This window comes from Cervus canadensis, chromosome 23 (genome assembly GCF_019320065.1).
Source record: "Cervus canadensis isolate Bull #8, Minnesota chromosome 23, ASM1932006v1, whole genome shotgun sequence".
NCBI classification, from domain to species: domain Eukaryota; kingdom Metazoa; phylum Chordata; class Mammalia; order Artiodactyla; family Cervidae; genus Cervus; species Cervus canadensis.
In genome coordinates, this window is record NC_057408.1 from 57,617,400 (window position 1) to 57,681,199 (window position 63,800).

The 63,800-nt window shown below is 43.2% G+C and overlaps 1 protein-coding gene, 1 long non-coding RNA gene and 1 pseudogene across 3 annotated transcripts; all 3 read left to right on the forward strand.

The window, feature by feature from the left end:
• Positions 1-21,332: 21,332 nt before the first annotated feature.
• On the forward strand, positions 21,333-31,573 carry LOC122425745 (annotated as a pseudogene). The gene is made up of 2 exons (XR_006264986.1): positions 21,333-21,337; positions 29,878-31,573. The product of XR_006264986.1 is annotated as an elongation factor 1-alpha 1-like (transcript).
• Positions 31,574-44,261: 12,688 nt separating this feature from the next.
• Positions 44,262-49,194, forward strand: LOC122425746. Its single transcript, XR_006264987.1, has 3 exons — positions 44,262-44,508; positions 44,770-44,944; positions 49,058-49,194. It is a non-coding gene; the product is annotated as an uncharacterized LOC122425746 (long non-coding RNA).
• Positions 49,195-57,817: 8,623 nt separating this feature from the next.
• Positions 57,818-59,322, forward strand: MC2R (melanocortin 2 receptor). The gene has a single exon (XM_043444349.1). The coding sequence runs from the start codon at positions 57,914-57,916 to the stop codon at positions 58,805-58,807; it is 894 nt and encodes a 297-aa protein (XP_043300284.1). The 5' UTR covers positions 57,818-57,913; the 3' UTR covers positions 58,808-59,322.
• Positions 59,323-63,800: the final 4,478 nt, after the last annotated feature.

The window sequence follows — 63,800 nt, forward strand, 5'->3', positions numbered from 1 at the left end:
GATCCGAGGTCAATCCCTGGGTTGGGAAGACCTCCTGGAGAAGGGAATGGCAACCCACTCCAGTATTCTTGCCTGGAGAAGTCCATGGACAGAGGAGCCTGGCGGGCTACAGTCCATGGGGTCCCAAAAAGTTGGACACGACTGAGCGACTAACACACACACACAATATTGTTATCGTTCAGTCACTAAGTTGTGTCCAAGTCTTTGCGACCCCATGGACTCCTCTTCCTCCATTATCTCCCAGAGCTTGCTCAAATTCATGTCCATTGAATTAGTGATGCTGTCTAACCATCTCATCCTCTTTTGTCCCCTTCTCCTCCTGCCCTCAATGTTTCCCATCATTAGGGTCTTTTCCAATTAGTTGGCTCTTTGCATCAGGTGGCCAAAATATTGGAGCTTCAGCTGAAGCTGAAGCTTCATCAGTCCTTCCAATGAATATTCAGGGTTGATTTCCTTTAGGATTGACTGGTTGGATCTCCTTGCAGTCCAAGGAACTCTCAAGAGTCTTTTCCAGCACCACAATTCAAAAGCATCAATTCTTCTGCACTCAACCTTTTTATGGTCCAACTCTTATATTCATAGTACATAACTACTGGAAAAACTACAACTTTGACTATGTGGTCTTTTGTCAGCAAAGTGATGTCTCTGCTTTTTAATAGGCTGTCCAGGTTTGTCATAACTTTCTTTCCAAGGAGCAAGTGTCTTCTAATTTCATGACTGCAGTCACCATCTGCAGTGATTTGGGAGCCCAAGAAAATAAAATCTGTCACAGCTTCCACTTTTCCCCATCTATTTGCCATGAAATGATGGGACCAGATGCCATGATCTTAGTTTTCTGAATGTTGAGTTTCAAGCCAGCTTTTTCACTCTCCTGTTCACCTTCATTAAGAGGCTCTTTTAGTTCCTCTTCACTTTCTGCCATTAGAGTGGTATAATCTGCATATCTGAGGTTGTTGAAATATTTGGGATCTAAAAATGTGGATCCATCCTGTAGTTAATGTCATCAATGCGTGTTGTTCTTTTCTAGAGACTTCCTTTCCATATGTCAGGCCAGTCTGTCTTCTAGATTGCATCTAGAGAGAGACTGCATCACTGTAATATTTTTCCTTGAGCACCCTTAGGGTTTCTTCTCAGAAATATGGCTGTCAGCTTTTGCAACTGAACTTTACTCTTCTTTTCTAAAGAAACTCAGCATTTGAAACATCTCTGTCCCCAAGAAAACAACACATTGCTTTTCATTCCAGGTTATGATGCTATAATTCAGCAGGGGGATCTTTTCTCTAATGGCAACCCTTGGTTGGTCATTCCAGCTTAATAACCAATCAAAGCTGCTCTTTGCTACAAAGAAAAGAGTCAAAGTTCCTCCTGATCATGTATATCAACAGACACAAAAAATTCAGAAAACCATTGACCCACCCTAGAAGATTTCGCCACTCTGTCTTGACAGCCATGTGACAACCTATGAGGAAATCGGTGTTGTACAGTACTTGGAATTCCACTAGTTCCGTTACACATGCAGTGCTGGATTCCAAAGACAGCAGGAAAATCTGCACTTAGGGAATCTTCACTGACTGCCTCATTGATGATTCTGCTGTGGAACACTGGATCAGTAAATTGAGTCACAGAAAATCCCACAATACTTGAAACTTCCCTTTAAAATATAAATAAGGAGTTGTCCAAATGCCTCATGGAAGTTAATAAGAAATTTTTTTTAAAGTTTTAGTAATAATCATTTCAGCTTTTCCAATTTAAAAAAATCACTTTAAAAATGATTGCTTACTTATTTGTGGCTGTGCTGGGTCTTCATTGCTGCACAAGGGCTTTCTCTAGTTGCAGCAAGCAGGGGCAACTCTCTAGCTGTAGGGCACAGACTCTAGGGCATGTGAACTTCAGTAGCTGTAGCACACGGGCTCTAGAGCGCAGGCTCAGTTGTTGTGTCACAAGGGCTTCGTTGCCCCTCAGCATATGGAATCTTCCTTACCCGACCAGGGATCAAACCTGGATCCCCTGCATTGGCAGGTAGATTCTTAACCACTGAACCACCAGGAAGTCTCATAATATTTTACATAATAAATATTATACTTCTCTCTTTTCTCTTGAAAATATTCTTATTTTTCACTGAATAAATAATTACATTAGTTACTTAATAAATAAATAATCGGGGGATTCATCCTAAAAAGGACATGAGTTTGAGCAAACTCCAGGAGATAGTGAAGGACAGGGAAGCCTGGAATACTGCAATCCATGGGGTCCCAAACAGTTGGACATGACTTGGCGACGCATGTCATCCTTGAAATAACCACCAGGAGGAGCCATAGCCCTTTGGTATTAACTATTAGCGGCCAAGGACTATTTCCCGAGGTGCAAACTCCTTGCAACTCTTGTCAGCACCAGCTTGTCCATCCACCTTGCACATCCCAATTTATAAAACTTCTAATAGTCCGTAGAGTGGCAGAGGAAGATGGTGGCATAGAAGGACGTGCGCTCATCTACTCCTGTGAAAACTCCAAAATTACAACTCGCTGCTGAACAACCGTCAACAGGAAAATGTTGGATCCCACCAAAAAAAGATACCCCACGTCCAAGGGCAAAGGAAACACCCCAGTAAGATGGAAGGATGGGTGAAATTGTGTTTAGAATCAAGTCCCATACCCACCAGAGACACTTGGAGGGCTCAAACAAACCTTGTGCACACCAGGACCCAGAGACCCCACAGAGGCTGAGACAGAACCATGTCTGAGTGTCTCCTGTGGAGGTTCGGGTCAGCAGTGGGCTGCCACAGGGGCAGGGGCTCTGGCTGCAGCAGCCCTGGGTGTGGCATAAGCCCTCTTGGAGGAGGTCGCCATTAATCCCACCATAGGGCCAACAGAACTTACACAGGACTGGGGGAACAGACTCTTGGAGGGCACAAACAAAACCTTGTGCACACCAGGACCCAGTGACCCCACAGAGACTGAGACAGAACGGTGTCTGAGTGTCTCCTGTGGAGGTACGGGCCAGCAGTGGGCTGCCACAGGGGCAGGGGCTTTGGGTACAGCAGAGCTGGATATGGCATAAGCCCTCTTGGAGGAGGACGCCATTAATCCCACCATAGAGCCAACAGAACTTACACAGGACTGGGGGAACAGACTCTTGGAGGGCACAAACAAAACCTTGTGCACACCAGGACCCAGTGACCCCAAAACAGACTGACCCAGACTTGCCAGGAAGTGTCCAGGCATCTCCAGCAGAGGCGTGGGTCAGCAGCAGGCATGCAGAGGCCTGCTGCAGGGCCAGGGGCACTCAGCGTAGCCGAGCTTGCATGGGAGCTTTTGAAGGAGGTCACCATTATCTCCATTATCTTCATTACCTCCACCATAGTTTGGCCTCAGGTCAAACAACAGGGAGGGAACACAGCCCCGCCCATCAACAGAAAATTGGATTAAAGATTTACTGAGCGGGCCCCGCCCATCAGAACAAGACCCAATTTTCCCCTCAGTCAGTCTCTCCCATCAGGAAGATTCGATAAGCCTCTTATCCTTATCCATCAGAGGGCCAACAGAATCACAGAAAACTAATCAAACTGATCACATGGACCACAGCCTTGTCTAGCTCAATGAAACAATGAGCCATGCCATGTAGGGCCACCCAAGACACATGGGTCATGGTAGAGAGTTCTGACAAAATGTGGTCCACTGGAGAAAGGAATGGCAAACCACTTTAGTATTCTTGCCTTGAGAACACCATGAACAGTATGAAAAGGCAAAAAAATAGGACAACGAATGATGAACTCCCCAGGACAGTATGAACTCCCCAGCCCAATATGCTACAGGAGATCAGTGGAGAAACAACTCCAGAAAGAATGAAGAGACAGAGCCAAAGCAAAAAAAAAAAAACACCCAGTTGTGGATGTGACCAGTGATTGGAAGTAAAGTCCAGTGCTGTAAAGAACAATGCTGCATAGGAACCTGGAATGTTAGGTCCGTGAATCAAGGCAAATTAGAAGTGGTCAAACAGGCGATAGAAAGGGTAAACATCAACATTTTAGGAATCAGTGAATTAAAATGGACTGGTATTGATGAATTTAACTCAGATGACCATTATATCTACTACTGCGGGCAAAAATCCCTTAGAAGAAATGGAGTAGCCCTCATAGTCAACAAGAGTCCAAAATGCAGTACTGGAATGAAATCTCAAAAATGACAGAATAATCTCATTTGTTTCCAAGGCAAACTATTCAGTATGACAGTAATCCAAGTCTATGCCTTGACCAATAATGCTAAAGAATCTGAAGCTGAACAGTTCTATGAGGACCTACAAGACCTTCTAGAACTAACACCCAAAAAAGATATCCTTTTCATTATAGGGGACTGGAATGCAAAAGTAAGAAGTTAAGAGATACCTGGAGTAACAGGCAAATTTGGCCTTGGAGTAAAAAACGAAGTAGGTCAAAGGCTAACAGAGCTTTGCAAAGAGAACATACTGGTCATAGCAAACACCCTCTTCCAACACACAAGAGAAGACTCTATACATGGACATCACCAGATGATCAATACCAAAATCAGACTGATTATATTCTTTGCAGCCAAGATGGAGAAGCTCTCTACAGTCAGCTAAAACAAGACAGGGAGCTGACTGTGGCTCCGATCATGAACTCCTTATTGCCAAATTCAGATTGAAATTGAAGAAAGTAGGGAAAACCACTAGACCATTCAGGTATGATCTAAATCAAATCCCTTAAGATTATACAGTGGAAGCGACAAATAGATTCAAGGGATTAGATTTGATAGACAGAGTGCCTGAGGAACTATGGACAGAGGTTCATGACATTGTACAGGAGGCAGTGGTCAAGACCACCCCCAACAAAAAGAAATGCAAAAAAGCAAAATGGTTGTCTGAGGAGGCCTTACATATAGCTGAGAAAAGAAGAGAAGCTAACCTAGACAGCATATTAAAAAGCAGAGACATTACTTTGCCAACAAAGGTCCATCTCGTCAAGGCTATGATTTTTCCAATAGTCATGTATGGATGTGAGAGTTGGACTATAAAGAAAGCTGAGTGCTAAAGAATTGATGCTCTTGAACTGTAGTGTTGGAGAAGACTCTTGAGAGTCCCTGGGACACCAAGGAGATCCAACCAGTCCATGCTAAAGGAGATCAGTCCTGAGTGTTCATTGGAAGGACTGATGTTGAAGCTGAAACTCCAATACTTTGGCCACCTGATGCGAAAAGCTGATTCATTGGAAAAGACCCTGATGCTGGGAAAGATTGAAGGCAGGAGGAGAAGGGGATGACAGAGGATGAGATGGTTGGATGGCATTACCGACTCAATGCAGATGAGTTTGAGTAAACTTCGGGAGTTGGTGATGGACAGGGAGGCCTGGCATGCTGTGGTCCATGGGGTCGCAAAGAGTCGGACATGACTGAGTGACTGAACTAAACTGAAAGGCAAAGGAGAAAAGGAAATATATACCCATTTGAAATCAGAGTTCCACAGAATATCAAGGAGATAAGAAGGACTTCCTCAGTGATCAATGCAAAGAAATAGAGGAAAACAATAGGATGGGAAAGACTAGAGATCTCTTCAAGAAAATCAGAGATACCAAGGGAATATTTCATGCATAGATGGGCACTATTAAGGACAGAAATGGTATGGACCTAACAGAAGCAGAAGATATTAAGAAGAGGTGGAAAGAATACACAGAAGAACTGTACAAAAAAGATCTTCATGACCCAGATAATCATGATGGTGTGATCACTCACATAGAGCCAGGAATCCTGGAATGCGAAGTCAAGTGGGCCTTGGGAAGCATCACTCCAAACAAAGCTAGTGGAGGTGATGGAATTCCAGTTGAATTATTTCAAATCCTAAAAGATGATGCTGTGAAAGTGCTGCACTCAATATTCCAGCAAATTTAGAAAACTCAGCAGTGACCACAGGACTGGAAAAGGTCAGTTTTCATTCCAATCCCAAAGAAAGGCAATGCCAAAGAATGTTCAAACTACTGCACAATTGCACTCATCTCACACGCTAGCAAACTAATGCTCAAAATTCTCCAAGCAAGGCTTCAACAGTACATGAATCATGAACTTCAAGCTGGATTTAGGAAAGGAAGAGAAACCAGAGATCAAGTTGCCAATATCTGCTGGATCATTGGAAAAGCACAAGAGTTCCAGAAAAACATCTATTTCTGCTTTATTGACTACATCAAAGTCTTTGACGGTGTGGATCACAACAAACTGTGGAAAAATTCTTAAAGAGATGGGTATACCAGACCACCTAACCTGCCTCCTGAGAAATCTGTATGCAGGTCAAGAAGCAACAGTTAGAACTGGACATGGAACAACAGATTAGTTCCAAACTGGGAAAGGAGTACTTCAAGGCTGTAAATTGTCATCCTGCTTATTTAACTTATATGCAGAGTACATCATGTGAAATGCTGGACTGGATGAAGCACAAGCTGGAATCAAGATTGCCAGGAGAAATGTTAGTAACCTCAGATGTGCAGATGACCACACCCTTATGGCAGAAAGTGAAGAACTAAAGAGTCTCTTGATGAAAGTGAAAGAAGAGAGTGAAAAAATTGGCTTAAAACTCAACATTCAGAAAACTAAGATCATGGCATCAGGACCCATCACTTCATGGCAAACAGATGGGGAAATAAAGGAAACATTGAGAGACTTTATTTTCTTGGGCTCCAAAATCACTGCAGATGGTGACAGCAGCCATGAAATTAAATGACGCTTGCTCCTTGGAAGAAAACCTATGACCAACCTAGACAACATATTAAAAAGCAGAGACATTACTTTGCCAAGAAAAGTCCATCTAGTCAAAGCTATGGTTTTTCTACTAGTCATGTATGGATGTGAGAGTTGGACTATAAGAAAGCTGAGCACCAAAGAATTGATGCTTTTGAACTGTGGTGTTGGAGAAGACTCTTGAGAGTCCCTTGGACTGCAAGGAGATCCAACCAGTCCAGCCTAAAGGAAATCAGTCCTGAATATTCATTGGAAGGACTGATGCTGAAGCTGAAACTCCAATACTTTGGACACCTGATGCGAAGAACTGACTCATTTGAAAAGACCCTGATTCACGGAAAGATTGAAGGCAGGAGGAGAAGGGGACGACAGAGGATGAGATGGTTGGATGGCATCGCCAACTTCATGGACATGAGTTTGAGTCAGCTCCAGGAGTTGGTGATGGACAGGGAAACCTGGTGTGCTGCAGTCCATGGGGTTACAAACAGTTGGACACGACTGAGCGTCTGAACTGAACTGATAGTCCATTTGACCAGGGGTCATATCATTTTTCTCTCATCCTACAACACAATTGTTGTTCACTGTTCTTTTATCCATGACTTAAATATAATGATGGTAAGATAATAATTATAAAAGCTTATATTTACTAAGTATTAGCTATCTTCCAAAAATTGTACTTACATGGATTATATTCAGTCCATGTCACAAGGCTAAAAGTTGAGTATATGGACTCTACAGATTCTCTGGATGAGGGCTCTAGGGCTCAGAGGCAAGGACTCCAGGACCAGAACTCAAGCACACACAACCTCCCCGACCCTGCACACCCTCCCCCTCAGGATTGGTCAAGCACAGAAAACCAATAACTGAGTAAGGTTTCTGTTCCAAGTCACCCAAAGAAAAAATTTTTTACACTTTAGCATTCTTTCCAGAAAAGAAAGAAGGAACACTTCTAAGAAAGCAAGTCATTGAAACGCCAAAAGATAGTATAATAGATAGACAGATGATTGATAGACAAACATAATACATGGTAGACAGAGATAGAGATATTCACTGATAATAAATAGAGTATAGAGATAAATTTGCCAGCAGACCCCACCCAATTTCCTCAATGCCAGTAATTTTTTATAGCTCCTTGGAGAGAATATTAATTCTGAATAACCAGCAGATAGTCAAACCAATAGGCATGAGAGAATATAACTTGTATTCAGTTAGTGCCAAAGAAGTGTAAAAAAGAAAGAAAAAAAAACACACTGTAGTTTTAATGCCCTTACATTTTTCTAAAAATGCCAACTCTAGACTTCAACCTGGGCTTCCCAGGTGGCGCAATGGTAAAGAATCTGCCTGCCAATGAGATGCAAGAGATGCAGTTTCGATTCTTGGGTCAGGAAGATCCTCTAGAGAAGGAAATGGCAACCCACTCCAATATTCCTGCCTGGAAAATTCCATGGACAGGGGAGCCTGGCGGGCTACAGTCTATGGGGTCGCAAAGAGTCAGACAAGACTGAGCACACATACACCTACAGACTTCAACCTAGAGTCTGCAGCATGCTAACAAGCACACTCAACTAGGAGCTCTAGGACTTCACAGAGAAATTTTTATTTTCCTAAGGAATGTTGCTTCAGAAGCCCCTAAGAGGCAAGGAGAAGGCAGTATTGCATCTGCTATCAGTGGCAGCTTTCAAATGAAGATCCCTCTCATACATGTACAAATATATGGAACAGCACAACCTTGTTTCAACATGACTGATACAAGTTCATATATTTATCCTAATTCTCAAGTGGCCTTACAGTTGTGCCAGGTGCAATTGTCAAAGCTGCACTGCCTATGTGATTTAACCAGATCAGTGTCATGATTATCCAAGTCAAATTTAACAATCAATTCTGATGGACAGAAGACAAGATGCTGTAGGATGAAAGGGAGAATGACATTGGTCATCTTCCACTGGTCTCTTGTGCTTCTACCTGTTTTACAGTGCCAAGAATGCAAGGTCTTGCTCACTCTTTATCCAGGCCATTTGTTGGGGCAGGTGGTGGTTTGGTCACTAAATCATATCCAACTCTTGTGACCCCAAGGACTGTAGCCAGACAGGTTCCTCTGTCCATGGGATTCTCTAGGAAAGAACACTAGAGTGGGTTACCATTTCCTTCTCCAAAGGCCTGGGACTATAGCCAAAAAACCTTAAGAGATAAGGTAATGTCTCCCTTTAAGACAAAGAACAATCTTGCTTACTTCTCAGCACAAAGTGATTAATTCCCTAGGCTCAGGGTTTCTCAGCTGCAATGCAGTAAAACATACAAGTTTGGAATCCTGAAGAAGAGAAAGACAAAATAGATCAGGAAAAATACTGGCTACAAATTTTTCAAAGTTAATAATAGATGTCAAACCAAAGACACAAGAATCTCAGAAAATAGCTAGTGGCATAAACAGAATAATAAATCCCAGAGATAAATAGCAGGTATATTTTATTCAAATTTCAAAAATTAAAAGACAGAACACTTTGGAAATAAGCAAAGAAAATGACACATTACACAGAGAGGAACAAAGATAAGAATTTAAGGCTTCTTTTTAGAAACCATGCAACTTTAAAGCAATGGAATTACATCTTTTAAGTACTGAAAAGAAAAAAGCTGTTAACCCAGATTTCTATATCCTCCCCCCACAAAAAAAAAAAAACTTTCAAAAATGAAAGAGAAATAGGGATCATCTCCTCAAACAAACAATAATTGTGGGAATTTATTGCCAGTTGTTCTACTTTACAGGAAATATTCAAAGTTCTTCAGGTTGAAGACAAATTACGTCAGAGGAAAATTTAGATCTCTACAAAAGGACGAAGTGCACTAGAAATGAGATAAATAGACATAAAATAAAATTATTTTTATCTTATTTTTGTTTTAAAAGACAATTGTCTAAAACAAAAAATAGTAGTAATGCATTGTGGGTTTATATGATGCACAGAAGTAAAAGTTGTGGCAATAATAACAAAGCTTAAGAGACAGAAAACAAAAAAGTACCACTGTGAGATCCTTATAGTATATCAGAAATGGTATATTATTGGAAGTTCATACTGTAAACTCCAGGATTTAGCACTAAAAATGTTTAAAGAGATACAAACAATAATCCAATGATGAAAATAAAGTGGAATTTAAAAAACAACCCAAGAGAAGGTAGAAAAAGATCAGAAAGAGAAGGACATATGTAACAAAGAGAAGAGAGCTATAAGATGGTAAGTGTGGCGGATGGGATTCTGATAACCCCCATCAAGATTGCTGTTTCCTGCAGTACATATATCTACTCCCAGTTATTCAATCAAACAGTAATCTAGGTGCTGCTTGAAGGGATTTTTTTGATGTCTCAATATCTTTAATCCATTATGTCTAAGTTAGGGAGCCTATCGTCCATGAGCCAGACCTAATGTGATGAACTCTTTAAAGGGATGGGGCTCTTCCTAGTTAAAGACATTTAAGTGAGGGAGTCTCCACTGGCGGCTGTAATGATGAAAGGAACTTGGTCAGAAGGGCCTGAGGCAGCCTCTCAATGCAGAGAGCAGCCCTCAACCAAGAGCCAGTAAGGAAACAGTGACTTTAGTCCCACAGTTGCAAGGAATGAAATTCTGCCAGCAACCCAAATGATCTTGGAAAAAGATTCTTCAGTAAAGAATTTGGGCGAGGGTGGGATGTTCTGAGAGAATAGCACTGAAACAAGTATACTATCAAGGGGGAAACAGATCACCAGCCCAGGTTGGATGCATGAGACAAGTGCTCAGGGCTGGTGCACTAGGAAGACCCAAAGGGATGGGATGGAGGCGGGGGGGGGCGGGGGGGGGGGGCGGGATGGGGAACACCTGTAAATCCATGGCTGATTCATGTCAATATATGGCAAAAACCACTGCAATATTAAAATAAATAAATAAATAAAATTCAAAGAAAAAAGAATTTGGGCGAGAACGTAGCCCAGTCACCCCCTTGATTTCAGCCAAGACTTCTGACCTACATAACTATGGCTAATAAATGGGTATTACTTTAAGCTGCTAAATTTGTGGTCATTTGATATGTAGCATAGATAACATACAGCAGACATTAAAACAACCATATCAATAATCACATTAAAGTTGAATGGTCTAAACACACACATTAAAAGACAATTTGACTGAACAACAACAAGAAAAAAAAACCTGTTTACTTTCTACAAGAAATCCACCTTTAAAATAAGAACATTGAAAAAAAATAAAATAAAATAAGAACATTGATAAGTTAAAAGTGAAGGATGGAAAAGGTATACTATGCAAACATTAACCAAAAGTCAGTTCAAGCAGTTATATTAATGTCAAAGTAAGTACAGAAAAAGGATTACTATGAGGGATATAGAGGGATATTACATGAAGAGATTACTTCTTCAACAAGATATAACAATCCTAAATACATAAATACACCTGGGCTTCCCTGGTGGTTCAGTGGTAAAGAATCCACCTGCCAATGCAAGAGATACCAGTTCAAACCCTGATTCGGGAAGATCCCACCTGCCAAGGAGCAACTAAGCCCATGTGCCACGACTCCTGGGCCCGTGCTCTACAGCCCGGGAGCCAAAGCAGCTGGGCACACGTGCCACAGCTACTGACGCCTGTGTGCCCTGGAGCCGACGCTCCGCAGCAAGAGAAGCCACCGCAGTGAGCAGCATGCACACCGCAACTAGAGAGTAGCCCCTGCTCACCGCAACTGGAGAAAAACCCGCTCAGCAACAAAGACTCAGCACAGTAAAAAATATATATATATATATGTACATATATAAATATACCCACACACCTAACAACAATGCAAAGTGCATGAAACAATCTGAAGAAATAGAAAGGAGAAATAAAGTAAGTTTTCTTAGCATAATGAAATTAAACTAGAAATCAGTAACAGAAAGCTGACATATTCCCCCAAATACTTGGAAATTATTTATAACACACTTGTAAATAATGCATACATTGTATTATATAATTATGTAACAATAATACATTGTAGTAAAAGTATTAAATACATGTATTTACTAAATGCATTTAGAGTGTAGGTGGAAATTTCGACTGGAAATAGAAAATATCTTGAAGTGAAGCATGGGATGCAGTTAAAGCAGTACTGAAAGCAAAATTTATTACTTTAAATGCTTATTTAAAAATATTGAAGTTCTCAAAATCAGAAATCTAAGGTTTCACCTTAAGAAACCAGAGAAGAAAGACTGGATACAAAATAAGGAAGAATACAATAAAGATGAAATTAGAAACCAGTGAATAATAATAGAGAACTTCACTAAAAAGTACAGCAGTTTCTTTTAAAGAAACAATCAGTAAAGTTGATAAACTTCTAGTCAGACTGAAAAAAATACAAAACTCAAATCACCAATATCAGGAAGGTAGAGGGTCATTACTACAATCCTCTCAGATATTAAAAGGGTTATAAAGCAATATACAAATGACTATATACTGAAACACTTGCATGATGTGGATCAATTCTTTGAAAGACATAAATAAAAAATCAAGGAAAGAGTAAATTGAATAGTCCTAAGAATTAAATTCATAGTTGAGAATCTGCCAACAAAAGACATGCCATTTGTGAATTCTGCAAAGCATTGAAAGTAGAAATAGTATTAATTCTACAAATCTTTTCCAGAGCATAAAAGAGGAAGAAATACTTCCTAACTAATTTTATGATATCGCTACCCATTCCAGTATTCTTGGGCTTCCCTTGTGGCTCAGTTGGTAAAAAATCTGTCTGCTATGTGGGAGACCTTGATTTGATTCCTGGGTTGGGAAGATCCCTGGAGAAGGCAAAGGCTACCCACTCCAGTTTTCTGGCTTGGAGAATTTCATGGACTGTATAGTCCATGGGATCGCAAAGAGTGGGACACAACTGAGCGACTTTCACATGACTTTTAACACCAAAACCAGGGAGCAAAATTATAAGGAAAAGCAAAACAAAATAAACACAGACACAAAAATCCTCACAAAGTATTAGAAAATTGAGTCCAACAATGTACATAAAGGATAACACAAGTTACCCAATTCAGGTTTGATAGACAACCAACTCAGGTTTATCCCAGGAAGGCAAGGCTGCTCCTATGTTTGAAAATCAATCAATATAATTCACCATATTAATAAACTTAAAAAAGAAAAACTATATGATCAACTCAATTGACACAGAAAAAGCCTGTGACAAAATTTAACGTCCATTCCCAGGCAAACTAAGAATAAAAGTGATGGTATTGCAGGTGAGGAAAATAAAGGAAAACAAAGACAAAACCCAAAACATGGTGCCTGTCAGCTCCCCTTCCTGGAGAGAATCCCACTGGGCCCCTGCGCCTCAGACCTACGCTGTGAACACCACGTCTGGGCCCTGTTCAGGGGGCTGCCTCTGTGCTGGGCCCTGGGGAATCACTCAGCACACGGCCTGTGAACGCCTTTCCTCTGTTCACCTGGCCCCTCCGGTCAGTCCTCAAACCCAGACACTGGGGGCTCATCTCTCAGGGACAGGTCTTAACAGCTGGCTGCCCCGGGAAAAACTCTGGGTTTTGAGTTCCCTCCTGGGGTGGGGTCCGTGGAGAGGTGGTGTCTGCCCCTCCTGCCCACTTCTGTGTGATTTCCCTCTCATTTGCCCAGTGTAGAAGTGTCACTCTGTTTTTGTTTTGGGGTTTTTTTTTAGAGGAAAGTTTTCCATGTACAGCTGTAGAGTCGATGAGTCTGTGGGAAGAAGTGGGTTTAGAATTTCTTACGCTGACATCCTGAACCAGATCCTAGATAACTCATGTTTCTTAATGTTTCTGAGCCACAGACTGATCTCCAGATAATCTGATGAAAGCTCTGGGCGGCTCCCAGGAGAACACACACACACATACGTGCAGCACTTCACAAAACATCTCAGGGGTGATGAAGCCCTTGCAGCCCATCCCCCAGTATGAAGCCCTCTAGGCCCCCTCCCCTCCTCCCACTGCCCCTGCTTCCAGCATAACCATAAGGCTCTCTGGCCTCCTTTCCACCCTTCAAAGCCCATGCCTGCTCTTGCCTTCCTGAAACCTTTCTAACAACCCCACCCTAAGCTGATCTGTGCCCCCTCCAGAATCCTTTATCTGCACAAGCCAGTGGATATAAGATGATTGTAAGACCCTTGCTTTTCTTGCCCAGGACTTAATGTTGTCTATGGCCCACAAACTTTGAACACAATAGGTTCTCAGTTTTGTCATCTGTCAATATTGTTTGGCTTAATCCCCCAGTTACACTTCACAGAGGCTCAGCTCAGTTCAGTCCCTCAGTCGTGTCCAACTCTTTGCAACCCCATGGACTGCAGCATGCCAGGCTTCCCTGACCAACTCCCGGAGCTTGCTCAAACTCACGTACATTCAGTCGGTGATGCCATCCAACCATCTCATCCTCTGTCATCCCCTTCTCCTCTCGCCTTCAATCTTTCCCAGCATCAGGGTCTTTTCAAACGAGTTACTTCTTTGCATCAGGTAGCCAGAGTATTGGAGTTTCAGCTTCAGCATCAGTCCTTCCAATGAACACTCAGGACTGATCTCCTTTAGCATTGACTGGTTGGATCTCCTTGGTGTCCAAGGGACTCTCAAAAGTCTTCTCCAACACCACAGTTCAAAAGCATCAATTCTTCGGCGCTCAGCTTTCTTTATAGTCCAAATCTCACATTCATACGTGACCACTAGAAAAACCATAGCTTTGACTAGATGGACTTTTCTTGGCAAAGTAATGTCTCTGCTTTTTAATATGCTGTCTAGGTTGCTCATAGCTTTTATTCCAAGCAGCAAGTGTCTTTTAATTTCATGGCTGCCATCACCATCTGCAGTGATTTTGGAGCCCCCAAAAATAAAGTCTGTCACTATTTCCACTGTTTCCCCATCTATTTGTCATGAAGTGATGGGGCTGGATGCCATGATCTTTAGTTTTCTGAATGTTGAGTTTTAAGTCAACTTTTTCACTCTCCTCTTTCACTTTCATCAAGAGACTCTTTAGTTCTTCTTCACTTTCTGCCATAAGGGTGCTGTCATCTGCATATCTGGGGTAATTGATATTTCTCCCAGCAATCTTGATTCCAGCTTGGGCTTCATCCAGCCTGGCGTTTTGCATGATGTACTCTGCATATAAGTTAAATAAGCAGGATGACAACATACAGCCTTGACGTACTCCTTTCCCAATTTGGAACCAGTCTGTTGTTCCATGTCCAGTTCTAACTGTTGCTTCTTGACCTGCATACAGATTTCTCAGGAGGCAGGTAAGGTGGTCTGGTATTCCCATCTCTTGAATAATTTTCCAGTTTGTTGTGATTCACACAATCAAAGGCTTTGGCATAGCCAATAAAGCAGAAGTAGATGTTTTTCTTGAACTCTCTTACTTTTTCAATGATCCAACAGATGTTGGTAATTTGTCTTTCAATATACGTTTCCATTCAGTTAAACTCTCTTAACTAGCTTGGCTACTGCAAGGTCACCTTCTTTTAAATGACATTTCACATGCTCCATACAACGTGGTCCTGAGCTTTGATTACTCTGGGAAAAGCTTTTAGGGCTCGGCACAAAAAAAGCCTTTGGGAGGAAATCTAAGACAGCTGGGTAGGGAATCACATCTCCTTTAACATATTAGAGGCAAGCATTGCCTTTACTCAAAACACAGCTTGTTTTTCTTGTATTTTTCTTTTCTTCACACCAGCATACAAACAGGCACACAGATATGTGCTCCTAGTCCCATAACATAGCTCTAAAGCCCAAACTGGATTGAAAGTGGGCAGCCGTGGGTGACCCTTTCAGTTTCTGGATTCTAAAATGCTACTAAGTAAAAGCAATACAAAATGCTGAATGCCAAGAAGCACATAGCAGCGTCTAGGGAAACCCTTCCTCGATGTGTAAACAGAATAAAGGCCGAGGGGGTCCTAAGATCTACGCACCTGACAGAGAGAAAGTGCTTACCTAGGATACCTGGAACCAGAGGAAGGAAGCTTTACCATTACTGGGAAGCAAGCACGGAGCAGGCAGGAAGGTTTCCCTGGCAACAAGGAAAGAACTTTGGAGAAGTGTGCGATCACTCTGCTTCATTCTGTTTGGGGACAAGAGCCCCAGTCTTGGTGCCCAAGGCTGGAGGTAAACTCAAGGTGAAAGTAAGAGCTGCCACCTCCAGGAAGCTGACCAAGGTTTAGCACAATGCTGACCTCTCTGCCAGGGGTCCCATGAAAACACAGATTGCGATTAGGACTTCCAGGATGAGGCAGGTCTGGATTTAAGTCTCATTTTTCTTTGACTTGACGGTGGGTGATTTTGGCATCGTTCCTTGACTTGCTAAAGCCTCCGTTCCCTTATCTGTAAATAAAGATCTAAACAGTAACCACCTCACAGGTTTGTGAGGAGCATCACATGAAATAAGGCAAAGCACTGAGCTCCAGCCCAAGAATGCAGCAAGGCCTTCCTGTGCGTAGGCCACCTTCTCTCATAACAGTCCCAGGCAGTGGTACAGGGGGCTGGACGCTGGCACAGGGATGACACCTCACCCACTGCTCAGAGTTCAGGGAGGCATAATGAGGAACTGGTGGGTCCAGGAACGGTCTCAGACAAGCAGACGGCTGAACAGGAGCTTCAAACCTCAAGGGAAAGGACACACATCACAGAACGGTGCAAACAATGGATATGAAAGTCAAAGGAGGCAGGGCCACCAGGGAAGGAGTCCAACCCGGTAAACCTCAGCTCGGCCCTGAGCTGGGGATGTGAGAGCTGAGGCTCCTGATGCAACCAGGCATTTGGGGACAGACAGCCCGAAGACAGCCTCCAGGCTTGACCTTGGTTGGCATCTGAGGAACAGAGTAGCTAATCAGAATTCTGGTTTTTAGATAGAAGGTATTAGAGAATAAAGGTGTGAGAATTTTGAAGTACTGAGTTTTAGCCAGAACTTCCAGCATGTCGTCAGATTGCACTAATTAACTAGAGGTGGAAATTGAGTCTTGCCTGGTCTGCCAGTAAATCAGAGGGAAAATGTGGAAAAGGCAGGCTTCTGCAGAGCAGCAAACAGCTGAGCCCACCGCCCAGGTCTCCCGCTCATGGTGCAGACAGTCATCGGGGTGTGATGTGGGAAGAGGGGAGGAGACACTGAGGATGCCCCCACCACGTTTGCCTCCAGAACAACCAGCTCTCCGTCACCATGTTCCTTCTTCTCCTCAAGACTAAGCTGCCCACGACCGCCTGTCCTTCCAGCTATGTGGTCTGGAACGTGCCCTCCCACAACCCGAAGCTGTGATGCCTGCGGCCCCAGATAAGGGACGGGACAGGCAGAAGGTAGCAATGCCTGTGACCAGGGCACTGGGCTTCCACCGTCCTGCAGGGCAGGCCAGCCAGAGCCGTGAGCACCAGGAACCCGCCTGACACGCAGAAGCCGGCCTGGTGTGTGAGCTGCCGAAACCTCCCTGGAGGCCCGCCCTGTGAGGCCAAGGACCCTCCCGCAGGAAGGCGCTTAGACACAGCAAATGAAAAAACACAGTTGACTGCAAGATTCTATTGAGCATGGAGGCATATTGCAGGCTGGTCTCAAACCCCAGCCCAGACCCTGCCAGGCCCTCTGCAGACCCTGACTTCTGTTCATCAACCCAGACTCAGTCCACCCTGCCCGTAGCCCTGCTGGTGGCTATGGCAACCAGCCCTGCTCACCAGCAGCCTCAGAACCAGCCCCAAACCTACGCTTATCAGCAACCCCTTCCAGTCAGGATGCAATGAGCCCTGCGGATGTGTGGGTGGGGGAGGGGGAATCCCCGCTCCCAGCTCGGCACCTCAGGACATGACCTCTGCTCCTGTTCACACTGGCTCGTCTGCACTGCCTCCAAGGCTCAGCCAAGACAACACTGAAACCCTAAGCCAAGTACACTTCCAGGAAGGGAGAAGCCTGCTACCACACGCCACGGTTGGTTTTAAAGGTGACTGCTGTAAATATAGCTTGTCAGAGGAGACCCTGAACCCCAGGACATGGTCCTGAGAAGCCCAGTGAGGCTGGAACTGTCCTGGGGTGTGACCGCCCACCAAGAGGGCCACCCCATCCTCCTCAGATGGAGAGCGGCTGCAAGATCAAGTCCCAGATTTCACGTGGTTCCTCCAAAGGAGACACAATGAAGAGGGAAAAGCTTAGGTCAGGCTGGGAGACGGGTAAGGTGTTCCAGCTGAGCACATCCAAAGTGTCCCTGAGAAAGCAGAGGAAGCATCACTGGGGAGAAACCGTGGAGCTGTGGGCTGTGGGACAGCCCCACAGAGCAGTCCTGGAAGGCTCTTAGACATGGACAGTGGCCTCGGGGCTACCCCTCTAGGAGGTACAACCTAGACAGTCCTGAAAATAGGAAAACTGCCTTCCCCTCCATCTCAAGATACAAAAACTACTCATTTCTCAATCAATAAGTAAATTTTAAGTAGCTTCTGTGTGCATTACACTGAGTTTATTATTTAATAAATGTGTATTACATGTGATATTGAATATACATACGCATGCGTACTAAGTCACTCCAGTCGTGTCCAACTCTTTGCAACCCTATGAACCGTAGCCAGCCAGGCTCCTCTGTCCATGGGATTCTCCAGGCAAGAATACTGGAGTAGATAGACTATCCCTTCTCCAGAGGATCTTCCCAACCCAAGGATCAAACCCAGGTGTCCTGCATTGAAGGCGGATTCTGTACCAGTTGACCTACCAGGGAAGCCTAACTCTTTTTGAATTCTAATTCCCTAAAATTGCCACAGGCTTATAGTATATGGTACCTTTCTGTTACTTATTGTATCTAGATAATTATAATATTAATATATTGCATTCCCTTAAACCTCTAGACCTCTGAGACATGATTTTTAGGGCTGCTCACATTAGCACAGTATTCATCTATTACTAGAATGGAGGGTCTCCAGAAAATATAATCACCTATGGATGCAACTTACTCTGACCATGCTTCCTGAAAATCTGTCAACATTTTAGTTGCCTTCTAAGTAACATGTTACAGTTCTAGAGCTCACATTCCAGAGCTTTCTCCTTCTCCAGGCCAACCATCAGAAAGTAGCCAGGGTAAAGCAGAGACTAACAAACCACAGCACCCAGTGCTGGACAATGGAAACCCGTGTACAGCAGTGGAACCTCTCATCCCATGGTCCGGTATTGCATCCCTTCAGAAGCAGACACTACAGTCCGGGTGGGAGATGATGACAGTCATCTAGAACCTGGGCAGCACGTAAGTTCTAGCTCTGCCTTCACCAGCTCTGAGACTGAGGGCTTCTCACTCTAAGTTCTTTGAAGCTTATAAATGAAATGGTTGAACTTTTCTAGAGACTTCATGATTTAAGGTGCTATAGTTTCTAAATTGATATCTTTTATTCTAAATTGTCTTTTTAAAATATTTCAATTTTCCACCAAACTTCCCTATTTTACCAAAGTTTTCCTTGTTGCCTCCTATATTTTTCTTGCACATCTAAAAGGGTGAACATCTGTGCTCGCTTTGGCAGCACATATACTAAAAGGGTGAACATCCATGGGTTGCTTACAACAGACACCGTTGCAAAGCCTTCACACGACCTGTTTTCTTCAGTCCTCACAACATCCCTAGGAGATCTATTATTATCATTTAATAATAAGACTATTATTATTGTTTCCATGTTATAGGTGAGAAAACTGAGGCTTAGAGAAGGAAGTAATTTGTCCGAGTTCTCACAAACATTTAGTTGCACAAATATATTTTTAAACCAATTAGCATCACTCCAAACCCCAAAATTCACCATCGTGTGTGCCCCCACACTCCATCACTCCATACTGCCTCCTTCAAGTCATCCCATAAACACACAAGGAGTACCTTGGGGAATTATTTGTCTGTTATTTTAATACACAAGAAGAGGAAACAAGAAAAATGGAAAATTTCAGTAGAAAGTCTCTTACATGGCTGGAGGGAGATAGAGTAAGAAAAGATGATTAATGACAATAGGATAATCAATCCTCAAGCTCTAAAAACAACATTCAGGTAGCAACCAGTATTTTTTGCTCATGGCCTTCATTTTATCAAATATTTATATACATTTAAACATCATTCTTACTACACGTGGAAAAAACTGATGTATTTATAACTCATCTGACAGTGAACACTTGAGGGCAGAGAACAATTGCGCGCTGGCACTGAGCACAGTCTCTGGTACACAGACCCCAGTGAGCGCTGGTTTGGTGAATGACTCTTTAACCACATCTGCACCTGAAAATAGGGAGACTGTGCATAACTACGCCTTCTGCCACACCCTTCTTATCCCCAGTCTCCAGGGTCTCCAGACCCGCAGCTAGCCTGGGAACTTTTCCATCTATGAAAGAATTTACCAAATGTTCATCACTGTCACGGTCACGAGCCTGTTGCCAAGGCCAGAGTTGCCCCACACTTTTGGTGAATGGTCCCTAAATTTGGTTGCAATTGACAATTAAGATTTATGTTAGTTCCCATATTCACTCCTCATTCTGTTTTTTACTATTAAAAAAAATAATTGAAAATTTCATAACTACAAGCCTTTAGGGTACATAATGAGAGGTTGTTGCTAAACCATGAAAGATGCCGGGATTCTTGGCCTCCAAAGGAGAGGAATTCAATCCGGGGCCAGTGACAAGGCTTGATCACTCAGAGTTTTTGTGTAATCAAGTTTTATTAAAGTATAAAAGAGACAGAGAAAGCTTCTGACATAGACATCAGAAGGGGGCAGAAAGAGTGCCCCCCTGCTAGTCTTTAGCCAGATGTTATATAGCTACTAGCAGTCTGCTGATTAGAGAAAGAAAATGTTTCAAAACTCAGAGACTGGCATCAGGCCCCTCACCAACAACATGCATTTTAAGATAACATTGGCACCAGGTGAGTTGTCCAAGGCCATAAAATGATAGATAGGAATCTTAAAGAAAGGCGGGTTTCCAAGCAAATACAGTCTCATTAACATAGCTTAAGAGAACATTTGCATGAGTAAACATACTGGTTTGTCAAGTTGGTTCTGAGTCTTAGGCGGAACCTACTTGAAGACAGAGATTAGGGTAAATAAATAGTTCATTAACATAGCTTAAGACAAACATTTCTATAAGAAAAATGCATTGATTAGCTCAAGGTTTGAGAAAAGTTAACTTCAGGTGGAACTAGGGGTCATCAAGGCAACACAGAATTTTTAAAGAAACCTCTTTTTAAATTTGTACCATAATGTCTTCCTTTTCAAGTTGCTTTAGGTGTAGAGTTAGGTTATTTATTTGACTTTTTTCTTGTTTCTTGAGGTAAGCCTGTATTGCTATGAACCTTCCCTTTAGCACTGCTTTTACAGTGTCCCATAGGTTTTGGGTTGTTCTGTTTCCATTTTCATTCATTTCTATGCATATTTTTATTTCTTTTTTTATTTCTTTGGTAATTTGTTGGTTATTCAGCACCATGTTGTTCAGCCTCCATATGTTGGAATTTTTAATAGTTTTTCTCCTGTAATTGACATCTAATCTTACTGCATTGTGGTCAGAAAAAATGCTTGGAATGATTTCAATTTTTTGAATTTACCAAGGCTAGATTTATGGCCCAGGATGTGATCTATCCTGGAGAAGGTTCCATGTGCGCTTGAGAAAAAGGTGAAATTCATTGTTTGGGGGTGAAATGTCCTATAGACATCAATTAGGTCTAACTGGTCTATTGTATCATATAAAGTTTGTGTTTCCTTGTTAATTTTCTGTTGAGTTGATCTATCCATAGGTGTGAGTGGAGTATTAAAGTCTCCCACTATTACTGTGTTATAGTTAATTTCTCTTTTCATACTTGTTAGCATTTGTCTTACATATTGTGGTGCTCCTATGTTGGGTGCATATATATTTGTGATTGTTATATCTTCTTCTTGGATTGATCCTTTGATCATTATGTAGTGTCCAACTTTGTCTCTTTTCACAGCCTTTGTTTTAAAGTCTATTTTATCTGATATGAGTATTGCTACTCCTGTTTTCCTTTGGTCTCTATTTGCATGGAATATCTTTTTCCAACCCTTCACTTTCCAACAGTATTTTTCAGAGAACTAGAACAAATAATTTCACAATTTGTATGAAAATACAAAAGACCTCGAATAGCCAAAGCAATCTTGAGAAAGAAGAATGGAACTGGAGGAATCAACCTGCCTGACTTCAGGCTCTACTACAAAGCCACAGTCATCAAGACAGTGTGTTACTGGCACAAAGACAGAAATGTAGATCAATGGAACAAAATAGAAAGCCCAGAGATAAATCCACACACCTATGGACACCTTGTCTTTGACAAAGGAGGCAAGGATATACAATGGAGAGAAGACAATCTCTTTAACAAGTGGTGCTGGGAAAACTGGTCAACCACGTGTAAAAGAATGAAACTAGAACACTTTCTAACACCATACACAAAAATAAACTCAAAATGGATTAAAGATCTAAATGTAAGGCCAGAAACTATAAAACTCCTAGAGGAGAACATAGGCAAAACACTCTCTGACATAAACCACAGCAGGATCCTCTATGACCCACCTCCCAGAATATTGGAAATAAAAGCAAAAATAAACAAATGGGACCTAATTAAAATTAAAAGCTTCTGCACAACAAAGGAAACTATAAGCAAGGTGAAAAGACAGCCTTCAGAATGGGAGAAAATAATAGCAAATGAAGAAACAGACAAAGGATTAATCTCAAAAATATACAAGCAACTCCTGCAGCTCAATTCCAGAAAAATAAATGACCCAATCAAAAAATGGGCCAAAGAACTAAACAGACATTTCTCCAAAGAAGACATACAGACGGCTAACGAACACATGAAAAGATGCTCAACATCACTCATTATTAGAGAAATGCAAATCAAAACCACAATGAGGTACCATTACACGCCAGTCAGGATGGCTGCTATCCAAAAGTCTACAAGCAATAAATGCTGGAGAGGGTGTGGAGAAAAGGGAACCCTCTTACACTGTTGGTGGGAATGCAAACTAGTACAGCCACTATGGAGAACAGTGTGGAGATTTCTTAAAAAACTGGAAATAGAACTGCCATATGACCCAGCAATCCCACTGCTGGGCATACACACTGAGGAAACCAGATCTGAAAGAGACACGTGCACCCCAATGTTCATCGCAGCACTGTTTATAATAGCCAGGACATGGAAGCAACCTAGATGCCCATCAGCAGATGAATGAAATAAGGAAGCTGTGGTACATATACACCATGGAATATTACTCAGCCATTAAAAAGAATTCATTTGAATCAGTTCTAATAAGGTGGATGAAACTGGAGCCCATTATACAGAGTGAAGTAAGCCAGAAAGAAAAACACCAATACAGTATACTAACGCATATGTATGGAATTTAGAAAGATGGTAATGATAACCCTATATGCAAAACAGAAAAAGAGACACAGATGTACAGAACAGACTTTTGGACTCTGTGGGAGAAGGCGAGGGTGGGATGCTTTGAGAGAACAGCATGTATATTATCTATAGTGAAACAGATCACCAGCCCAGGCTGGATGCATGAGACAAGTGCTCCGGCCTGGTGCACTGGGAAGACCCAGAGGAATCGGGTGGAGAGGGAGGTGGGAGGGGGGGATCGGGATGGAGAATACATGTAACTCCATGGCTGATTCATGTCAATGTATGACAAAACCCACTGCAATGTTGTGAAGTAATTAGCCTCCAACTAATAAAAATAAATGAAAAAGAAATAAAAATAAAAAAAAGAAAGAAAGATGGTAACAATAACCCTGTATGCGAGACAGCAAGAGAGACACAGATGTATTGAACAGTCTTTTGGTCTGTGGGAGAGGGCAAGGGTGGGATGATATGGGAGAATGGCATTGAAACATGTAAATTATCATATGTGAAATGAATTGCCAGTCCAGGTTCGATGCATGATACAGGGTGCTTGGGGCTGATACACTGGGATCATCCAGAGGGATGGGATGGGGAGAGAGGTGGGAGGCGGGGTTCAGGATGGGGAACACATGTACACCCATGGCGGAGTCAAGTCAATGTATGGCAAAACCAATACAATGTTGTAAAGTAAAATTAATTAATTAATTAATTAATTTAAAAAGAAAAGGGTCTAATCTGGCCATACTGCTACCCTGATCTTGTACCTCTAGCTTCCAGAACTGTGAGAAATAAATTTCTGTTGCTCACAAGCAAAAAATATATAAATAAATAAATAAATTTGTATCAGTTCAGTTGTGCAGTAGTGTTCGACTCTTTGCCACCCCATGGACTGTAGCACACCAGGCTTCCCTGTCCATCACCAACTCCTGGAGCTTGCTCAAACTCATGTCCATTGGGTCGGTGATGCCATCCAATCATCTCATCCTCTGTCATCCCCTTCTCCTCCTGCTTTCAACCTTTCCCAGCATCAGGGTCTTTACCAATGAGTCAGCTCTTTGCATCAGATGGCCAAAGTATTGGAGCTTCAGCTTCAGCATCAGTCTTTGCAAGGGATATTCAGAACTGATTTCCTTTAGGATGGACTGGTTGGATCTCCTTGCAGTCCAAGGGACTCTCAAGAGTCTTCTCCAACACCACAGTTCAAAAGCATCAATTCTTAAGTGCTCAGCTTTCTTTATAGTCCAACCCTCACATCCATACATGACTACCGGAAAAACCATAGCCTTGACTAGATGGACCTTTGTTGGCAAAGTAATATCTCTGCTTTTTAATATGCTGTCTAGGTTGGTCAGAGTTTTTCTTCCAAGGAGCAAGTGTGTTGTAATTTCATGGCTGCAGTCACCTTGTGCAGTGATTCTGGAGCCCCCCCAAAATAAAGTCTGTCACTGTTTCCACTGTTTCCCCATCTGTTTGCCATGAAGTGATGGGGCCAGATGCCATGATCTTCGTTTTCCTAATCTTAAGTTTTAACCCAACTTTTTCACTCTCCTCTTTCAGTTTTATCAAGAGGCTCTTTAGTTCTTCTCTTTCTTCCATAAGGGTGGTGTCATCTACATATCTGAGGATATTGATATTTCTCCCAGCAATCTTGATTCCAGCTTGTGCTTCATCTAGCCCAGCACTTCTCATGATGTACTCTGTATAAGTTAAATAAGCAGGGTGACATTATACAGCCTTGACATATTCCTTTCTCTATTTGGAACCAGGAAATGGTTTGAGCAACCATTTGTAACTTAAAAGCCTTCATGCAACTAGAAACAAATCCAGCTACACAGTTACAGAGGCAGGAAACAAACAGCAAAAACAGAACAATAAGGAAAGTTGAAAGTCACATTATGTCCATAGTTAAAGTACAAATTGTTGTACCAGTCCATTTTAGGATTTTTAGATGCCATCAGATTAATAAGAGGCATCACATATGATTGTTGTTATTGAAGGTAGCCACAGACTTGAAGAAAGTCCTTTCTCTGAAGTGGAGATGCGCACCACAGGAAGTCTTCCACTGATGAAGAAGGGAGTGGTCCACAGACCCAACAGTTAGACCAATTGTGGAATGCAGCATAGGAGTGAGCCCAGGACAGGAAGGCATTGTCTTCAGGATCAAATGGCAGACTCAGGATTTTTGGAGTCAGCAGAAGCAGGCCCACATAGATTATCAGGCCCATCTGAAAAGTACAAAGTTAGAGCATAGAAAGTAAAGACATAAAATGACGTCACTGAGTCCCAGTAAGGGTACCACCTCTTCACTCGAGTGTGGTGCACCCACGAATCAATCCCTGGCACCTTGACAGTGGTGGGAGAAGAAAGATAACCTGTAAGGGCCTTCAGAGGGGCTCGAGGGATTGACCCCCAGATCCCAATGTTTTTATCAGGACCTTGGTTCCTGGCTCAACTAGAGGCTTGCTTGACTCAGAGGCTGGGTCAGGAGTCACCTCCTGGAGTTCCTTTAATGCCTGTTGAAGAGTTGAGAGCTGAGTTACATAATTAGTTAATTCCAAGGCTTTAGGAAAACTTTTTCATTGAGCATTTTCAGGAATTATTAATTGTCCATCCCCAGACTGTAACCATCCTTTATCAGTAATCTTTGTTCCTCTTTTCTCATATCTTTCTAATTCTTCCTCAGTATATTGTAGTTTTTCCTGTTCCACAGGACCTATCCAAATCAAAGCCGTCTGCAGTAAAGAGGTTGGTAAAGTGCTGCTTTTCTGGCTTGACAGTCAGCCAGCTGATTACCTTCAGCTACTTTACTCCCATCCCTGCTGTGCCCTTTGCAATGCATAAAGCTACTTCTTTAGGACAATTTAATTTATAGCAGTTAAAAGTCTCTCAATCTCTCAGAAATGCTTAATAGGTTCTCCCGTTGCCATTTGAAGCTATCTTTCTTTCCATATTGAAGCATGAGCATGTAAAGTCAAATAAGCATACTTAGAATCAGTGTAGATATTTACTTGCTGCCCTTTGCTTAACTCTAGAGCTCGGGTCTGAGCTACGAGCTCTGCTAGCTGAGCACTTGTTCCCTGGGGGAGAGATTTTGCTTCTAAAGCCTGTTCAGCTATCACCACGGCATAACCTGCTTACTCTTCCCATCCCGAACAAAAGAACTGCCATCTGTAAATACTTCCATGTCAGGATTGTCTAATGGGGTATCCATCAGATCTTCTGGAGCTACATAGTTTGAAGTTAGAAATTGGGAACAACCACGATCTGATATTTCATTTTCCTTTTCAGGAAGGAAAGTGGCAGGACGTAAATTTCCACAAACTTTAAGCTTAGTTATTGGTCTTTCTAATAACAATGACTGATTTTTAAGAAGCCTACTGTCTGTCATCCAAATATTAACCTTAGAGTTTAAGATTCCACTCCTATAGGCTTCTGGTGAGGCCCTCTGGCTTGTGTCAAAACTCTCACGGCCGTACCTTTTCTTTCAGTGACAAATTAAATTCTGACCCTGTGGGCAAGCTCAAAGTGGGAGCTTGCAGGAAAGCAGTCTGAAGAGCCTTAAAAGCCTTTTGACTATCTGGAGACCAAACCAGTTTGTTGGTTGGGCTTATTGAGTTTCAGATATAAGTTTATATAAAGGCTGGGCAAGTTCCCCATAACCCAGAATCCAAATGCTGCAGTAGCCTATGATACCCCAAAATCCTCTCAACTGTCTCAAAGTCATAGGTAGGGGATGATTTAATACAGGTTTAATTCTAGAAAGCATACTGAAAAGTATTTGGCTCATTTAGGAATTTCAGACAATGGATCTTGCTCAGTATATCCCTCCCCAAAAGGGTGAGGGAGACTCTGGCACAATCAGAAACTTGTGTGAAAATAGCACAGAGCCCCAGTTGAGGCTTAGAGGACGATTGAAATAATAACATTTGGCTAGTCAAGACAATCCCATTATAGAAGCGGATCAGGGAGAAAGTGGGCCAGGGGCTTCAGTAAGCACAGAGTAAGTTGCCCCAGTGTCCAAAAAGAAATGGATGGATTGGCCCCCCACAGTTATTAATACCCAGGGTTCCTCAGGTGTAATTAGGATGGGAGCTTGTGTGGGGACCCCTGGGCTCCTTCAGTCCTGATTGTCTTGAGAGTCCAACCCCTGAAACCTACTCCTCTGGGGGCAGTCTTTCCTCCAGTGTGGTCCCTTGCAGACCAGACATGGAACCCAGGGTGGCTTAGATTGTCTGAGAGCAATCCCACTTGAGGTGCCCCTCCATTCCACAGTAATAGCAAGCCCATCCCTTTTCACCTGGGTCCCTCTGGGCATTTTTCTCAGGCTGTTTAACAACAGTCTGACAGCCATTACAAGGGCTTCCATCTGTTCTTTGTCTTTCTCTGCCTTTCTTTCTTTTCTTCATATTCCCTACCGTAGACTGTCTGAGCCAGTTGCAACAGATTATCTAAAGACTGATTTGGTCCATAGGCCTATTTTAATAGCTTACGGCGGATATCTGGAGCCAACTGAGTGAGAAGTATATCTTTTAAGATCACTCTTCCTTCTTCACTTTCAGGATCAATCTCAGTGAATCTGGAAGGGCTTCTCTCGGTCTATCTAGGAATTTACCAGGAGGTTCCTTCTCTTCCTGTTCTATGTTGGCCAATGTGGCATAGTTTAAACTCTTAGCACGCACTTGCCTGAGTCCTTCAAGTATACATCTGACAAAATGACTCTGATCCCATCTTCCTTTAGCCATGTTTTCATCCCAATCTTGTTCTATAGTTGGGACCATCTGATTCCCAGTGGGGAGGGTGGCTATCTCATCCTCCTTCTTCCCTACTGATTCATTACCAAGCCATTCATCTCCATAGGCAACCACTTTCCCCAAAACTTGAGCTCTTGAGTCAGGAGATAGCATCTGTCCCGGGACATACATCTTTGCAGGTAATGTCATAAAGTAAAGTTAGTCCCATAAAGACTTCTATCTAGATAGATAGATATAGTCTTGACCACAGTTGGGACTGTTTGAAATCAATCCCTCCTAGAAGGGTTGATTCTCAGCCTATTCAGCTGGAAGTCCCAGATACAGGGGCAAGTAAGAGGACAGGAAGGGGCTGAAGGTTTCACACCCAAATCTGCACCCTTAGGACACAAGTCTGGCATGTCTCGCAGAGAGATAAAGGGAAACACATATGCTACTTCTACCCATTTCCCTTTCTTTCTACAGAACCGGTTTAATTGTAAAACAGTATTATAATTAAGAGACCCTCCAACCAGCCACCATTCACCATCCTCCAATGGACACCGTAGCCATGCAGTATCACATAGGAAGATCAGGAGTTTCTTCTCTAAGTTCTGGGGATCAAATCTATCCCAGTTTTCTAGGATACAGTTCAAAGGAGTGAAGCTGGAATTGTTAGCTCCCTTCTGTAAGAGAGAAAAAAAGCGACCAGCACCATCTTTCTACCGGAGGCGTCCCTCCCTGCTCTAGATAGGGATGTAGACAGACTTTACACCAGAGCTTTCCTTCCCTGGTCGGACTTAGTCTGTCCCTTACCGATACAGGTGCCATATTCGTCCCTCCCAGTTCTACAACCAAGGTGGGGTGGAGATGCAGCAGGGGTAGACTTCATTTCATCCCAGACTAGTGTCCAGTTCCTCACCATTAAAATCTTGCTTGCCTCTGATGCCACCTGGGGTTCAATCAGAGTAATGTTCCAGAATGCCTCCCAAGCTAAGACTGCTGAGGGAAACATTTGTCTCCTGAGTGCCTGTGCACAACCCTGAGTATATTCCTGACCACAATAAGACCAGTATGAACATAAAACCAAGATGTTTGTTCCTTCCGAGCATCACCACACCAGTATAAGTGATAGAAAAAGAGATGGTGAAGGGCTGGCCAGTGAAGAATAAGTGATTTTTGTCCTCAAGTTATTAGGGCCAGTCCTTCCAGTTCATTCCCACAGATTCCACAGAAAGAATACCTGAGGAATTGGGACAAAAGCCACTGAAGAGCCTCCTCTGGTCCACTAAGAGATGTTACCAAAGGAAGGAGCCCATGTACTTCCTATCTGAGTAACCTTTAACCTGAGAGGTGCTCTTAGAGCTAGAGCTCCATCTAGCTTGTGACCTCTGACTCCTAGCAGGGCTGGGTGCTTCCTGACTACCAATCTAAGTTTGGGACCTAAGTAACAGTACACAGTAACAGTCCCTTGAAAAGTCTATGATTTGACAGATTAGGTTAGTAGTTCTAATCCCCAAGAAGTTATAGAAATGGTCAGAGAGACTGGAAAGTTTGACCAAGAAATGAGAGTTCGCTCCACATGCTCTGCCCATTTCTGGCTGCTCCCCTCTCAGGGAGGTTGGGTGTCTCTTGGCATTGGCAGGTCAGTATAACCCCCCAACAGGGTTTCTGCCATAAGCCATATGAGGTCACCACAGAACCGCAGAGCAGGGCTCCTTACTTGCTTTGAGAGGGGCGTGTCATTCATTCACACAAGCACACCATAGAGTTAGTAAAGTACAGCAGAAAATGTCTTTGCTAGGAGAACAAAGAACTAGAGCTCCAAGCATCCTTACCTTGTCCTAAAGCATCTCGGACAAGCCCCCAAGATGAAAGATTGTTGCTGAACCACCAAAGATGCTGGGATTCTTGGCCTTCGGAGGAGAGGAATTCATTCCGGGGCCAGTGACGAGGCTTGATCGCTCAGAGCTTTTGTGTAATAAAGTTTTATTAAAATATAAAAGAGAGCTTTTTCGCAACGGGTTTGCCACCAGGACACAGGTGTCGTGAAAACCACCATTAAACCTAAGCCAAAATGGGAAACAAGAAGACCCACATCAACATCGTTGTCATTGGGCACATAGATTCAGGGAAGTCTACCACGACTGGCCATCTGATCTACAAATGTGGCGGGATCGACAAGAGAACAATTGAGAAGTTCGAGAAGGAGGCTGCCGAGATGGGAAAGGGCTCCTTCAAATATGCCTGGGTCTTGGACAAACTGAAAGCTGAACATGAGCATGGTATCACCATTGATATCTCCCTGTGGAAATTTGAGACCAGCAAGTACTATGTTACCATCATTGATGCGCCAGGACACAGAGACTTCATCAAAAACATGATTACAGGCACACCCCAGGCTGAGGTGTGTGCTGTCCTGATTGTTTCTGCTGGTGTTGGTGAATTTGAAGCAGGTATCTCCAAGAACAGGCAGACCTGTGAGCATGCCCTACTGGCTTACACTCTGGGTGTGAAACAACTAATTGTTGGCGTTAACAAAATGGATTCCACTGAGCCACCCTATAGCCAGAAGTGATATGAGGAAATTGTTAAGGAAGTCAGCACCTACATTAAGAAAATTGGCTAGAACCCTGACACAGTAGCATTTGTGCCAATTTCTGGCTGGAATGGTGACAACATGCTGGAGCCAAGTGCTAACATGCCATGGTTCAAGGGATGGAAAGTCACCCATAAGGACGGCAATGGCAGTGGAACCACCCTGCTTGAAGCTCTGGATTGCATCCTGCCACCAACTCACCCAACTGACAAACCCTTGCGTTTGCCTCTCAAGGATGTCTATAAAATTGGTGGTATTGGTACTGTCCCTGTGGGTCGTGTGGAGACTGGTTTTCTCAAACCTGGCATGGTGGCCACCTTTGCTCCAGTCAATGTAACAACTGAAGTGAAGTCTGTAGAAATGCACCATGAAGCATTGAGTGAAGCCCTTCCTGGGGACAATGTGGGCTTCAATGTCAAGAACGTGTCTGTCAAAGATGTCCGTCGTGGCAATGTGGCTGGTGACAGCAAAAATGATCCACCCATGGAAGCTGCTGGCTTCACAGCTCAGGTGATTATTTTGAACCATCCAGGCCAAATCAGTGCTGGATATGCACCTGTGCTGGATTGTCACACAGCTCACATCGCTTGCAAGTTTGCTGAGCTGAAGGAGAAGATTGATCGTCGTTCTGGGAAAAAGCTGGAAGATGGCCCTAAATTCTTGAAATCTGGTGATGCTGCCATTGTTGATATGGTTCCTGGCAAGCCCATGTGTGTTGAGAGCTTCTCTGATTATCCTCCCCTGGGCCGTTTTGCTGTGCATGACATGAGACAGACAGTCGCTGTGGGTGTCATCAAGGCAGTTGACAAGAAGGCAGCTGGAGCTGGCAAGGTCACCAAGTCTGCCCAGAAAGCTCAGAAGGCTAAATGAATATTATCCCCAATACCTGCCACCCCAGCCTTAATCAGTGGTGGAAGAACGGTCTCAGAACTGTTTGTCTCAATTGGCCATTTAAGTTTAATAGTAAAAGACTGGTTAATGATAACAATGCATCGTAAAACCTTCAGAAAGAAAGGAGAATGTTTTTGTGGACCATATGTTTTGTGTGTGGCAGTTTAAGTTATTAGTTTTTAAAATCAGTACTTTTTAATGAAAACAACTTGACCAAAAATCTGTCACAGAATTTGAGACCCATTAAAAAAAGTTTAATGAGAAAAAAAAAAAAAAAATATATATATATATATATATATATATATAAAAGAGAGACAAAGCTTCTGACATAGACATCAGAAGGGGGCATAAAGAGTGCCCCCCTGCTAGTCTTCAGCTGTGTGTTATATAGCTACTAGCAGTCTGCTAATTAGAGAAAGGAAATGTCTCAAAACTCAGAGACTGGCACCAGGCCCTCACCCACAACATGCATTTTGAGTTAACATTGGCACAAGGTGAGTTGTCCATAAAATGGCCATAAAATGATAGACATGGATCTTAAAGAAAGGCAGGTTTCCAAGCAAATGCAGTCTCTTTAACATAGCTTTAGAGAATACTTGCATGAGTAAAACATACTGGTTCTGAGTCTTAGGTGGAACCTACTTGAAGACCAGTTCAGTTCAGTTCAGGTCGCTCAGTTGTGTCCGACTCTTTGCAATCCCATGGACTGCAGCACACAAGGCCTCCCTGTCCATCACCAACTCCTGGAGTCCACCCAAACCCTTGTCCATTGAGTCGGTGATGCCATCCAACCATCTCATCCTCTGTCGTCCCCTTCTCCTCTTGCCTTCAATCTTCCCCAGCATCAGGGTCTTTTCAAATGAGTCAGTTCTTCGCATCAGGTGTCCAAAGTATTGGAGTTTCAGCTTCAGCATCAGTTCTTCCAATAAACATTCTGGACTGATTTCCTTTAGGATGGACTGGTTGGATCTCTTTGTGGTCCAAGGGACTCTCAAGAGTCTTCTCCAGCACCACAGTTCAAAACCATCAATTGTTCAGTGCTCAGCTTTCTTTATAGTCCAACTCTCACATCCATACATGACTACTGGAAAAACCATAGCCTACTAGATGGACCTTTGTTGGCAAAGTAATGTCTCTGCTTTTTAATATGCTGTCTAGGTTGGTCATAACTTTCCTTCCAAGGAGTAATTATCTTTTAATTTCATGGCTGCAGTCACCATCTACAGTGATTTTGGAGCCCAAAAAAATAAAGTCTGTAGCTGTTTCCACATCTATTTGCCATGAAGTGATGGGACCAGATGCCGTGATCTTAGCTTTCTGACTGTTGAACTTTAAGCCAACTTTTTCACTCTCCTCTTTCACTTTCATCAATAGGCTCTTTAGTTCTTCTTCACTTTTTGCCATAAGGATGGTGTCATCTGCATATCTGAGGTTATTGATATTTTCCCTCGCAATCTTGATTCCAGCTTGTGATTCATCCAGCTCAGCGTTTCTCATGATATACTCTGCATATAAATTAAATAAGTAGGGTGACAATATACAGCCTTGACGTACTCCTTTTCCTATTTGGAACCAGTCTATTGTTCCATGTCCAGATCTAACTGTTGCTTCATGACCTGCATACAGATTTCTCAAGAGGCAGGTCAGGTGGTCTGGTATTCCCATCTCTTTCAGAAATTTCCACAGTTTATTGTGATCCATATAGTCAAAGGCTTTGGCATAGTCAATAAAGCAGAAATAAATGTTTTTCTGGAACTCTCATGCTTTTTCGATGATCCAGCAGATGTTGGCAATTTGATCTCTGGTTCCTCTGCCTTTTCTAAATCCAGCTTGAACATCTGGAAGTTCACTGTTTACATACAGTTGAAGCCTGGTTTGGAGAATTTTGAGCATTACTTTGCTAGTATGTGAGATGAGTGCAATTGTGCAGTAGTTTGAACATTCTTTGGCATTGCCTTTCTTTGGGATTGGAATAAAAACTGACCTTTTCCAGCCCTGTGGCCACTGCTGAGTTTTCCAAATTTGCTGGCATATTGAGTGCAGCACTTTCACAGCATCAACTTTTAGGATTTGAAATAGCTCAACTGGAATTCCATCACCTCCACTAGCTTTGTTCGTAGTGATGCTTCCTAAGGCCTGCTTGACTTCACATTCCAGGATGTCCAGCTCTAGGTGAGTGATCACACTATTGTGATTATCTGGGTTGTGAAGATCTTTTTTGTATGGTTCTTCTGTGTATTCTTGCCACCTCTTCTTAATATCTTCTGCTTCTGTTAGGTCTATACCATTTCTATCCATTATTGAGCCCATCTTTGCATGAAATGTTCTCTTGAAGACAGAGTCTAGGGTAAATACATAGTTCATCAACATAGCTTAAGACAAACATTTCCATAAGAAAAACGTATTGGTTAGTTCAAGGTTTGAGAAAAGTTAACTACAGGTGGAACCAGGTGACATGGCAACACAGAATTTTAAAAGAAACCTCTTTTTAAATTTGTATAGAGAAGGGGAGAAAATATAACACCAGTAGTTTGTTTCCTCCTGCCACTTAAGAGAAAGAGAAAAAATGTCTGACACGTGCAGCCTGTTTCCTCAGTTTGGAGACCCCTGGCCTTCCTGCCTGTTCCCCTCTCACATGATATATAAATAGGCATAGTTCTTGCCAAAATTGATATTCTAAATCCTCAGTACAGAGTCCAGGAGAGAAGACAAGCTTTAATCAGAAACGTTTGAGGCAGGTGCCCAGGTGAGTAGGGTGGACAGTTCGCTGCTGTGTGAGAGTGCATGGCCTCCCACATACTGGCTGCCCCTACAGACGCTCCCCTCTCAGCTCTCAAATTGGCAGGCAGTGCCTGTTTGTGAAATCAGGGACAAAGATCATGTCTACATAAGACAATGATTCTCAGCAATTCTTAATTACACCAAATTATTGGTGAATTATTGGGCACTGTCTGAAGAAATTAGAAGGGGAGAATAAGACAAGAAGGAAATTGGTCATTCCAAGAGTTACTTTGCTGCCCTGGTAGTTCAGTTGGTAAAGAATCCGCCTGCAATGCAGGAGGCCCCCAGTTTGATTCCTGGGTCAGGAAGATCTGCTGGAGAAGGGATAGGCTACCCACTTCAGTATTCTTGGACTTCCCTGGAGGCTCAGCTGATAAAGAATCCTCTTGCAATGCGGGAGATCTGGGTTTGATCCCTTGGTTGGAAAGATCCCCTGGAGAAGGGAAAGGCTACCCACTCCAGGAAGTTGACCAGGAGAATTCCATAGACTGTAGTAGAGTCCATGGGGTCACAAAGAGTTGGACACAACTGAGCGACTTTATTAAAAAAAAAAAAAAATTCCTAGAGTTTCATCTGGAGAATGTCACTCATACAAAACCAGAATAAATGTTTCACAATGAAGTCATGAAAGGCAGCACCTCCTCACCTCAATGATACGTGTGTGTCAGTTTCCTGCCAAAATGTTCACATTCTTCTGGGCCTGGCCTGGGTGCAGAAGTGTGAGATGAATCCTCACACATCTTAGTTTCTATGCAGCAGGGATGCTGCATTCACCTTCTACTTAATCCAAATGTATAAAATTAAAAGAGATCCCTGTACCCATAGTTCAACACTTGGTTGATTCAGCATCATTTCAGAATCAAGTACAAGCATAACCAAAATGAACAGATTTTGCTTTGATAAGATTCCAGTTTGAACTAGCACAGAACATGCACTAAAATAAAATAAATTCTCTCGGTTCTGGATCCAAGTCTCTTCCATCCTCTGGGTTTGTGTTTCATACTCAGTCAGGACATTATATTTTCAATGTGTTTTCTCTCAAATGATAGCATACTTTTCCATACTTTTCAAAGATTTTTCCTTTAAAATCAGTCACATCTCAAATTTATCAAATTTATATTTTATGATTTTTTTATATTCAACACCAGGGCTACCCTGGTGGCCCAGATGGTAAAGAATCTGTCTGCAATACTGGAGACCAGGTTCAATCCCTGGGTTGGGAAGACCTCCTGGAGAAGAGAATGGCAACCCACTCCAGTATTCTTGCCTGGAGAATCCCATGGACAGAGGAGCCTGGTGGGCTACAATCCATGGGGTCACAGAGTCGGACCCAACTGAGTGACTAAATACACAACACATATTTAACATTTAAGAGCTCCAAAACATATAATTATTCTGTCCTAGTAACATACTCAAATATGTCTCTACCAGCCTCCATTCTCTAGTTGTTTTTAAATCTAGTTCTGTTTGCATTTCCCTCTTAGTCATCAATGCTTTCCATTTTTAAATCATTGTTGAGAATTTCTGACAGTAAGTGAAATTCTCAGAGAAGAAAATTACCTCTAGTGTAGGTTATCCATTGCTATGTCACAAACCATTGCCAAAATTCAGAGAAAACAAAAGGAGCCCTTTATTTACTCATTATTTTGCAACACAAGCAGGTGTAGTGGGGACTCACCCTAGCTATTTGCTCTTCTGGCATCACAGCCACTAAACAGGGGCTATGGCAACTTCAGACTTGGCGCATTCCTACAGCTGGAGGGTCAGGGCTGGCCATGGAGGAGTCAGCGAGGCCCAGCAAGCAGCCTCACTTTTCCTTCATGTTGGCCTCTTAGACTTGCTCATACTCTTTAAATATTAACTCCAAAGTTCTGAAACTCCATTCTTCCATAATTTTATTGGTCAAAGCAGTCACAGATCCACACCAGATTGCAGTACAGAGACATAAGCTCCTCATGAGAGAAGCACTGTGTACCCACAGGTTAGAAAGGACTTTTTAAGGTTATTTTTGGACACTAGCTCCCTGTAGTCACAACAATCCAAGTCCTTTCCATACAAAAAACACAATAACCTGTCTACTAGAAAAAGACGCACAACGTGAGAGCTGCAAGTCAGGTGTTACTTGGGGCAACATGAGGACTGCAACTGGGAGACAGCATCTCAGATCGCTCTGAGAGACTGTTCCACAGAGACAGTCGAGGAAGGTCAATAAATAAGGTTTCCATAAAGGTGAAGTTCAATGCAATCAATCAAAACCTCTTTACAAGAGGTTTTCTGCTAGTCATGAGGGTCTGATATCATCATGAAGGGAATTAGTGCTTTTCTAGATATGAGGAGATGCAAGAACTGGGATCATAGAATCTGTTCCAGAAAATACCCACCTGTCTTAAGACCTGCCTCGCAGAGCACAGAGTGCCCTGGAGCACAGAGCGCCTCACTGCAGCCTCAGCTCCCTCAGAGGGTGTCGAAGGTCAACAGCTGCAGCAGCACAGGTTTCAATCTCCACAGAGGCGGACAGCAAATGCCCTTGTTGTTCAGTCATTGGCAATGCTCTTGGCAAGTGCCAACTTAGAGATGGCAAACCCCTCCCAAGACTCCAGGAGTCTTGCTCTCATGAAGCATGCATTCCAACTCCAGGGTCTTGTGATCCAAACCACAAGTCACCATCATTGTGGTTCTTTGGATGCAAGTTCTTCGATAGTTTGTCTCAATTTGAAAACCTTCCAACTAAGGAGACAAACTGTCAACTTCCTGTCATGGAAAAGGTAGAGAGTGTCCCATTTGGGAGGGGGCAGGGTGATTTCAGATATGTATAGCAGTAGGCAGCAGCTTGTAGCAAGCAGCAGGGAGTGGTAGCTGGAAGTAGGGTCTTAGTTTCCCAGACTGTGAGTCCCAACCACTGGATAACAGGAGCCAGCAATTAGGGCTAAGGTCCCTAGTACTGCCTGACTAGTCAAGAACAAATTCAGGCAAGGAGACAGTAGATAAGTCGCTCAGTGCTGTTTGACTCTTTGCAACCCCATGGACTGCAGCCTGCCAGGCTCCTCCGTCCATGGGATTCTCCAGGCAAGAATACTGGAGTGGGTTGCCATGCCCTTCTCCAGGGGATCTTCCCAACCCAGGGATCAAACCTGGGTCTCTTATGTCTTCTGCATTGACAAACAGGTTCTTTACCACTAGTGCCACCTGGGAAGCCTTATTGAAAAGAAAAGTACAAGCAGAAAGGCACAAGGGTGAGCTCAGAGAGAGTCATGCCTTTGGGAAGTTTAAATCCTTTATAAAGGAGCTTCATGAAGGATTTCCCATCACTTCACGACAAATAGATGGGAAAACAATGGAAACAATGACAGACTTTATTTGGGGGGGGGCTCCAAAATCACTGCAGATGGTGACTGCAGCCATGAAATTAAAAGACTCTTGCTCCTTGGAAGAAATACTATGACCAATCTAGACAACATATTAAAAAGCAGAGACATTACTTTGCCAAGAAAAGTCCTTCTAGTCAAAGCTATGGTTTTTCCAATAGTTTTGGTTTTTCCAGTAGTATGGTTTTTCCATGGACTGCAGCACACCAGGCTTCCCTGTCCATCACCAACTCCCAGAGCTTGCTCAAACTCATGTCCATCGAGTCGGTGATGCCATCCAACCATTTCATCCTCTGTCATCCCTTTCTCCTCCTGCCTTCAATCTTTCCCAGCATCAGAGTCTTTTCAAATGAGTCAGTTCTTCACATCAGGTGGCCAAAATATTGGAGTTTCAGCTTCAGCATCAGCCCTTCCAATGCATATTCAGGACTGATTTCCTTCAGGATTGACTGTTTGGATCTCCTTGCAGTCCAAGAGTCTTCTCCAACACCACAGTTCAAAAACATCAATTCATTGGCACTCAGCTTTCTTTATGGCCCAATTCTCACATCCATACACGACTACTGGAAAAACCATAGTTTTGACTCAACTAGAGGACCTTTGCCAACAAAGGTCCTCTTCCAAGGAGGAAGAAAAGAGGAGGAGGCTGATTGTAAATGCCCAACCTGGAGCCTGGATAAGACTGTAAATGTCCAACCTGTCCAACCTGCTGTCTAGGTTGGTCATAGCTTTTCTTCCAAGGAGGAAGAAGAGAGGAGGCTGGCTGATGGTAAATGTCCAACCTGGAGCTGGTCTATCTCCTACCTCAAGGGGAGGGAGGAAGCACATGGTCCAAAGTAGCCCTGAAATCCAGCTGGACTCAGGGCCCAGAGCTGCTCATGGTGGACCTCGGTCATTCCTGGCTCCTCCTCTGAGTCAGTTCAGTTGAGTTCACTCACTCAGTTGTGTCCAACTCTTTGTGACCCCATGGACTGCAGCACACCAGGCCTCCCTGTCCATCACCAACTCCTGGAGCTTGCTCAAAGTCATGTCCATCGAGTCAGTGATGCCATCCAGCCATCTCATCCTCTGTTGTCCCTTTCTTCTCCCACCTTCAATCTTTCCCAGCATCAGGGTCTTTTCAAATGAGTCAGTTCTTTGCATCAGGTGTCCAAAGTATTCAGCTTTGGAGTTTCAGCTTCAGCATCAGTCCTTCCAATAAATATTCAGGACTCATTTCCTTTAGGATTGACTGGTTTGATCTCCTTGCAGTCCAAGCGACTCTCAAGGGTCTTCTCCAACACCACAGTTCAAAAGAATCAATTCTCATCCTTCTTTGGCCATGAGAAATGGCCCATGCTTGTAGCTGAGAAATTTTGCAGTCTGCCTCCTACTAATAGGGACTTAAGGGCCCAGAGTCCCCTTTTTATTATAACCTGTCTTTTCCCCTTTCAGTCGAAGATGATAAAATTTCTTCAAAACATTTGCACATTTCTTATGTATAAAATTAGAAATCACAAAAACACTTCATTAGACAGAGGCCATGCCACATTTTTTGCTGAGAAAGCTGTTTTTCTACCTTGAGCTCCATGTAAGACCAATATAGGAAAATAACCTTGAGATCTTAGAAGACCAATTGTCTAGCTGACGGCTGCACAAGCCATACCCTCAATATTCTTAGAACTTTTGTGTCGCTTAAAGGCACCACCTTCATTCAGTCTTCTGAGTCTGATCCAAGGCTACTTTACCCTAAAGATATGTTATGCTGGAGGTGCTCTGGATTTTATCTCTTCCTTTAGAAATGTATTACTTTCAGAATATCTTACTCTCTAGAGAGGCTGAGCATGAGAAACTGTTTTATTTCCAATACAGTAAACCCTGGCTCCTCTAAACTCTGCTTGAAAAATATATAGTTGCCTCTGCACATCCAGGTGTCCCCGTACTTTATTACAAACACCTGATGGGAGCCATCAGCATTTTCAAACTCCTCCTTAGTCACATCCATGAGTTCATTCACTATCTACTCTAACTTCCTTGTTGCTGAGGCCCACAGTTTTAGGTGGCGCTAGTGGTAAAAAATCTGCCGGCACTGCAGGAGACCCGGGCTGGATTGCTGGGTCAAGAAGATCCCCTGGAGAAGCAAATGGGAACCCACTCCAGTATTCTTGCCTGGAGAATCCCATGGACAGAGGAGCCTGAAGGGCTACAGTCAATAGGGTCACAAAGAATTGGGCACGACTGAAGTGACTTAGCACACATGCACAGTTTCAGCCAATGATCCACCACCATATAGCATGGGTCTTCTTTCCCATTTTTCTTATAAAAATTTCCTCCCTGTCCTTAATAGTCTCTTTGAAAACTTTCTCTGTCCACCACTCAGACCCAACAAAGTTACATTTTTTAGGCTTCTGTTACATGAGCACTCATTTTCAGCTACCAAATTCTTCAATCAGAGATGGAAAGCCATTATGAGTATTATGCAGTATTATGAAATAAGAGATGCATTGTAAAAAGAGACTATAGAATTGCAGAAAAAACTGCAGAAGTAGGCATCTGAAGGGCCGTCAAAGATCGGAACGAAGTCGCAAGCAGCCCTCCTGAGGGCTGCCAGGGCGGGTCACCAAAGGGGGCAGGCAGGGAGTCTAGCTGATGGCAAGCTTGGCTTCTACAGCTAGTCTGACCGTGCGCCTGGGTCACTGGAGGAGAGCCAGACCAGCAGCTAGGAAGAGGACCTGACCCCACGTGGAAGAGACGAGCCAAAATGACCTTCAGAACATTACAGCCCTGCCTGCTTCTGCCCACTCAGTTCCATGCTGCTTTCTCTGTTAGAAGAAAAGCTCTGACCTGGAAACACACAGTAATTAGGGTTCTGTAGAACACAGTTCCAACTCAGCCAGCTCTATAATACAAAAGCACCACACTTCACTTTTAAAACCAAGAAGATCTGGGTCTATGTCAAGGTTTTAAAATGTTTTCTGAACTATTGCATATCAAAAGTGTTCACAGTAGTAACCAGCTTGCTTCTGTTTTTCACTTTCACAGTGTGGTGATCCTTGAGAAAAAAGCCATCTTGACCAGCAGATGAGAAACACAAAATGTCAGACGTGCTGAAATGTGTGTAGAAAGCTGCACTTCTTGAAATTTTGTCACTGCCATAAACTAAGGATGACTTAACATTTTCATATGATGATCTGTGAGGCCAACTTTTGTTTTTGTGGTCCAGTTTTTGTATTATACAGCACTGTTACCAAAGAAGACTACAGTGAAGTAGGGTGACAAGACAGGAATGGTGCTAGTTGTGTTTTTGTTTTAAAATGCAAGTAGAATCACAACACTCTCTCATCAAGTCTTTCAGTGACCACTTTTGCCATCCAAGCTCTGTCCAGCCTCAACCCTTCGCCCAGGTGTGCAGCTCAGAGACACTGGACCCTCCGTGTGATCCAGGCCTGTGTTCTGTCCCCACTCCTTCCTCTCCCTCGTGGCTCTTTCCATCCTCTGCAATACCCCCCATTTATTCAGTGCACCCCTCTTTCTGCCTGTGGCATCTCTCACACACCCCATGTGTGTACTATGCACATTCAGATGTGTGTCTTGAGCGCAAACATAAGCAAACCGCGTGTACTGCTACTGGCTGCTCCTTGCTGGTGGCCCTTCTTCCAGATCCTTCTCTCCACACCCGTTCAGCCTCCTTCCCAGTCACCTCCTGTGAAAACCATACTGTGTCCCCTGATGTTCACTTCTCTCAGGACACAAGTAATGACAGCAAACTGCAAACACTCCCATGGGGTGAGCCACACTCATCACGCCTTGGAAGAAATATGCCACTGATCTAAGACACCATCTCATTACCTCAGAGATCCGAGGTTGTCCAGTAACTGCATACATATGTAAGGAACATGTATGTGTGCATACTAAGTCACTTCAGTCATGTCCGATTCTTTGCAGTCCTATAGACTATAGCCCACCAGGCTCCTTTGTCATTCAAAAATGATTATATTACTTATGGGATTCTCTAGGCAAGAATACTAGAGTGGGTTGCCATGCCCTCCGCCATGGGATCTTCCCAGCCCAGGGACTGAACCTGTGTCTCTTGCATATCCTGCATTAGCAAGTGGATTCTTTACCACTAGTGCCACCTGGGAAGCCCCGTCACTTATATTCAGGAATGTCTAAATACTATGCAATTTGATATCTACCTTGATAGCCATTTTCAAAAATACACAAACGGCATGTTCCTAAAAGTAAGAAATTTTACAATTTCTTTCTTTTTTTCTCCCTTGCACTTACTGAGAGTAATTTTTCTTCTCTGGGAAGCACTTCAGTGGTTCCCTTGGTTACTTAATGAGAAGCCCAGGCCTGGGAGGGACACACGGAGGAGACAGGTGGGATTAAGCAGCTCTGCAGCTGAGGTTCTGGAAGCTTCAGGACCAGCTAGAGGGATTGGGAAACTCACGTGGCCAGATCCCTGCATCCTGGACATATTTCCAGGTCATGTTTGACAAAACCAAGCAAAGAGGGGTTTTCTTGGGCAGATTATTATTAGTTGTTCAAGGAGATTGTCTACTTTTCTCTGACTCACTGAGAATAAAAGAAATGTAGGAGGCCAAGGGTCCAGCTGCAGAGATTGTAACATAAAGGAGTATACCCTGAGGGCCACTCCCACCCCAAGTGGTGTCAGGCAGGAGGGAGAGACAGCATAGTCTTCCCTGTAAAGACAACCAGCCCTGGAGCAGAAACTCCACAAAGGGGGCCACTGTGTGCGTTCATCGCGAACTGCCAGCACTGGCAACATTGCCAAGCACATAGGAGGTGCTCAACAAATGAATGAGTAAACAGTGCACCTTGGCTGATGAATCGAGCTTTCCTGCTTCCATTCTGCTCTTCCCAAGCTTTGTTTCCTGCCACAGGAGCCTTGCGCTGGTTGGGTGAGGCCTCTCTGTGTGCCCTCTGCTCCTGGAGGAGCAGGAGAGTTTGGCTCAGGCCTGACAGACAGGCCGAGGCAAAGGTGAGATGCTGGGGGCAGCAGCTCAGAGCCCGCGGAGGCTGGCAGCAATCCTGGGAACACGGGTTACGAAACCCCAGCAGGAACTGGGTCTGGAAGGAGCCAGACCTCCAAACAGTATTGCAGAATGGTAGCTGTATAGTTTACTTTTAGTAGTTGATACTATTTAATATTTCACATTTGGGCCTCTGATCAAACACGTGTTAGGTATGAAAGACAGCCGGCCTAACAAAAGGACTCTAGAAGAGCATTTCACCTCCCCCGGGCCTTGGTTTCCTCATCCGCAAATCAACGTTTCTAAACTAAAGGGCCCCTGGGTCCCCTTCCAGCCCTGAGGTCTGGGATCTGCAAGAGGTTTTTTATTAAAAGCCGTAGCGACTAGCCCTAGGCACCTGGACTTGCTCTAAGCAAAGCCAAATACCTACATTTTCCTTTTTGGCTCTTGCCAAAACTGAAAGCAACTGACAGATGCCCACACCAGAGCCAGGCTTTCCCCAACAGTTCCCTGTGTCCTTAAGTTTGGGGAACCGTATTGTTCTTCACTGTAAAGAATAGTACAGGTAGGCTGTGCTTTCTGGTACGAATGATTTCTCCCAGGCAAAAATACAGGTAGCGCTAAGAGAAGCATTTCAGACACGTGCAAAGGGAGCACCCAACACTCCCCAAATGTCCTTCAGGAGCAGAAAGCACCCTGGCCCCAGCTGCAGACCTCTCAGGTGACCTCTGTGATGTTAAGCTACAGGACTGCAGCACATTCTTGCTACAGAACCGCCGCCTGCTGTGTGATGAAAGCAAGAGAGGCAGACACACTGAGGGAAAGCAGCACCGAAAAGAGACAAGTGAGCCCCGGGCCGGGCTGAGATGCAGGGGCAGTGCTGGGAGGCCAGCCCGTCTGGCGAGGGCACACATCTGACCCCTCTGCAAACTGCCCTGCTCGGTCCCCACGGAGCAGATCAGGGAGGAATGGGGAGGACCGGCGTGCTCCCAGCTCCTCCCGCGGGGTCACCCTCTGGGGGTGGGGTCACCACGCCCTCTGCCCGGCCCTCAGACCTGGGGCTGAGGCAGGCATGCCTGTCGCTAGGTCCTGTGCTTCCCCACGGTTTCCTACACACGCTGTAAACAGTCCTTTCACTCAGCTCTTCTCACTCAGTCCGTTTGACAGAGACTCCATTCCAAGACCCTGGCTGTCTCCCTAAGGGAAGGAAGCTCTGGAATCTGGGAGGGATGTGGGAATGCCAGAAGAGTTCTGGAGAGGAGCATGAGGGGCAGGAGCGTGGAGGGCTCCTTGCAGAAGAGAAAGTGGGGAGACAGCCGGCAGGCCCCCAGCTTTCCCAACTAGTTCATCAGATCTTTGGCAAAGGTCTGAGGGTTGAGGACAGGTGTCTCTTCTTTCCTAGGTGGTTTTGGACGCGCTGCCCTGCTTTTACATACTGTTCAACTGTGTGGCTCTGGTGGGAAAGAGGCCCTCAGAACAGCCTCCTGTGGGCCCCAGGGTCTATCGTGGGGCCCACGACTGTCCACAAACATGCCTAGACTGGACTGGAGTGACCCTGGTGCTGGCAGCACTCAGGAGAACATGCTTCGCCTCAGGGACAGAAGAGGAAAGGCAGTTTATAAAAATGTTTCCCCAGTTGGGAAATCAAACTCCGTCCTCTGTCCTCAGTCTTCCCCAGACCACCCACATGGGGACACTGTTCAGCTTGAAGCTAGAGCTGATATTTTCAGAAACAGCCACTAATTTGGACTCAGCCCCAAAGCTCCAGGTCCACCCAGACTTGGCCCCACCCACACTGCATTTAAACACTTAGGTCCACAGGGCCTGGGAGCAACAGTAGTCCTCCCCTGCAGGGACTGGCAAATAGAAAGCCAACAACATTGTATCTAAAACTAAACAGTTTTGCTGAGAATAATGGGGCTCTGGACTGCGGCTTCTGTGAAGCTTAATGACAGAATTGGCAGCACAGGAGGTTTTCTTCTTGTGGCGGCCCATGCTCCTCGGGCCTTGGGCACACTGCCTGGCTCCCTGTTCGATCTTGTGAAACTCGGATGATGGGTTACTTCCCCTCTTCTTAATAAGATTAACGAGGTAAGTGCAAGACGTTTTGAGTAGTTTGCTGAAATTTTTAAAACAAATTCTTCCAAAACCATTTCCTCAAAATCCAACTTTACTGAATTCCTTGGTTGAAAACTAACCCAAAATGATGTTAAAAATGAGCAAGGTCACAGTTCTGCCATCTGCCATAAACCTTGTCGTGAACATTGGAAGCACCCTTATCCAGCTGAGCCCATGGAAATTGTGTCTTAGTCTAACCGTTTCTTTCCATTTCTCCCAACTTCACATTACCAGAAGTATGCAGTGCCTTTCGAATGACATTTATCCAAGGTTATGATAACAAACAACTGTCCCTCCAGTGATGCATTTGTTCCGCACCTCCCAGCCCAAGGCCCTGCTCTTGCTTTTCTTTCAAATCTCATTTAGTCTCAGTCATCTCGGCCAGAAAGTTCCTGCTTCAGAGCAGAAGGTGAGTACATTTTTTACTAATTTCTCAGGTTCTTGAGTGCTTTGGGCTCATAAATAGAGCAGTTAAGGAAAAACCTTGAGAAAAGATTATATTCAGAATTCGTAGTAGCTCATCTTTCAAATTATGGTCTTTCATCCTCATGTGGAGTACATTATTTTCTAATTAAACTGTAACAACAAAATCTTCTCTGTGTGTATCAAACTAAACCAAATATCCCTCCTGATGAATTTATTCTAAAGTTTTAGTTTTAAATCATCATCTAGCTCTAGTTAAGGACGATAGGCAGGTTTTTCTAATGGGATTATGAGTGGGAAAAGTCATGCTTCTTGTGGGAAAAGTCATGCTTCATGTGGGAAAAGTCATGCTTCTCTTACCCCCGGAGAGTCACCCTTTTACCTGATTAACCTTCTGTTTTCACTCTGGCACTAGTGCCTAAACATCTCTGCCATCGACATTAACATGTGGACTTTCTGTGATCTGGGGCAATTAACACTCTGCCTTTCTCATCTGTTGAATAGTCCTCTGCCTTCCTCGGCAAAGATATAGGGTGTAGGATAAATAAGCGGAGAAGGCAATGGCACCCCACTCCAGTACTCTTGCCTGGAAAATCCCATGGACAGAGAAGCCTGGTGGGCTGCAGTCCATGGGGTCACTAAGAGTCGGACACAACTGAGCGACTTCACTTTCACTTCTCACTTTGATGCATTGGAGAAGGAAATGGCAACCCACTCCAGTGTTCTTGCCTGGAGAATCCCAGGGACGGGGGAGCCTGGTGGGCTGCCGTCTATGGGGTCGCACAGAGTCAGACACGACTGAAGTGACTTAGCAGCAGCAGCAGCAGCAGAATAAACAAGAATTAAAAGCACATTCCTGGTCCCGTTCTCCTCCAAAGCCCTAATCACTTGGAGAGCCATGCACCCACTACAGACTTGAGACGTTTTGCTCAGTTGGCTCCGTCACGGGGGAAAAGCATTCTCCAGAAAGGATGGCTAAGTCTTTTTACAAAAACAGCAAGTCACCCTATTTTTATTTCTGTAAACTGCCTTGAGATAATCCTACTATTCATCCTCCTCCTAAACACACACACTTACACACACATGTACATGCAGGCATCTCATTCCTCACTGGTGGGAATGCAAAATGATACAATCGCTTTGGAAGACACTGTGGTGGTGGTTGATACAAAACTAAACAGACTCTTCCCATATCCAACAACTGGGGTCCTTGGTATTTACCCAAATGAGTTGAAAACTCATGTTCATCCCAAATACCTTGACATGGATATTTATAGCAGCTTCATTCATAATTGCCAAAATCTGGAAACAACCAAGAAGTCCTTAAACTATCTTTTAGCTATCAAGCCTAAAAAAGACAGGGGTGAAACTCAAATGCATATTACTAAGTGACATAGCCAGTCTGAAAAAGCCAGCTGCTGTATGATTCTGATTATATGATGTTCTAGGAAAAGGAAAACATCAAGACAGTAAATAGATAAGATGTTACCAGTGGTTTGGAGAGGGACTGAGGGCTGTGAATAGATGTAGTACAAGAGGATTTTTGTACCACAGAATAGTGAAACTATTCCGTAAGATACTATGATAGTGAATATATGACACCATGCATTTGTCAAAACCTATAGAAATTTATGGCATAAAGTGTGAATCTTATGTTTTCAAAATTTTTTTTAAAAAGTCATTTTGGAGGTTAGACTGTCTCAGGATGCAATGTAAGCAAAGAATCTGATTGTACCATCATAAATACATGAAAAAATCTCAATGCACGGGGTGGGGGGGAGGTGCTGATGTAAGTGACCTTGAAAATGAGCGAAAACAGTAAGACACAGATAATCTGCTCTCTAGACGACACAGTTCACCACAGGGATGTGGGCTATTGATCCTGAAACCACTGCAACTATTTCTGTGGTACACCTGCAAGTGTGCACCTGGACCCAACAATTAAAAATGCCCTGCATGTGGCAGGAGCTGGTTCTTCGCTGCTGGAACAGGAGGTTACATATAAGTAAGGAGAGGAGGCTGGAAGGAGCCACATGGCAACAGACTGGAGGCTGGAAACTTCAGGATGAGCTCATGCTTGTCTTCATATAGATATGGATGGAGAGAGAAGTATTTGTAGGGTTGTCTGCACCCATGGCTAGTGTACACACATATGTCTCCTTGCTCTGTTAGTGAAAAGGGCTTAGGAGCAACAGCATGCAAGAAACAACATGCACTTTACCCCTCAGATCTTGGTTTTTAACACCATTTTCCAATAAAAGGAGTCAGTGATCCTCTCAGAACAATGGCTGATTTCATGATGATGGCACAAAATAACAAAAGTGAGCTGGGAACAATGTGCAGTGCAAAAGATAAACAACTGTCCCAAAAAAATTACAGTGGTGAGGGTTATGTTCAAAGGACATGTGCCAACTTCAAGAAGTTGGAATGATACAAGCAACAAAATAAGTAAAATAATACTAGATTATAACCTAAAATATAAAATAAATATCCATGTATCCATGGATGACCAGCCCATCTTGGGTGGCCCTGTGTGGCATGGCTCATAGCTTCACTGAGTTATACAAGGCTGGGATCCATGTGATCATTTTGGTTAGTTTTCCTGTGATTGTGATTTTTACTCTGGAGGCTGTGGGATGGTAGTTCTTGCTTGTTCTGTCTGCCCTCTGAAGGATGAGGATAAGAGGCTTGTGCAAGCTCCCTGATGGGAGGGACTGGCTGTGGAGAAAACTGGGTCTTTCTCTGGTGGGTAAATTTTTAATCCAATTGTCTGCTGATGGGTGGGGCTGTGCTCCTTCCCTATTAGTTGTTTGACCTGTGGCAACCCAGTCCTGGAGTCTAAGGGCTCTATGGTAGGGCTACTGGTGACCCCTCGGAGGACCTATGCCAACACATGGCTCCCAGGACCGCCCTGTCCTCACAGCAGGCCACTGCCGGCACACATTTCCACAGAAGACCCTCAAACACTCACAGGCAGGTCTGCCTCAGTGTCCTCTGAGGTCAGAGCTCCTTTCCCCTGGGCTGTGGTGCACACAAAGTTTTGTGTGTGTCCTCCAAGAGTCTCTGTTTCCCCCAATCCTGTGGAAGTTCCGTAATCAAATCCCACTGGCCTTCAGAGTCAGATTCCCTGGGGATTCCCAGTCCCTTTGTCAGGTCCCCAGGTTGGGAAGTCTGATGTGGGGCCTCACATGGGAAACTGGGTATGCTGTGTATGGGAACTCACTATACTATCTTTGTAACTTTTCCATGAATACAAAATTGTTCTAAAATAAAAGGCTTATTTTTTAAAGAATGTCCAAGTTCCATCACCCAGATAAAAATCTGAAACATTTTTTGGGGACTTTTCGATGCTTTTGCATCAGTATATATATTCTGTACCACTGAACCATGATTTTAACCACAGAAGAGGGCTCTACCTTATGGGACTGCCAGAATTTATTTAACCAATTATTCATATGGTTATAATTGGTTTATAATTATTTATAAGGTCACCAGTTATTTACATGGTTTTCAGTTTTCCACTGAAAAATATGTATATACTGTGAGCATCATTGTATGTACATCTTTGTTCTTATCATTGACAATATGTTCAGAGCCACTGAGTCAGATTGGTCAGGTTGGCAGATCCTAAAGGCAGAGCGTCATAGTGGAACTGTATCAGTCACCTTCTATTGGGTTAGGGTGTGTGACTAGGATCCTTAGAATTTTAGTGATAACACACTTTCTAATTAAGGGTCAGTACCTAAATTTTGAACAATTTATATTTATTGAAACAAATAAATCAGCTATGATCATGATCTTTCACAACACCTTCATTTCTTTTTTTATTAATTTATTTTAATTGGAGGCTAAATACAATATTGCAGTGGTTTTTGCCATACATTGACATGAATCAGCCATGGGTTTACATGTGTCCCCCATCCTGAACCTCCCCTCCCACCTCCCTCCCCAAACACCTTCATTTCTAACTATTTTTTTCATCTTTTCACTTGTCTCAAGTGTCATTAGTCAGTTAGGCTCCAATGTTAATAGAAAACTGTTTGCTTTAACCATGTATTTCTCTTTTCCCCCTCCAACTTTCACCCCAACCCAATATCAGTATCTTCTCCTATATGAAAAGGAGTACCAAGTACTCAAGTGAAGACGGACTGACCTGTTTCCAGGAGAAGCCTTTCTCAACTCACCAGACCACCTTTTGATTTGCACCAAATGGAAACCTGGGGATCTGAAATTACAATGATTACAATGGGCTTACACTTTTTTTTGTCTTTTTCTTTCTATTTTTATTTGTTTGTTCGTTTTCTGTGGGGAGGGGGGCTTACACTTTTTGATCAGGGTATATTTCCTAAGTTTTACTCATTAGAATGATCAGTGCTTTTATCCTGAATATCTCAAAGTCATGTCTTCATATGAACCTCATATAACCAGTATGGGTTGCGCCACAAAGTCATGGTAGAAATAGTCACATGTCTTAATATTCAGATTATATGTTCAAGCATCAACCTGCTATGTAGGGAAAAAAGGCCAGTGTCTTCCTCTGGGCTGTCTCCTACCCTGGATGTTCTGTAATCCCAGGGTTTATGGACTCGAGAACTGAGCCAGGAGTCTGGCATGCGTCCATCTAGTGCTGTCTGGACTCCTCACTGCCACCTGGTGCCGATATTGGGAACTGCTCCACTGTTTATGGGGGAGCTAGCCCAGATGGGCGTAGCTCTGAGCACAACCAGGGCACAGCCTGCCTCAAGGGACTGCCAGACCATGACCTGTAGTCCTGAGCACTTTTAACCCCATCACAGCCACCCCAGGGTACTAGCCACCTTGGAGTTCTGGGACAAAACTGGATTTGACGTTCACTTCTCTCTTCCAAAAGAAGGACTGTCCACGGTCTCTTTCCCTTACTGAGAGCAGACATTCTCAGAGGTTGGGCAATTCTTCCTTCCTGACATTCAAATAAGAGGTCTGACTTCAACTCCTTTCTACTGACAAAGGCTACTCACTTTCCCCTTCTAAGAAAAAGCCTCTTCCTTTCTGTCCTGCACCAAAGGTCTCATTATTTCCTGCTTTTACTGCCTAGGAGAACTCTAGCCCTTCACGTGCTCCTGCAGATAAAGCCATGTTCCTGGACTCCAGGGAACTGGGTCCCTTGCCCTTCCTAAGGGGAGAATGAGGCTGCTCATTTTACAGGCACTACTTCAAATAAAAATACATCAAGAAATTAATCTTTAGCAGAAGTGCTCATTTTCCCACAAATTCTAACTGAAATTTTGTCTGCCAATGAAAAAATAAAACCACTAACCACTAACTCTTGTTTCTTGCACATTTTATATATCTCTCCCAAACATATCTTTCTAGAAATACAAACTGTTGATTATTCGATTGATGACATTCACATTCTAACACATCAAAAATAGTTCCTGGACATCTCAGTGAGTCACGAGAGTGGATCAGAGAGGAGGAAGGAGAATCTGCCAGCCCCCCAAAGAGCTACCTGCTGCTCAGGAGACATAACATAAACACCGGAAGCTGACCTTTCACATGGGCAGAGGGTACCACACGCCAAATGCAAGAATAAAAGACACTTCAGGACATGAGAGCCGAGCGGTCACATGGGTCGGGGGCGAGAGACACTCAAGATGTTTGGTCTTGACTTAGGGCTAAAACAAAAGCAGGATTTAGACACAGGAGAGATTGGGGAATTCTAGCAGGAAAACAGTAGTAAAAATGTGGAAGGCAAAAATGTGCTAAACTTCCTGGAGACAATAAGAAACCTGGGCTGGCTGGAATGTGGATTCTACATAGAATACTGGGGAATATGACAAGAAAACATTAGCCTGGAGCAGAGTGTAGATAGCCTGAAATGCCAAGTACCTTAATAATGGGATTTTATCCTGTAGACAATGAGAGCTCCTTGATGGAGCCCACACTGCATGATGGCTCTGAGTTGGGTTATTTGCACATAATGTCATGTATGACCCAAACCTAATGCAAGAACTTTAAACTAAGTAGTCTTGTTCCCATGTGCTTGTGTAGGAACTGAACAGGATAAGGTTTAAGGACATCTATATCTTTGATGCTTTTTCTTGACTTTGATGATTATTTCTCTTAGACTAAAACAAAATTAACTTTCACAAAATGTTTATATTTTTAGGACAAACCAGATATAGTAGAACCAAGGAGGTCACTTGTCTCTAATTAAAATCAAAACTTAGTTTGATCTTAATATATCATTTCTACCCCCTGCCCACCCCCCCCACACACACACACCACTATTTCTCAGATTTCCCTTCCAAGAATATTGGAAATTTTCAAAGAACATTAAAAATTGTTTTAAAGAGAAAGATAAATTAGCAAAAACACAAAGATATATCATCACTGAAACCCTGAACTCCTCCAGAAGTCAAGCACCCAGTCACAATCAGATTTAACACTTTCCAGGCAATCCTTCTAGTGAGCATCCTCAACTGTACTCTTATGAACATATCCAGCTCTCTCGCCAGAAAAGTGTACCACTTCTGTGGAATATTGTTAAACAAGGTGGCAGACTTAAATGTCCTACAGGCTCAGCCTTTCCACTTCAGGGACTGTGTCTTTTAATCTTTATTTGCATTGTATTATATAATTTGAGAAAAAAATCAATACTCATTTAGTTATGTATATAAAACTCAAAATCTCCTACTTTGTTAGTAATTTAATTGAGTTTTCCTTGGCCAGTGAGACAGCATGTTTATATCAAACTCCAAAGTAAATAAAAATGGTAAGGACAGCCAAATGACAGTTGAGACTAGGTGAGATTATTGCTACCTCAAAGGAGGAAGGGGAAGCAAAAGCTATGAAATTAATATAAAGACCTTTCTTCCCAATTGATGGGGAAAACCACCAAAAAAAAAAAAACTCGGTAAAAACATTCTCAGCAGCACACCTAACAAGTTTAGGTGTCTCCAAGGCCTTTCTGCCTCAGCAACTCAGTTCTGCTGCTCCCTGTAAATACTGATTGGGCTCCAGAGTTCAGTTCAGTTCAGTTCATGTCCGACTCTTTACAACCCCATGGACTGCAGTACACCAGGCTTCCCTGTCCATCACCAACTCCCAGAGCTTGCTCAGACTCATGTCCATTGAGTCGGTGATGCCATCCAACCATCTCATCCTCTGTTGTCCCCTTCTCCTGCCTTTAATCTTTCCCAGCATCAGGGTCTTTTCCAATGAGTCAGTTCTTCACACCAGGTGGCCAAAGTATTAGAGCTTCAGCTTCAGCATCAGTCCTTCCAATGAATATTCAGGACTGATTTCCTTTTAGGATTGACTACTTGGATCTCCTTGCAGTCCAAGGGACTCTCAAGAGTCTTCTCCAATACCACAGTTCAAAAGCATCAATTCTTCAGCACTCAGCTTTCTTTATGGTCCAACTCTCACGTCCATACATGACTACTGGAAAAACCATAGCTTTGACTAGATGAACCTTTGTTGACAAAATAATGTCTCTGCTTTTTAATTTACTGTCTAGTTTGGTCATAGCTTTTCTTCCAAGGAGCAGGCCACTTGTCTTTTAATTTCATGGCTGCAGTCACCATCTGCAGTGATTTTAGAGCCCAAGTAAATAAAGTTTCACTGTTTCCATTGTTTCCTCATCTGTTTTCCATGAAGTGATGGGACCAGATGCCATGATCTTCATTTTTTGAATGTGAGTTTTAAGCCAGCTTTTTCACTCTCCTCTTTCACTTTCATCAACAGGCTCTTTGGTTAATCTTTGCTTTCTGCCATAAGAGTGGTATCATCTGCATATCTGAGGTTATGAATGTATCTCCCTGAAATCTTTATTCCAGCTTGTGCTTCATCTAGTCTGGCATTTCACATGATGTACTCTGCATAAGTTAAATAAGCAAGGTGACAACATACAGCCTTGATGTACTCCTTTCCCAATGTGGAACTAGTCTGTTGCTCTAGAGCTAGCAATTTCAAATTGAAAGTTCTCTGTGCTTCAGGTGATTCTACAAGAAGCAATGGCACAGTGGGAGAGAAAACTTCTCTGATTTTAGTATCAGTCTTAATTAATGAATTCCATTAATTCCAGAAGGTTGCAAATAAGAAAGCAGGCAAAGCCTTCACAAACCAGTCCACAGCAATTAACAGTCCTTGTGTCTTAAAAGCACCAGCTCAGGGCCCATGGTGGACAAAGGTATACAGTGGGAGACACCAGGGAGAGGGATCCCAGCCACACAGACTGCAGAGTTCCATCACTTACAATGTCCCTCACAACAAGCAGATCTTTTCAGTTCGTTCACTTGTTCAATTTTATAAGAAGTCCTCCAAAGTGCTCTACCCTATTCAAGTCAAATTTCTGGGATTGAAGGTATGAACTGGCAGGCACTCAGCTCCTCAAGGTGACTGGGGAACTGCCATGGCAAGATAGCTGACTGGTTACACATACTCCTTCTGACTGCCACATGGACTTCTGCCAGGAGTTGCCAGTGCTCAGTGGAGTTGGGTGCAGGCAGAAGGGAAGGTTGTTGAGCCTTCCCCTGGGGAGATGGAAGCTCCCAGACCAACCCGCATGCTCCACCCTGCCCCATTCCCACACCACACCCTCCTTTTGGCTACTTTTAATTTATGTAAAACCTAGCCTACATGTTGGTTTTTAAGATTTTACTGTTGTTTCCAATTTTTCATCTCTTCTTTTTTTACTGGGTCATCTTTAGCTTGCCTTACTACTGTTTTTCCACTCTTTTTCTTCTTATTGAATTTACGACCAAGAAATAGAAATACAAATAAGGATAGTTTGTACCCAAGAAGAATTGACTATTTTGAACTGCGGTGTTGGAGAAGACTCTTGAGAGTCCCTTGGACTGCAAGGAGATCCAAGCAGTCAATCCTAAAGGAAATCAGTCCTGAATATGCATTGGAAGGACCGATGTTGAAGCTGAAGCTCCAATACTTTGGCCACCTGATGGAAAGAACTGACTCATTGCGAAAGACCCTGAGGCTGGGAAAGATTGAAGGCAGGAGGAGAAGGGGACAACAGAGGATGAGATGGTTGGGTGGCATCACCAACTCAATGGATATGAGTTTGAGCAAGCTCTGGGAGTTGGTGATGGACAGGGAAGCCTGGCATGCTGCAGTCCATAGGGTCACAAAGAGTCAGACAGGACTGAGCGACTGAACTGAACTATACCCAAGGAGGAAATGGTGGGTGTCTCTCTCAGCAACATTATCAGGGGAAGGTAGGTCCGTGTGTTTGTGGGCCCCGGGGCAGAAGTAGGAAGCTAAGACCAGAAGGCCCAAGCATCCTGAGAGCACAGAAACAGTAGGGAACCTGCCCAAGCTGGGATGTCAGAGTAACACAGAGGGAGGAGATGCCACACGTGCAAGTATGTAGGCCAAAACCTACCAGCTGTTCCACTGGCAATAATCCTCCTTCATTAAGGAGGCTACATGGGGCAGCACACCGCTAGTGAGGATATAAACTGGTACAACCCTCCAGGAAGGCAGTTTGACATTATCTTTGCATATATGGATGCATGTTCACTTTCACTCAACAATTCCTTTTCTGTGAACTTATCCAACTCACTAGGCACATGAAATCTTATACTTATATGATTATTCATTATAGCACTCTTTATACAGCAAAATGTTTGAAACCACCCAAGTGGCTATCAATACACAGATTAAATAACTCAGGACATATCCACCCAATGGAATACCTTGTAGTAAACTTTTTAAAAAATGGAAAAATGAAGAGCAGAAAGAATAGGAAAGTGATCCACCTACTTTGTGGAAAGTGTCCAAGATGAAACAAGGTACAAAACAGTACGTATAATACACCGACCACTGAACACACAGGGCAGCAGGTATCGTGCTGGCCACAGAAATGGGGTGACTGGTGTCCAGTGTTACTGAGACCAAGCTCAGTCTGCTCACCACACCATAGACCAATGAATCTGAGAGATGAGGGGTTGAGGCAAGGGAGAGATTTAATCAGGGAGCCGGCAGACTGAGAAGGTGGCAGGCTAGTGCCTCAAAATAGGCATCTTACTGGGGTCTGGATGTCAGGTTCTTCTATAGTTCAGAAGCAATGAGGAACTAAAGTCAAAAGGCAGAATAGAGAGGGAGATGCAATGGGGAAGTAAAGTGAAAGACTTAAATTCAGTCTGACAAAACATCTCCAAGGGAATGGCCAGTCTTTAGAAGGGGTGTGTTCATCTCTTCTATTCGCAGGTGGGCAGGGACAAACTATCTCTCCACAAACTGAACAAAGGCACTTTTGTTTACAGTCCGGCAGAGGGACAGGGTCCTCCAGGCAAGCCATTGAGTATGATTATAATAAAAGCGATGAAAAGCAAGTAAAAGAAAGAGTTTCTAACATGGAGCCAGAATTGGTTTTCTCCCTGCAACACAGTGCTCCGTGTCTGGGTCCCCAGCATGTTTCCTTCTGGCTGCCCCCAGTCCATGACTGGGCTCAGTCTACTTTTGCAGGAGCTAGGACTCCTCTAATTGGCAACTGACTCAACGACTTTCCACTGACCAGCTCAACACTTTCCAGAGCTGTGCTGTGGTCAGAGACTTTGCCTACTCAGCCCCTCTTTCTTCCTCTTCTTTGCCCCCAAGAGTCAGACCTGCCTTACAGCCTGAAGACTCCCTTGCTGCTCTTGCTGCCTCTCCCTTTCACCCTAACTACTGGGAGAAGACGTATACACTCCTATTGTTTTATGGGCATAAAGAGACTCCAGAAGACTGGCCACTTCTTTGAGGAGTAGTAATGGGAAACACAAGAGGAAGGGAAGGGAGAGAGACTATTATTTCCATGTATCTACACATACACACAAGTACACATATATAAATATATATGACAGTAATCCCTATTCAAAAATTAAATCAAAATGTTACATGCATCTAGTAAAAACAGGGAGAGAGGGCTTCACTGAGCTGGGATGTAGGCAGGAGCCCTGCGGCATTGTGGCACTGTGATTTATAAGAAGACACATATGTGGTCTGCCTCCTCTTGTCTGGCACAGAGTTCACAAGATCGCTGGAACTCTCTAAGTGGGGAGAACAACCAAGTTGTCTCTTGTTATGTTAACGAGGTGACTTTTGGAAAGCCACTGCTAAAATCTCAAGAGGAGGGGGCCATTTGGGAACCCAGACCTCAGTTCCTCACTGGCTCTTTCTGAAGCCTGGATTCTAAAACTCCATCAACTGGAAAAGCCATATGGTACAAACCACTCATTCACTCAGCAGAAAAATAAGCCTTGTTACCCTCCTCCCCAGCCGTTCTCCCCAGAAGCCATACAACAACCCCAAAGCAGAGAGAGCGCCATGCGGGCTGCTGACTGTCTCCAGGACGCCTGCAGCCCTTTTACTCAAGGCCTCGTGCCATCCCCCTCCCTCCTCAACTGAAGGAGGGGATTGTGGAGCCACACTCTCCTCTGAATTTCTTTAATATAATCTTCTAGAGAGAGTTGGGAAAACAACTTGGTCAGTTTTTTCTGACTTGGTCAGATACACAGGTTTTTAACTTAAAATTTCATTTTCATTTCTACTAAAGCCAATAAAATTTATTTATCAGATGAATACTTACAGAAGCACTAAGATAAGTGATTTATTTTAGCAGATATTCATCTTTGGAGCCAAAGAGACCTTGATTGAAATCCTACCTCCCAGTATCTTGGCCTTTCCACCCCAATTCCTTAGATGCAATTTGGGGACAATAGGACTACCTTATATTGTTGACAAGAGGATTAAAATGAGATGCCACACATAGCACATGGCATAGTACCGGATGGCACGTAAGGGGAATTTCACAAATAATAAAGCTTTTTCCTTTCTCTCAGAGCCCTGCAAAAATATGAAAATTAGACCTTTACATTTTCTGGCCAAAGACAATAATCAGTATAAAAAAACCTCATTTTACAGTTGCCCATGTTCCCTTTTCTTTTGCAAAAAGCATCTGCCAGTTACCCCACATAACTGTTGTTACAGCCACAATCACTTGCTACACTGTTGGTGGCAGCTGGGGGTTCCTTAAAAAACTAAAAATAGAGTTGCTATATGATCCAGCAGTCCCACTCCCAGGCATATGTCTGGAAAAGATGAAAACTCTCATTTAAAAAGAAATACACACCCTAATCCTCATAGCAGGACTATTTACAACAGCTAAGACATGGAAGCAACCTAAGTGTCCATCGACAGATAAATGGATACAAAAGATGTGTTATACACACACACACACACACACACACACACACACACACACATAGAAAGAAAGAATATTATGCAGCCATAAAAAAGAATGAAATAATGTCATTTGCAGCAACATGGATGGACATAGAGACTGTCATACTAAGTGAACTAAGTTAGAAAGAGCAATAAATATATCACTTATATGTGGAATCTAAAAAAAAAAATGAAACAAGTGAACTTATTTACAAAATGGAAACAGGCTCACAGACATAGAAAACAAAGTTATGGTGACCAAAGAGGAAAGAAAGGAAAGGATAAAAGGAGTTTGGGATTAACAGCTATATGTTAACTGTGCATAAAATAAACAATAAAGATATACTTCATAGCACAGGGAACTATATTCAAGAATCTGACAAAAATATATGTATACACACATATGTATAGCTGAATCATTTTCCTGTACACCTTAAACTGACACATTTTAAATCAACTATACTTCCATTTTAAAAATATATATTTAGGAAGGATTTTTTAAAAGATGAGGGTCCAATAAATTATTTTATTTAAATATTCCACCATTGTATTTTGCAGAGGCAACAGAGCTTCCTCAAAGGTATCATGGCTTGTTTTTATTTTGTGATCTATTTTGTAACTAATGTTCCTACATATACTTTTTAACCTCAGGTCTTCAGCAAGAACTACAAAGAAGAAAAGATTCTGGAGAATCAATCAAGTTTCCTGTCAAGTTCCAGTAACGTTTCTGTCTTACCTGCACACAGGAAAGATGAAACACATTCTCAATCTGTATGAAAACATCAACAGTACAGCAAGAAATAACTCGGACTGTCCTGCTGTGATTTTGCCAGAAGAGATATTTTTCACAGTATCCATTGTCGGAGTTTTGGAGAACCTGATGGTCCTTCTGGCTGTGGCCAAGAATAAGAGTCTTCAGTCACCCATGTACTTTTTCATCTGCAGCTTGGCTATTTCTGATATGCTGGGCAGCCTGTACAAGATTTTGGAAAATGTTCTGATCACGTTCAGAAACATGGGTTACCTCGAGCCTCGAGGCAGTTTTGAAAGCACAGCAGATGATGTGGTGGACTCCCTGTTCATCCTCTCCCTCCTCGGCTCCATCTGCAGCCTGTCTGTGATCGCTGCTGACCGCTACATCACAATCTTCCACGCTCTGCAGTACCACCGCATCGTGACCCCGCATCGCGCCCTCATCGTCCTGACAGTCCTCTGGGCAGGCTGCACGGGCAGTGGCATCACCATCGTGACCTTCTCCCATCACGTCCCCACGGTGATCGTCTTCACAGCGCTGTTCCCGCTGATGCTGGCCTTCATCCTGTGCCTCTACGTGCACATGTTCCTGCTGGCCCGCTCCCACGCCAGGAGGACCTCCTCCCTTCCCAGAGCCAACATGAGAGGGGCCGTCACACTGACTGTCCTGCTCGGAGTCTTCATTTTCTGTTGGGCACCCTTTGTCCTTCACGTCCTCTTGATGACATTCTGCCCGGCTGACCCCTACTGTGCCTGCTATATGTCCCTCTTCCAGGTGAATGGTGTGTTGATCATGTGTAACGCCGTCATCGACCCCTTCATATATGCCTTTCGGAGCCCAGAGCTCAGGGTCGCATTCAAAAAGATGGTTATCTGCAACTGGTACCAGTAGAATGATTGGTCCCTGATTTTAGGAGCCACGGGGATATACTGTCAGGGACAGAGCAGCGTGACAGACCAACAGCACTAGGACTCCAACTGTCCTTCCCTTCCCTTCCCTAGCGCACATGAGGATAATTCCACCAACTCTTGTCGTAATAGCCCAATTCCACGTGAACAGCCTTGCTATAGGTACAACTTCTATAGCTTAAAGAGGCAAAATAATTACCGAAAAGGCCAGAATACAAAGCACATACAGCAATACACATGTGAGAACTCTGAGCTAAGGAAAAGTTTGTTCTTCTATAGATAACTAGCTAGCCTATCACGGGGTGGCCTCTCCTAAGTGCTACGACAAGCACTCGAGGTATGGACTACAGGGTTTTTGTAAGCCAAAGGTGCCAATAAGTTGCTGCAGCTGCACTGCCACAGAGGGCCCCTGCCCGCCATCCGCTCTCCTTTCTGCCCACCTGCTTTGCTGCGCATCATCTCCAGTCTTTCTACAAGCAGGCAGGATGCATCTTATAGTCAAATAACCAGCTTTGAGTTTCCAATAATAAAGGAAGCTTCTCCGTTAGTCTTCTTGACTAACTCAGCATCCCACTGGCCTTAAGTATTTTCCTGGTTAAAACTCCTTATGCTTTAGGAGCATAAATTTCAAAGGAGGAAATAAATATTTAATCCATTTGGTTCCTATGTAGGAATAAATAAAGGCCAGAAGAAAACTGCAGCAAAATGAAGAAGGTATACCCAACCCTTGTGAACCTGTCCGGTGCGTGTGTGCTGGGTCACTCAGTGGTTTCCAACTCTTTGAGACCCCATGGACTGCAGACCACCAGGCTCCTCTGACTGTGGGAATTCCCAGGCAAGAATACTGGAGGGGGTTGCCATTTCCTCCCCCAGGGGATCTTCCCGACCCAGGGATAGAACCTGCATCTCTTGTGCCTCCTGTATTGGCAGGCAGATTCTTTACCACTGCACCACATAGGAAGCCCATACCTGTCCAAACATAGAAGTAAACAAAAAAAGTCGACATGTCCCAAAATGCATTTTATGGACTAAGTAGAGAATGTGTGTGTTCACCAGGTTTTTGGACTATGAGGGAAACCAAGACCAAAACAACATTTCAAGACAGAGCTGTTACTGAGATCCAAGCCAGAGACTGGTGAAAAACATTTAACCTCATTCCACAGATGAGTCTGAGGCAGACAGCATCAGTGAAGAACTTCCTCCTACTAGAGCCACAAGAAAGATACCAGATACTGACAAGTGGCATCCACAGCAGGATAAAAGAAATACAAATTGTAGTAGGTTCATCTGTTTTTAAAGACAAAGCTTAAAGAAGAAGCAAATTCTGATCCTAAGTCTTTGCTGAGTCACAGATTAATTTCCAGGGATGAGCGATGGAAGAGACAAAGAGGCCAGATCTGCAGGTACACAGAGCTGAGCAGTTCACGAGCCAGCAAGAGGGACAGTGTCTTGGGAAGAGGCACTTCTTGGCCCCCAAGTTTCCCTGAGCTGCTGAGAGAAGCCAGCCACAAACACGACCGCTGGTCAGGTGATGGGTAGAGTATTCGGTGTGGAGAGGGCAGGAGCTTAAGAAGCAGAAGAGAAACACAGAGTTAAAGGGGAAGCTGCTGGGGTAGGTATCCAAAAGGTCAAGAATTCACTTGAAGGCGAAACCCAGTGTCTTCTGCACCTCCCTCCTCCAGAAATCCTTCCTCGGTCCTTCCCCCTCATCAGATAAATGACAATACCCCTTTCTCCTCTTATTTCTCTTGAGAGAACATCCAGGACAAAGGTGAAAAGAAGCAAAGACTGAGGAATTTCTTATACTTTTCTTCATTTTAACAGATAAAATTTCACTAATATGTTTACTTTTTGAAAATTAACTTTTATCAAATTAAAAATGTTCTTTTCCTGCCTACTTTCCTAATAGTATTTTTATCATTGATCAATATTGAATTTTATTTAATGCTTTTTCAGATGATCATTTTTTCCTCCTTTAATTTATTAATGTGGTACCTCAGATTAGTAAATTTTTAATAATTGGGCTATCTTTGCAAACTTCAAATGAAGATCAATATGTATTATAGCAACCATGGACATATTTACAAAACTAAAATATGTTGTTTTAGAACAGATTTATTTTGATTTATATTTTTACATACTTGAAATTACCTGTAAAGGTATAATTTAATTTATGTTTCGTGAATAACTTTTAGTGAATTTTATGAGAAATGAGAACAGTACCAAAAAATAAAAACTCAAGGCACATGCTTTCCAGGGAATTCCCTGTCAGTCCAGGGGGTTAGGACTGGGTACTTTTACTGCTGGGGCCCAGGTTCAATCCCTGGTCTGAGATCATGCAAGCTGCATGGTGCAGCAACAACAAAAGGTATGTGCATTCTATAAATATTCTTTTTAAAATAAAGGAAAAGAAATTCTACGTGGGCTATTTAGTTAGCTACTCCTCTATGTATTTTAGTGATTTTTAAAACCTATTTTGTGCAGATCCATATTACTACACTTGCAACAGTTTGTAGCTAGCAATTCTCACAATCAGGGTGACAATATCCCACTGACATTACAACATGATTATTAAAGAAACAGCAAACAACTGTTATTTATTTTACTGACATGTATATTTAAGATTTATTATTTGCAAAATATTGCTGAGAAACTAATCCAGTTATTCCTCTTTGCAAGTCTACATGTATGTTTCTTTATCCATATAAGTGCAGTTTGTACTGTAATTAAAAGTTCTGATAGTATGTTAAGAGACTCTAAACACATGTATATTCTTGTTCAGTAAAAGTACATCTTTCTTCACATCCCCTAATATCTCAGGTTAGACTTTGATCAAGTTCCCCAGAACTCTGTGAAAATAAGGAGGGCAGAGGGCAGGAGGACCTACAAAGATTAAGTAGACTCCAGAACAGTGTCTCTTGCTTCCATTGGGATATTAATAAATGTACCTAATTTAATTCCTTAAGAAAGTTTTATGTTAGTAGAAGCTATATGATATCTGAGGTAACAAATCCCATGAGCTTTAAATCTGTTAAAAGTCTTCATTTTATCTGTCCCTATTTAATCCTTTACTGTTTTCTGCAGGTTTTAGCAGTCTGGAGTTTGTTGGATAAGACTATGATGTCACATAGACTTTAAGCAGGATGTCTTGCAGCACTTGCTGAAGAGTGCCAAAACTCCTCTTGGGGTCCCTTCCTCCTGCCTTTTTGATGATATCCAACCCAGGAGTGCTGGGATCACTGAAAATTGTCCCAATACTAACAAAGCTAAAACACTGATCAAATAAATTCATAGAATATGTCTAGAAGTGGCAAGAACTTCCTTTTACAGATAGAAAACCACTGTTACGAGAGGTGAGAGTGATTCAAAATCCACATCACTGAGTCCCAATCCCAGCTCCATGTGTACTATTTATATAACCTTGAATGAGATATTTAACTTCAGTAAGATTTCATCATTCCACCAGTTATATAGGGACCACAGTACTACCTGTCTCAGAGAATTTTGTGAGAAATAAATTAAAAAATACAAGTTTAGTACTATGCGTGGAGCATGCTAAATGCTTGATAAAAATTAGTGTCTACTGTCATTGTCATTGCTATTACTATTATTATCATGGGCCTTGGTAAAGAATCTGCCTGAAATGCAGGAGACACGAATTCGATCCCTGGGTCGGGAAGATCCCCTGGAGGAGGAAATGGCAATCCACTCCAGTATTCTTGCCATGGAAAACCCCATGGACAGAAGAACCTGAAGAGCTACAGTCCATGGGGTCACAAAGAGTCAGACACGACTAAGTGACTGAACATACACACATTGTTGTTATTACTCCAGTGTCAGACAAGTGGGCAGAGCCTTCTGACCACAGTGTAGAAATGCTGCTGCTTAACTTAGTGCTTGGGCTTCCCAGGTAGCTCTGCTGGTAAAGAATCCACCTGTGATTCAGGAGACCCTGGTTCAATTCCTGGGTTGGGAAGTTTCCCCTGGCAAAGGGATAGGCTACCCACTCCAGTATTCTTGGGCTTCCCTGGTGGCTCAGATGGTAGAGCATCCACCCACAATGCAGAGACCTGGGTTCGATCCCTAGGTTGGGAAGATCCCCTGGAGGAGGGCATGGCAACCCACTCCAGTATTCTTTCCTGGAGAATCCCCAAGGACAGAGGAGCCTAGTAGGCTACACCATGGGGTTGCAAAGAGTCAGACACAACTGAGTGAGTAAGCACAGAACAACTTAATGCTTCCTCTTCTGATTCTCTCACTATAAAGGGCCTGCCCACATCCCCTATTCTCTTAGTCTCTAATTTCAAATACTTAAATATATTCATAATCAAAAAGGCCATCTCTAAACTTATCATAACAATTAGCAAGAATTGAGGTCTAAAAACCATGCTTTCAGCATACACATAACCATGGCAAAGGAAAATGTCTAGTTCTAGGAATCCTGAGTGCTTTCCTGGTAACTATTTGCATCCTTCTAAGTATTTCCATGACACATTGTCACTACAGCTCTATATTTACAGGTTATTTTGTATGGCTTTCACTAGTTTCTACTCCTAAAAATTGTCCTAGCAGGCACATTGATTACTGCTTAAAAGTTAAGTTTCTGGAGTCGGAAAGAGCTGGATTCATGCCTGGGGAAAATACTGAAGGTCGTCAAAGCCCTTTCTCTCATCTATAAACTGGGCTATGACTTCACCTCTGTAAGGGTACACCAAGTCTATAGAGTGATCTAGTGAGGACTTGATGAGATAATGCATTTAAAGCACTTACCATACATGATAACACATTTGTTGAAGAGTAGACAGTTAAATGACAGCATGTTATTTTTTGTTATTATTTCTAACATTCAAATAATTAAACAGGGATCTGAGAGTTTAAGCTACCAATTCTTAATCTTAGGTTGTGACCAAACTCATTGCAGAGATAAATATTTCTATCTCTGCAATAAATGAATTTAAAATAGTTATTTTTATTAA

Bases quoted from the DNA above. Each gene is read 5' to 3' on its own strand.
- MC2R (XM_043444349.1), top strand. From the start codon at position 57,914: ATGAAACACATTCTCAATCTGTATGAAAACATCAACAGTACAGCAAGA.